At 35.3% G+C, this 61,213-nt stretch overlaps 1 protein-coding gene across 4 annotated transcripts; it reads right to left on the bottom strand.

Moving 5' to 3' along the window:
• Nucleotides 1-47,689: 47,689 nt before the first annotated feature.
• LOC106623542 (uncharacterized) lies at nucleotides 47,690-55,296 on the bottom strand. Of its 4 annotated transcripts, none has more exons than XM_036376709.2 (5): nucleotides 54,842-55,296; nucleotides 54,703-54,779; nucleotides 50,472-53,256; nucleotides 50,136-50,326; nucleotides 47,690-48,532 (listed from the first exon to the last, which is right to left on the bottom strand). In XM_036376709.2, exons 3-5 carry the CDS (start codon nucleotides 53,133-53,135, stop codon nucleotides 48,172-48,174), a joined length of 3,216 nt encoding a protein of 1,071 aa, XP_036232602.2. In that variant the 5' UTR covers nucleotides 53,136-53,256; nucleotides 54,703-54,779; nucleotides 54,842-55,296; the 3' UTR covers nucleotides 47,690-48,171. The 4 variants fall into 4 exon arrangements, with proteins under 4 accessions (XP_036232602.2, XP_069968607.1, XP_069968608.1 ...); XM_070112506.1 differs by having other exon boundaries at nucleotides 50,472-53,235; XM_070112507.1 differs by lacking the exons at nucleotides 54,703-54,779; nucleotides 54,842-55,296 and adding an exon at nucleotides 53,949-54,696 and having other exon boundaries at nucleotides 50,472-53,235.
• Between the last annotated feature and the right edge of the window lie 5,917 nt (nucleotides 55,297-61,213).

Here is a 61,213-nt window from a genome sequence, read left to right as displayed (position 1 = left end):
CAAACAACCGTTAGGTGGACAAAACTATTATACTCTGTAGCAACAGGATGCGAGAGTATAAAAATATCTGGCGCCCAACGTGAAAGAACAGCTCGTGAAAAGTAGTGAATCATTAATCCGCAAATTGCCATTCCAACAAGGAAGAAAGAAGATAACAACCAACGTGAAAGAACAGCTCGTGAAAAGTATTGAATCATAAATCCGCAAATTGCCATTCTAACGAGGAAGAAAGAAGTTATCTTCTTTCTCAACCAACGTGAAGGCTCGTGAAAAGTGCTGTCAAAAAAAAAAAATAATAATAACAAAACCCCATCGTACATATCCGCCATATATCGACTCTTTAGTAGTATTTGTATTGACTGTAAATGTATGACTGTGTAACTGTCGACTTAAACTAACGAATCAAACGCGGGCAAGATATGAATGAACAGCAGTTACAAGGTATTATATATGCGGCCGTTAGTGCCGCACTACAGGTTCAAAGAAAAGAATTCGAAGCCAGGATAGAGCAGCTTACAAACCAATCCACAACTGTGACAGCCCCCGGCCTACGAGCCGGCCTACGAGCCAATAAAAATTATAGACGGTGTCGAATGTCATGAAGGGCAGTTAAGTCGGTCCCAGAGTTCGATGGCTCACAGGAACTATATGTGTCCTGGCGGGAGGCAGCATCTCAAAGAATGTCTGATTACAGATGCCAGAGCGTAAATTATTTGACACAGGCTATGAAACAGATACTCTTAATTTGTTAGCGGAGAAGGCGATTGGGATCCTCCATGCCAGTTCACATATTTTCCCGAATATTGCTGCGAGGTAAATAGATCGGAGCAACGCTTGTCGCCAGAATATGGTCTTCGAAGTGGGAAAAAAAATCCAACAGGAGGTTGGGCGACAAGGTCATCCCATTGCATATTGAAGAGAAGGTTGACGTTGATTTAGGAGACTTCCCCAACTGGCGACTTCAGCGCGACTCAACGTAACCTACCATCACCCTGGCATCCTATGCCATCATCTCCGTAACCACAATTGGATTAATCGTCGGCGACGAAATGAAACTTCGGAGGCTGTGCGGCGAGTACTGGAAAGGTTGGGTATGGCCGAGGACGCCCATGTTTTGGAAGAGGGAGTAGTTAACAATAGTTAACTAAGTCAGTCTCTTGAACTGCCAAAATTGCAACCTATGCAGTTTGGATTTCTGAATAATCGACAGCCGCAATTCAACACCTTGCAGTAGCCACAGACCGTGTGACCGGCGGATGTAACGCAATGCCTTACACAAGCTTAGACGTCAGCAGAAACTTAGAAAAGCAGCGTCAATGGCAGTAGCGGCGATAGTAATAGTAGGTTATAAATATGAGAAATGTAATTTTAATAAATCAGTTTTAGAACGGAACTCAAATTGTGTTTAATTAAAATAACATAATTCCGTGGTAGTCGACAACACCGTCGCTATCGCATAAACGGAATATTATTTAAATAGTTCGTGGGTAGTCGACAACACCGTCGCTACCGAATAAAGTAAAAGTAGTGATAATAAAAATATAACTTGTACATAAATGGTGTGCAAATACCATATCACAATACTGCGAAATAACTAGGTACGATCCTGGATACAAAATGTATATGGAACGCACATGTAAAAAAGAAAAAAGAAGAATTAGAAATAAAGTTCGGAAATATGTATGGGCTTTTGGGCAGAAACTCTTCCCTATCCACATCTAACAAAATTCTTCTTTACAAGCAGGTGCTCAGACTAGTTTGGACTTAAGGAATCCAACTTTGGGACTGCTCAAATCCTAGCACTGTCGCACAAATCCAGTGATTTCCAAGCAAAATTTTAAGATGTGCAGTATATTTGCAGACTTGAACACGATTTCGGAATTGACTCAGTTGCCGCTTCATTCCACAAATTCGTCAAGTCTCCTATGGAAAGACTTTCTCACCATGTAAACACTAAAGTAAATGGAAAGAGCGGCTTAAAAGCAAAAGCCGTATCACCTTATACAGTAGCCAGTGGAGGGCGTATTTGCGGACTGAGGACACCAGGTTAAGGTACGCCCAGGACATGTATAACGCCAGCAGCAAATACCGGCTGGTGTCCTGCTGCATGCCGAATGATGAACTAGAAGTACCATCGCAGCTGTTGAAAGAGCCAGTACGAGACAGTGAAGCATCCAGGTGTGAGTTCGCCATTTCAATCAGGGAACAAAAAGGACCAAGCCACCCTCGTTAAACAATTAACAGATTCTTATCGACAAACACTAGAGGTTGCTTGTCCAACTACACGCAGTAGGAGAATAATTAGGCCCCCCTGGTGGTCTCCGGTACTTAAGAACTTACAGAAAGATTGCAGAAAGCAATTTAATTTAGTCAAATCATTCCAAAGAAAAGAGGAGTGAGTTAACTATAATAACCTCTTAAGATCATATAAAAAGTAAAGCATAAAGAAATTCGTGGAAATCATTTTTTAATGATATCGAGAATACGGCGGAAGCGTTTCGACTTAGAAAAATGATTAAAGAATCGGTGCATAACATTGGATACCTCCAGAAGGCAGTCGACAGCTGGACGGTATCCAGTGATGAGCATGTAGAACTGCTAATAGATGCTCACCACCGCGACCAGACGGTTTGTTTCCGACTCAGTTACAGCAGTCCCAGTTATGGGTGAAAGTCAAGGTATAGACCAAAGGCGGGCAAAAGCTCATGCAAAATGGCCATAATGAGCGCTCTTAAAGATTTGGGCATCTCCGAGTCTCTCAGGATATTAATTAAACAGATGCTCATGGGCAGGTAAAAGCTCATACACTATGCCAAAGGATTTTGGACTAATTAGTATTTCCTCATTTCTCTCAAAAACGTTGGAACGGCTAATAGTATTATATATAAGGAGCAAACTAAACCCAGAAAAAACTGCAGTTTCGCAGAATGCGTATTCCAAGGAAAAATCCATAGAAACGGCACTAAGATCAGTGGTAGCAGAGATTTAAAAGTCTATTGAGATAAAAGAATACACCTTCGTAGCTTTCTTAGACATAGAAAGCGCTTTCAATAACACCCAGCCAAAGGCCATACTGAGCGCTCTTAAAGATTTGAGCATCTCCGAACCTCTCAGGATATTAATTGAACAGATGCTCATGAGCCGGTCAATTATTTCAACACTATGAGCTTCAACGATGTGCAGATCTGTCCGAAGGGGTACATCCCACGGAGGCGTGTTATTCCACTTCTCTGAATCTCAACAATGAACAAAATGTTGGTGGATCTGGAAAAGAAGGGGGTACATGTTGTGGCCTACACTGACGATGTGGCAGTTTCGGTTAGAGGTAATTTCCCGAATACCCGCGCTAGCCTTATGCAGACAATATTAAATAATATTAATCGATGGGTCGTATCATGCGGACTGAACCTAAATGCTAGCAAGACGGAGCTAGTATTGTTCTCTAAGAAACACATTATTTCAGAAATCGCGAAGCCATTATTAAATGGTACCAGGCAAGCGGTGATGATAAAGATAGCTAAGATGGCTTGAGACTAATTTTGCACAGGAAGCTTTCTTGAAAATCAAACTTGGACACTAGGGTAAAGAAAGCAGCTACAGCACTTTACATGTGTAAAAGAGTGGTGAGGCCAGATGGGGATTAACGCCTCGGTTAGCTCACTGGCTCTACACAGCAGTTGTAAGGCCGGTTATAACTTACGGTATATTGGTATACTGAAAAGAAATAAACGGTAAGACGTATGGAAACCATACAAAGAGCAGCCAGTATTTATATCAGTGGAGCTCTCAGAACAAAGACAACCCAGGCGCTAAATGTAATCTTACACTTACTGCCAACATACTGGTTTTGTAAGCAAATGGCAGCGAAGTGCTAAATGATCAAAACTAAAAAACTAAATTTATTAGTAAAATGTATTTAAACGAATATGAAGCAATTGAATAATAACAATTTTACAATTCACCAAAAGAAAATTCCAGGAATTCCCAAAATTCAGTAAGCGCGAACACAAAATTCGTATTAATACACCAATGGATAGTCCGCTAACTCAGTATGGGTTGAAATAACCGTTAGCTAGAGCAAATATTTCAATTTCACGAAAAATAGAGAGGAATTGGCTTTAAAACTGAATCTAGAACAGAAATTAGAAAAATAATACACCGAAGCCATGCAACAGTTCAGTATATAATTAATACACTTAAAAAGTACAAAACCGCTAACTCAGTATGGGTTGAAATAACCGTTAGCTAGAGCAAATATTTCAATTTCACGAAAAATAGAGAGGAATTGGCTTTAAAACTGAATCTAGAACGGAAATTAGAAAAATAATACACCGAAGCCATGCAACAGTTCAGTATATAATTAATACACTTAAAAAGTACAAAACAGTGAAAAAAAGGCGCCGAAGAGAATCTAAAAAAAAACTTTAACGCAGAAATGTGTGATTTTTAGTGAAAGACGTACTTAAGGATCCAACAATTTCCGCACCAAAGTTAGCGAAAATGTTATCTGAATTCGAAGGAGTGACAGAAAAATCGCAAACCGTTCGTAACACTCTTCGAAAACAATTAACAAAAACAAGATCCGCTTCAATAAAACCTTATAAAAGTGCAACGAGCTCAATACAGCGTTTAAAATTGCCACAATGTACACAAATAAAGATTTTCGATTCCGGAGACGTATAGTATGAATCAAAATTTAATATTAAATACAATGATGAAAGGGTAAAAATATGGCGCGAGAAAAATAAAGGTATTCATCACACGAACCTTTCGCCCACATTTAAACACGGTGGAATTTCCGTCATGTTCTGGGGAAAACTTGTCCCCATCGCCGAAATAGTGAATGCTAAGAAAATCATTGATATTTTAAGAGCAAATTTTGATCAAAGTGCATGGAAACTTGGATAAGGGATTGATATATGTTACAACAAGATAAACACCCTAAACATACTGCGCTGGATACTTGCCTTTGAATCTTGATCAACTGTCCATTTTATCTTAAAATACCACCGCAAAGCCCAAATACATTGTTAAACAAGTAAGGAAGGGCTAAGTTCGGATGTAACCGAACATTTTATACTCTCGCAAAGTCAAATAGTATACTCGTTTGAGATTTATTTGTGGATTGGCTGATATTTTCGGTAGAAGGTCAACTAAACAGTTTTGGTTCGATTTAGACAATTTTTGGCCACAAGGTGGCATACTTTAATCGCATTATTCACGCAAAGTTTTATCCCGATACAGTCATTGTTGCCTGATTTGCATAGTGGAAAGTGAAATAATCAGATGGAATTTAAAATGGTGTTATATGGAAAGTAGGCGTGGTTGTAGTCCGATTTCGCCCATTTTTGCACTGTGACATAGAAACATGAAAAGAACGTTATGCACCGAATTTGGTTGAAATCGGTTAAGCAGATCTCAAGATATGGGTTTTCACCTAAAAGTGGGCTGTGCCACGCCCACTGTCTAATTTTGAACGCGGTTCCTATAAAGTCATCTCATACCATCCCAGAGATAAAATTTAATGACTCTGGCGTGTTTAGTGCTTGATTTATCGCGCTTTTAGTAGTTTTTAACAGTACCGTTATATGGGGAGTGGGCGGAGTTGCCACCCGATTTCAACTATTTTCACACCGTCAATAGAAGTGCTAAAAATATTTGCTTCCAGTGAATTTTGTTATTATAGCATTAGCGGTTTAGGAGATATGCACATTAAACCTGTTAGAGGCGGGACCACGCCCACTTTTTTAAAAAAAATTTTAACTGCAGATGCCCCTCCCTAATGTGATCTTGTGTACCAAATAACAGTCTTGTATCTTATTGCGGAGCTTAGTTATGGCAAGTTATTTGTTTTTGATTAATGGCGTTTTGTGGGCGTGGCAGTGGTCCGATTACGCCCATCTGCAATACCAACCGTCTCACGGTACCATGAAACATGTCTACCAAGTTTCATAAAGATATCTCAATTTTTACTCAAGTTAGAGCTTGCACGGACGGACGGACAGACGGACAGACGGACGGACAGACGGACGGACAGACGGACGGACGGACAGACAGTCACCCGGATTTCAACTCGTCTCTTCATCCTGATCATTTATATATATATAACCCTATATCTAACTCGATTAGTTTTAGGTGATACAAACAACCGTTAGGTGAACAAAACTATTATACTCTGTAGCAACAGGTTGCGAGAGTATAAAAAAGTTTAAAAATTACAATATTAGGTACTAGGAACAACTGAATAATAAAAATTAATAAATTTGGCATACTGCACTAATTTTTCATCCAAACCCAGTTTTAATCTTCAAATTGGATCGAAAAATTCTATTTTCACTGAAAAAATAGGGTGTATAAAAACGAATTTAGCTGATATGCTACATATGTATGCACCACGTTAGGATGTGTGTTTATAATTCTATATGCATTTTTGAGTTTTTACTGTCGCATGCGTATTACATGTAAATGCATCTAATTTCATATGTTTGTTTTTGTAAGTATGGACTTTTTGTACTGAGAAGGCTATATGTGTTCTTATAATAGTTGAGATTACATATTTTTACTTAATTTAAACTTATAAATATAACCTATGCTGCGGTGCAACACTAAATGATGCCTCTTGGCAAAACCGGACATGTTCATATTTGAAAAATATTCCTTTATATATTTTTTAATTACTCGCTTCGAACCATGAATGGGGTCATAAATGACCCTTTTGCTTACAAAAGGTCTATGACCACTTTGTTAATTGTTCAGATCGGACTACTATAGCATATAGTTGTCATACAAACTGACCAATCAAAAACAAGTCCCAGTATAAAAATTGTTTTTATTTGACAAGATATCTTTACACAATTTAGCATGGACTACGGCGACGCAACAATCTTCGAACAAATTGTTCAGATCGGATCCCTGTATCATATAGACGTCGTTCTATTGAACATGTAAGCTTAGGCCGTTTACTTTTATGATAAAAGCAGGTCGAATTTAAGTACGGAATTTCTATAATTTTACCCATTTATTTCTTATCTATACTAATACTAGAAAGATCTAACCACGCGTTGCTGTGGCTATGATATGCATTAAATACTAATACTAAACTAGTGAAAATATTATTTACGAATAAAGGCGAAAGCGTTTGTACTTGAGGTTTAATTTTGAAAATGATTCACACAAATATTTGTCAATTGAAAAATTATAATTTTTTTTTTGGAACTTTGAAAACATGACGCTACTTAGAAATATATATTTTATATAGTTATGAATTGTTTTATTTTTAACATAATGAAGATATCAATTACCCTATTTTTTAAGTTGGATCAAACTGGCCACAGTGTGCTAAATTTTACCAAAATCGGTTCAGTAGTTTAAGAGTTAACCCCGGAGAAAACGTGACCCATACATATGTATATGGATTATAAAGAGGAAGGATTTGATTGAAACATAGGATATATTATAATTTCATAACCGTTAGGGATCCTTACTAAAACATCAATTATGTAACCTAAGGTGTAATACAATGACCTTAAAAATGCCATACCTTTTTAACTTAAAATCTCTGTATCTTAAGGGGTATTAATATTATTGACTTGGTGCCAAAGACTTTTTTGTAGGAAATTAAATTTCCTACAATTTTTCTGTAGCTAGCGTTGTTTACGAGATAAATTCAAACAACGCGAATTTCATGGAAAAATTAGGTTTGGGGGCCCGTACTATCCCGCAGGTGCAAGTTATAGCTTTACCGCAATGGAGACTTTTGAAGAGCGTTCAACTCTGAGGAATACCTAATGACGGGTGAGGTAATCCCATCAAATGCCGCTGAGTTATAAAATTAAAAAGAAAAAAAATCTAGTTTTACGCGTATTTAATATGGGAAATCTTTACAGGCCTTGGTCTAGTACTTAATATTAAAATTAAAGTCCCAAATTTTTAGAGGATTTTTTTTATGGAATTTCCAACAAATTTTCACCATGGGATTGAAAAAAAAAGTAGTTCAAAAAAAAAAATGCGCATACATACATATTGACGCAGATTTTGCGAGTCACGGAAAAATATTTTAGAATTGTAAAATATTTTAAATCGACAAAAGCTTAGCCACTTTTATCACTTTTTTCTGTGTTTTGTGGGCTTGCAGGGTTGTCACTTTTCCCTTCTAGAGGGAACATTAAAAAGTTGTTCAATTTATGATTCCTAGCTTTTGCCATCGTCGCGAAAAGACAATTGTAGGCAAACGCATGCTCGGGGAGTTGTGTAAGACGTTTGCTTTTATGAATGAAACGACTTAGCTTATTGCATGTGCGCCAGCGTTCATTAATGAAAATGTTGTTGTTGTGTGATTTACTACAAATTTAGGATTTGTCAATTTGGCTGCCACACTGATTTTTGACGCTGCTCATGCTATTTGAGGGAATTGTTGCAGGGTTGTCACTTTTCCCTTCTAGAGGGAACATTAAAAAGTTGTTCAATTTATGATTCCTAGCTTTTGCCATCGTCGCGAAAAGACAATTGTAGGCAAACGCATGCTCGGGGAATTGTGTAAGACGTTTGCTTTTATGAATGAAACGACTTAGCTTATTGCATGTGCGCCAGCGTTCATTAATGAAAATGTTGTTGTTGTGTGATTTACTACAAATTTAGGATTTGTCAATTTGGCTGCCACACTGATTTTTGACGCTGCTCATGCTATTTGAGGGAATTGTTGTTTTTGTATAACAATGTTTGTATTTTTTCTATTGGCTCACATACTTACATTTGTACGCATTTATATGTATATATGTAGAGCTGCGTATGCATTACTTATTTTGCAATGTCATACGCATATTTGTACATACATACTTACATATAGAGCAGTGCGCGCACATTTATTTATTGACAAGTGATAATGTATTATTATATTATATAATATAACATATTGATGTACATACGTACATACATAAATTATTAATTTTGTAACAATTGAAATTAGAAAATTATGAAAATAGTAAAATATCATCTTTGGCATAATCTTTCACATTTTATCAATGTAGCATTTGTGCAAAAAAAATTATATTTTATCAATTTTTCATCATAAAAATCGTTTATATGGCAAAAAATTATCATGCATATGGCATTTGTATTTTTTGTTCAAAGTATTTAATTTTTCTCTTTATGTTGGTAGATACATATTTTGTCAGAAAACGTTGTTATAAATTCTCATATCTGTTAAATAACAGCAAGTACTACAGAAAATGGTGAACTCCTTGATCTCAATTTTTCAGCTCTGTTAGCCGTCCAATCGAGCATCATACAAAATTCAATTTGCAACTTCTCGTTCTTCTAAGTTCTCTGATACAATGACCTTAAAAATTCCATACATAGCATGGGCTGCTATTTCCTGTATGCTTCTTTATACAGAGCTTTTAAATTTACCTTGAGCTTTATCCGGCTCGAAAGACCAAATGTTTATTTGGTTTGTAGGACCAAATGATCACAAGCTATAAATATTGTCTTAACTCTGGTGGGGACTAAAATTGATAGACACGTCATTTATTGAGAAGTACTACATGTGGTTGTTTTTAAATATACAACTCTATTTATGTGTGTGTGTTTGTTACAGTTTGTCAGCAAAATTCATATTCTTACAATCTCTTTTGAATGTAATAACATTTTCTTCTACTAAATGATCAAAACTAAAAAACTAAATTTATTAGTAAAATGTATTTAAACGAATATGAAGCAATTGAATAATAATAATTTTACAATTCTACAAAAAAAATTTCCAGGAATTCGCAAAATTCAGTTAGCGCGAACACAAAATTCGTATTAATACACCAATGGATAGTCCGCTAACTCAGTATGGGTTGAAATAACCGTTAGCTAGAGCAAATATTTCAATTTCCCGAAAAAAAGAAAGGAATTGGCTTTAAAATTGAATCTAGAACGGAAAACCTCTACGGGAAATTAGAAAAATAATACACCGAAGCCATGCAACAGTTTAGTATATAATTAATACATTTAAAAAGTACAAAACAGGGAAAAAAAGGCGCCGAATGTAAACACAAACTTTAACGCAGAAATGTGTGATTTTTAGTGAAAGACGGATCCAACAATTTCGGCACCAAAGTTACCAAAAATGTTATCTGAATTCGAAGGAGTGACAGAAAAATCGCAAGCCGTTCGTAACACTCTTCGAAAACAATTAATAAAGACAAGATCCGCTGCAATAAAACCTTATAAAAGTGCAACGAGAACAATAAAGCGTTTAAAATTGCCAGAATGTGCAGAAATAAAGATTTTCGATTCTGGAGGCGTGTAGTATGAATCAAAATTTAATATTCATTACAGTGAGGAAAGGGTAAAATAAATGTATTCATCACTCGAACCTTTTGCCCACATTTAAACATGGAGGAGTTTCCGTCATGTTCTGTGGAAAACTTGTCCCCATCGAATAATGAATATATGTTACAACAAGATAAAGACCCTAAACATACTGCGCTGGATACTTGTCTTTGAATCTTGATCAACTGTCCATTTTATCTAAAAATAGCACCGCAAAGCCCAAATACATTGTTAAAACAAGTAAGGAAGGGCTAAGTTTGAATGTAACCAAACATTTTATACTCTCGCAAAGTTAAATGGTATATTCGTTTGAGACTTCTTTATATAATTTAATAATTAGAAGTAGGAACTGTTGCCTTAGTTATTTACTTTTCACTCACAGTGAAAATAATTAGAGCAATTTGTAAACTAAATTTACTCAAATTATGAGAAATCGTTCTTGTGCTTTTTGTATACGCTTATGATTGATTTTATATAGAATGCATTACAACTGTATTGAGAAGTATGAAAAGAAATCGTTTTTGAACAATGAATAACATTTTTTATTTATTATATCGATATTATTATACATGTTTAGCTTAAAAATAATAAATATAAACAACTTTAAAAATGATATAATATTATTATATTAATTTGTATATAATATTTACAATATTAAACATAAATTTTTGTAGAGATTCTTATACATATATCCAAATTATATTTCTTTTTTCCTTATACTATTTAATTTCTATCATATATTTATACAATAATGTCATATATAACAACAAATTATATATATAATTTAAATTTACTTAATTAGATTATTTACATATTTTTCTCAAATTGTCTTAAAAACTACTGTCAAAATTCCTATACCATTCCAATTCGATTATATTTGGAAAAAAAAAATGAAGAACTATTGCACTAAGTCTGAAAACTTTTGTTCGAAATAGAGACACAAATACTGTCATGATAGCTGTGTACTGTCTCAAAAGTAATTGCATTTACACGGGAAGGATCCATGTTTGAAAATGCCCAATCAATTTGTGTACCGGCAGGTGTAGTTGAATATTCTGCACCAAGCAGGGAACTAAAGTTTTTTTCTTGGAGCAGATTTCTTATTGCAGTCCCTGTAGACATTAAACAAATGTTAAAATTTCAACAATTAGCACATTTTGATTGCATAACTCAGAAGTAAGGACTTCCTGAAGTTCTACAATTAATTGTCTGACAGAGAAAGCTGAAATTCTATGTAGAACCAGAATAATAATATTGAAACATTTAAACAAAACCGCTTCTAAAACTTTGCGGCCTGAATAAATTTTCTTTACAGCCTTTGATTCTATAGAGCAAGCAATACTTTGCATATATTATAATGCCCCGTTTATTTCTGTTGCTTGTTTCCGTGCTATCTATCCTCAGCTCGTTAATTGAAGTAAATCCTGGTATATCAAAACTTTCGCAAGGATAACTCCAAGTTTCTACAAATCATAAAATATAGGAAGATAGCATCAAACAGTCGCTTTTTATATCATTAATGTGAGCGTGAAGACTCTGAACATTATGGAATAAAATTTGATGTCCTGATGTTCGGGAAATCATAAAATTGAAACTTGTTGTCAAAGCTTTATTTGTGTTCAATTCCCTCAGTTCCCTAAATACGGGATCCGATTCAGAAAATTTGTTAGAAGGAATAAAATTTCCTATGATGAATAGACCTTCTGCAGAAGTAGCTCGACTACAAGCGACATATATTGAAGCTCTAGGCATTCTGGGTCGAGTATGAACTACAACTTTATTATATGTGGCACCCTGACTTTTATGAATAGTTATTCCCTCAGCCGGAACAACTGGAAACTGATTTCTTTCAATTGAAATTTGTTCATTTCTTTTATATTGAAAAGATCTTATAACTTTTTCAATTGGTGTCCAAGAACTTTCTAGAGGATGAGGCTTTTTTGATCGTGCTATCAAACCAACAGAAGGTTCCAAAAATTTAATCCACAGAATTGTTGGAAAAAATAAATGTATGGCATCATCGGGAACTACTTCGAAATTAACTACTCGAGTTTCAATGAGTGATATGTCCTCATTTGTCATAGTACCAGATGCCATATGATTTAATGCATGATCCTCCCGTTGTCTCATTATCTCTGTTAATTCAAAGTATTTAAATAACCAAAGGGGAACCAACTACAGTGCTGTATGCATCATTGGGATTAGGAGAGAATATCCACCTATTTCCAAAAGGTGAGAGTTGCTTCAAATCACCAAACACTATGATCGGTATACCACCGAAGGGGCTGTCTGTTTTGAAAATTTGTTTTAATTTCGCATCAACAGAGCTAAACATACGAGCACCTACCATCGATATTTCATCAATTATGATTAATTTTAAATCGATAAGTCTGGAATACAATGAATTCACTGTGTCATTGCTAAGTGGCCTCAACTCTTTATTTAACTGAACAACAGGTAAAGAGAATATTGAATGAAGGGTCATTCCACCTATTCCGAATGTTGCTTTACCCGTAGGTGCACAAAGAAGAACTTTTAAGGAACTTGGATTGGATCCAGGAGTAGAATTGTAACGATGGTTAAGAGCTTGATATATTGCAGATATCAAACGACTCTTTCCTACACCTGCACCGCCGCCAATGAACTCATAAAATGGGAGATTTGTTTTTAGGTGGTGCATCAAATGTGTCAAATAGGTTCTTTGCTTAGTATTTAGACTTTGAACTAAAGAAAATAATTCCTCAACTGGAATTAAAGGGGGTAGTTTAATAAGTCTAATATTGCAATCAGATTCAGTGCCATTATCTGTTGAATCTTCGCCATGCAAGTTCAGCAAATTTATATTTGGGTTTATTTCTGGAAGTGCCAACACTCTGAACTCATTTTCCACGAAAGGTAGTTCATTTTGAGCACCTTCGTCCAAGTCTATTTCATTATAAAGACTTTCTAGAACATTTTCAAGTTCTCTTTGCTCAAAAACATCATATTTTCTTTGATTTTCCTCAATTATAATACGATGTGTTATGCAAGTCTGCTCATTATCGTTTTCAATAAGATCTTGCTGTTCATTCCGCCAAGGATAGTAAAGCATTAACATTTCGCGGAAATACTCAACTCGGGCCAAATCTGGGTTAAACCTTCTATACCGAATAATACAAGGATTGGTACGTTTTTTCACAAAACCGCTACCGTCTTTAAGAGGCATGACAACCCCGCTTTCTGGTAAATTATCATCTTCCCTCTCTTCTTCTTCATGATCACTATCTTGTGCTCTTCTACTAGATTTAAAATATTTACACCTAGATGCAAAATCAGCTAAACAAAGAGTTTCTAACTGATCGGATCTTTGAATATAACGGTCTAAAATACCGGCTACGAATATTTCAGTCGAACCTGAAGGAAGGTTCTGAAGTTCCACTCTAGGTTTTACCATTCGAACACGTTCATCAGGTCGAGAGGTATTTATAAATATTTCTGCATTACTTGCTTCCGAAAGATGGAGCCCAATGCAGCAATATACTGCTTCTTGTGCAGATATTTCTGTGCCTGATATAAATTTGTGACCTATATGTTTAAGTTTTTGCTCAATAGTATAATTTCCAGCATTTACCTCTGATATAGCTTCATTTAAGATCCTAGAAATTCCCCTGTTAGACTTGTTAATATAATTAATTATATATGAACAGCAAGCATATGAATCCAGTATATTGGATATCCATATTTGCTCTATGGAGTTCCAAAATCAGAGGATTATAAGCGTTTATAAACTGATCCTGTAATTTTCTTTTTTGAAAAATTTTGGGTTTTGTTAAACTTGACCTAAGGGCTAACAAATAGTAATTAAAAAACATATTTATTCTACTATCAGACAGGAAGTGTTCAAAATCGTTTAAATTAGAAATGTTTTCTGTAGTCATATTTGAATTTAAAAGGTTTTGAACGTTCTTTCTGAATTTTGACTTGTTTTTGTAAGAGGTAACAGTATTTGCGTTGAAGGCATTGGTGGATATGGTATACCAAAACGACAAAACTGTTGTCCTCTTATTTCCCTAGTACAAGACCGACTGTAGTTATGCTTTTGATAACCCAAATAATTTTCTAAGTGGCTGATCTAACCATCGGTAGAAATATAATTGTCAATAAGACTAATGACATCAGAAAATGTCTGAGGATCTTGAAAGTTGATTCTGGGAGCATTATTAAGCCAATACATGCCATGTACATGCGGGGAACCTCTCTGTTGAAACTCTACTCTCCAGTAGAAATGTGTAACAAAATGCTCTCCAAAAATGCCGGCGTTATCTTTAAAAAGCTTAGGAATTTGTCGATAGCGGTAGTCAAAATATCTAGCACAAGTAACCACGTCTGACCGAATTGAGCGATATCTATCTTGGGTTGTTAAACTGTTGGCTTCCTCTTTCGAAATATCTTTAAAATCAACAGTTTTAGAGAGGATGACCAAAAGCTCAACCCACTGAGACTCTGCAGCCGATAAAGTGATAAAGAAGGTTGGAAGCCCAAATTGGCGAATCATAGCGATTGCCTTTTTCTTCTCAGCTTCCCAGGGCGCAGGTGAGGATCTAGCGCCTTTCAAAACCTTGTAACCATCATCGTGTTGAATTAAGTTTTGAACAAAGTTTTCGTTTAATAGATTTTGGGCCGTAACTCGGTTGCGACCTGAAAACTTTCTAAGGCAAATGGATGTACTATTCTTAATTTGTAGCAGTTCTAATTTTTTGTAATCATAGAACAACTTTGGAATGGTACACGCTCTTCTGTCAAAACGGCGAATTTCAGAACGTTTTATCTTGCTATACGTTTCAGAGCATGTACGCTTCTGCCCAACGTATATTGTTCCAAATGGCAACTCTTCTGAATTATTATTTTGAATTATGTCAAGTGATCTTTGTCCTTCACCTGGCGCTATAACTAAATGGTTATAGTCTAAGTTTTCTACAGGAATATTGTCCAAAAGAGTTTCTTGGCCGCCTGGATTTAGCTCTGAAGGTAAAAGACCCGTGGGAATATTATTACCTGAGGGATTGTCATGAGAAGTTTGTGCCGCATGAAAAGATTGAACCAATCGGGAATCCTCTGCAGATGCAACAAACGGAACTTCTTCTTGGTCATTAAATTCTGAAATCCAGTTTTCATTAATATGTATATTGTGCTCACGATACCGAGGGGTATTCGCTAAGAACTGCAAAGCTTCCGTAGTCTTTGCGGGGCGTATGGTATCGATCATGTTATCATGATTGTATTCAAAACGCCTTCTTAAGTGAATTTGTATAACATGAGCCTCATCAAAGGACCTTGGTAGAGATGTCACAATATTGTTAACAGAAATGGGTATATTAACAACAGCACCTTTGAGCAAACTCTGACCTTGATATCCTAACGGACGGGTTGTCATAAAAGGCAATCTAGGCATTATGAGACGTTCTTCAATTGGGGTTAAGCCTTTCAAACAATCCGGTATTTCAGGAAAGTCTAGACCGTTAGCTAAACATATTTTTGGAACGTTCTTTTTAACAATTGCATTTTTGCAAGTAGAACAAAAATTGTAATTTCCATCTTCTGAAGGAAATTTTTGCATTAAAAAGAAGGCGGATGCAGCATTCGGGTGACCTTGCGCAATAATTTCGAAATTTAATTTGCGAAGTTGGTGTGAAAACCATAAGCCGCCGCAGCAAATACATATTTCAGTAGGGCCCTTGTTTATATTTTGGAAATAAATGTTTTTGAAATCTGTTAAATTGCCACTATTATCAGTTTCTATAACATTATTTTCTCTCGTTAATCGGATTCGTTGGGACTGAATTTGGTTTTCAATTTGAGTATTGAGTGGGTTATCTCTACGAAGGCGAACTTGAGCTTGTCTAAGACGTCTCTGATTCAAAATTTCTTCCCTCATACCCGTCCTACTAAGCTGTCGACGTTGTGTTTCTCTATCATGTTCCCTTTGCATTTGATCACGAATGCGCTCTAAATTCCTATACTCAGGATTTCTTGCGCGAAGTTCTCTATGATCCCTAGTGTTCCTACTTTGTTCATCATAACGTACCTGAGGATTTTCTCGGCGAGATCTATGACCTCCAGTATTTCTTATTTGCTCTTCAGAGCGAATTTGTGGATCTTGCCGCCTTGTTCTATGTTGAACAGTATTTGCAACTTGCTCAACAGATCGAACTTCGGGGTCTTCACGCCGAGACCTATTACCTCGAGTATCTCTTATTTGCTCTTCAGAGCGAATTTGCGGATCTTGCCGCCTTGTTCTATGTTGAACAGTATTTAAATTTTGCTCAAAAGACCGTACCTCGAGATTTTCCCGCCTGGTTCTATGTTGATTTGTATTGATAATTTGTTCGGACAGACGTACATCGGAATCTAATCTACGATTACCGTGACTTACAGTATTTTGTGACTGCTCACTATCTCTATATAAAGAGTTTGCACGAAGAACTCTCATACGTCTTCTATTCTGAAGACGACTTAGTAATATAGATTTTCTACTTAATCTAGGCATAATAAATTAATAATAAATGGATTAATATATAAAATACTTATATAATTCAGTCCGTCCGTTGTAAACCGATTTCGCCCATTTTCGCACCATAACATAGAAATATAAAAAGAATGTTATGCACCAAATTAGGTTGAAATCGGTTAAAAAGATCCCAAGATATGGGTTTTCACCTAAAAGTGGGCGGTGTCACGCCCACTGTCTAATTTTGAACGCGCTTCCATAAAGTCATCTCATACCATCCCTGAGATAAAATTTAATGTCTCTGGCGTGTTTAGTGCTTGCTTTATCCCGCTTTTAGTAGTTTTTAACAGTACCGTTACATGGGGAGTGGGCGGGGTTGTCACCCGATTTCACCCATTTAGCTTTAGTAGTTTAGGAGATATGCACATTAAACCTATTAGAGGCGGGAGCACGCCCACTTAAAAAAACAAAATTTTACTGCAGATGCCCCTCCCTAATGTGATCTCGTGTACCAAATAACAGTCTCGTATCTTATTGCGGAGCTTAGTTATGATAATTTATTTGTTTTTGATTAATGGCGTCTTGTGGGCGTGGCAGTGGTCCGATTACGCCCATCTGCAATACCAACCGTCTTACTGTACCAGGAAACATGAGTACCAAGTTTCATAAAGATATCTCAATTTATACTCAAGTTACAGCTTGCACGGACGGACAGACGGACGGACGGACAGACAGTCACCCGGATTTCAACTCGTCTCTTAATCCTGATCATTTATAGTATATACATAACCCTATATCTAACTCGATTAGTTTTAGGTGATACAAACAACCGTTAGGTGAACAAAACTATTATACTCTGTAGCATCATGTTGCGAGAGTATAAAAAGTTTAAAAATTACAATATTAGGTACGAGGAACAACTGAATAATAAAAATTAATAAATTTAGCATACTGCACTAATTTTTCATCCAAACCCAGTTTTTAATCTTCAAATTGGATAGAAAAATTCTATTTTCACTGAAAAAATAGGGTGTATAAAAACGAATTTAGCTGATATGCTACATATGTATGCACCACGTTAGAATGTGTGTTTATAATTCTATATGAATTTTTGAGTTTTTATTATCGCATGCGTATTACATGTAAATGCATCTTATTTCATATGTTTGTTTTTGTAAGTATGGACTTTTTGTACTGAGAAGGCTATATGTGTTCTTATAATAGTTGAGATTACATATTTTTACTAAATTTTAACTTATAAATATAACCTATGCTGCGGTGCAACACTAAATGATGCCTCTTGGCAAAAACGGACATGTTTATATTTGAAATATATTCCAGACTGATTCAATACCTTTAAACTCATATGGCTTAACTGCGCACCTGGGGAGGAACACCGAGGTGCTAGGCAGCACTTCTCACATTGGTTGGGAGATGCCGAGAATACCTTGCGACCTAAGCCCCTGCACCATGGCAAGGTGCTTGCCATTCGCAGGAGGTGTTCTTATAATAGTTGAGATTACATATTTTTACTAAATTTAAACTTATAAATATAACCTATGCTGAGGCGCAACACTAAATAGTGCCTCTTGGCAAAAACGGACATGTTCATATTTGAAAAATATTCCAGACTGATTCACTACCTTTATATATTTTTTAATTACTCGCTTCGAACCATGGTATAAGGCCCTTTACAATGATTCGGACATTCCATTTGAAAGATATCATGAATTTAAAAATGTAAGTATTAGAAAACAAGGATACCGATGATCCCAACTGATCTTCCAATCCAATTAAACGGCTTCAATTTCGCGTTAATTTTTAACAAGTCCCAACGCCAAATCTTCGAATTAGTAGGGATCGACCTACTAAAAGAATGTTTTACTCATGACTAACTGTATGTTGGCATATCGCGGGTCGGAACTCCTGAATGAAATTTATTTTGATGGCACAGAATAAAACAACACTAATATCGTTTACAGGGAATCTTCGACTCTACAAATTTAATGGCGTATGTTTTGTACGAACTTTTTACGAACATTAAAACAAAAATATATAAACTAATCAAATATTAGGTATAAACTATTAAATATAATATGTTTACAGGAAACAAAGTTAACTTCGGTTGACTAATACCCTTCACAAATACAAAATATTCTTTACTGGAATTCAATTTTGATCGTTCAGTTTGTATGGCAGCTATATACTATAGTGAACCGATCGGAACAATTTCATTGGAGATTGCACCGTTACCTAAAGCAATAATACATGCCAATTAAAAAAAATTCTTTAGAAGCACTTGATTGCGATTGTTTAGTTTGTATTGCAGCTATATACTGAACAATTTCTCCAGAGATTGCCCCGTTGGCTTGAGCAATAATACATACCACATTTTGTGAAGATATCTTGTCAGATGGAACAGTTTTCCATACTAGCACTCTATGGCAGCTATATGCTATAGTGATCCGATATCGGTGGTTCCCAGAAATGAGCAGCTTCTTGAAGAGAAAAGGACGTGTGCAAATTTTCTGATCCATATCTCAAAAAGCGAGGGACTAGTTTGCGTATATACATTCAGACAGACATACGGACAGACAGACGAACATGGCTAAATCGACTCAGTTCATCATGCTGATCATTTATATATATATTTAATCAGGACTACGACGTTTCGTTCTCAGTGTTACAAACTTCGTAGCTAACCTAATACAAACTGTTCCGGACCATCAAACCGCATAGAGTTAATAATATTTAGCGATCTTTTCTAAAAGCTGATTCACATAATATTGTAGAAATTATTTCATTAGTATTATTGGCCTCCTAAGTTATTGTCTCGGATTTTTACAAGCTCGCTTTATGAACAAGAAATTGAATTTATAAAATCGTTTCACTTTTCGTCTCATACATTTGTCTGTACAGCACTTAAAGTGAACGCTACGCTGTTGCCGTTGTGAAAGTAAGGTAATTAGAAATTGGTTAATGTATTCAAATTGGCTTACTATTTATTTATGGTTCTACAAATTATAATCAAAATTTTCCAATAACTTGAAATATGTTTGTCGGACTTACTTTTAAGATATTATGCATTAAGAAAATGTCTATTGCATTCTAATGCATAATATCTTAGAAGAATGTCCGACAAACATTTTTCAAGTTATTATAATTTGCAAGGGGATCTGGAACGCTCATGAAAACTTCGTATGCGTTTTTCTCAAAATTAGGTTTTCTGAAGGGGTTAGCACTGTAGCTAAAAACCACTCGGTAGATTTCAATGAAATTTATACAGCTTTTTAAAAATATAAAAAACTAGTGCTTGATCGAAGGACTTTTTATTTGCGATTTTTTATAAACAATTAACTGTTGATTTTTCTCCCGAAATTCTGGAAAAGTTTTCCCGAGGCCGCCAATTGAGCATTAAAAAAGAAAAATCTTCTAAACTACTACTTAAATTAAACTAATTTATCCAATTAGATTTAAATGGATCTCCAAGGATAAGTGATGGTCTCCGCAAGAAGCTTCGGTTGAAACGCAAACAGCCATTACTTTTACAAATTTTTTTTTTTCAAATTTCTTGAGATCTTGACTTATCTCAAAATATAGCAAACTTCTGTAATTTGAAAATTCAATAGTTCAATTCAAACAATAAATTAGAAACACGTTCTCTAGTTGATATAAAAGGATGTTTTTGCTTACTTTAAAAATAATAATTTCAGTTTTAATGAGCAAGGCATGATAAGATTGCTTTATCAGAACTGAATAGAGATACACGATACAAATTCATGATCCTATTGAAAACATATCTCTATAAGATACCAATAACATAATATTGTAATATTGTAATTATTTCATTTATTTATTTGAATTTAATTTTTCAAAAAGTAATATCTTCTATAGAAATACTTTTTTGCAATATTTTTTTTATTTTACATATTTACTTTATACTACAATTTTTATCTGTTCAACAAATCAAACGCCTAGGTCTTTTCAAAATAGAAGCATTATAAAATTATTAATTTGTTATACATGCAACTTTCAAAAATAATTTCCAGTTCGAAGAGTTTCATCATTATCAATTTTCACTTTATATTAAAATTACTTCAAACCTAGAATGCATACTCGTATGCAGTATTTAAATCAATAATTATTTATTGGAGATATGGTTGTAGCAAAGTTTCCGAATGTTGAAAGTTGATTAATTCAGCTGCTTCAGTATCACTTTCATCGCCACAATCAGAATAGTTCAGCGTACTTTCCCTAGATGAAGTATCACTGCACAGAAGGGATGTGTGGGATACAGCACCATCTGGTTCAGCCCGACAAGCAATGTTATTGTTTCGATCAAATTGTAACCCATAACCCATGTGGGGCTTCAGAAGATAAATTACCGCCACCAGTTACAATTCCGTCCTCCTTAACTTGCTCAGCACTAAAATGTAACTGTAACTGGTATCGAATACTGGGCTTTTCAATGGCGCGTTTGCGCTGAAAATCATATTCAACACTGTAAGAGAAAAAATATATTTGGTTACGAGATGATTTGAGGCTACTGCGACTTAGGTTTTATCTACATAACAATAGTTGTAAATGAATAAATTTTAGAAACAATTAAGAATTGAGTTTGATAACCTATTCTATAGATTTTGAAAAGCCACATATAGCTCATTTATCTTCTTCCTTACGCCCTTCTAGTCAAAATAAATCCATTATTTTATTCCAATAGATGGTTTTAGTAATCTTTGGCATTTATACCAAAAAAGCTTAAAAAACCAGAAGTGAAAAAATACGCCACTTTTCACAGTTTCCTTTCGAGAAAGGCGAGTTCGCCATTTCAATCAGGGAACAAAGAGGACCAAGCCATCCTCGTTAAGCAATTCACAGATTCTTATCGACAAACACTAGAGGTTGCTTGTCCAACTACACGAAGTAGGGGAAGAATTAGGCTTCCCTGGTGGTCTCCGGTACTTAAGAACTTACAGAAAGATTGCAGAAAGCAATTTAATTTAGTCAAATTATCATAAAGAAAAGAGGAGTGAGATAACTCTTATAACCTCTTAAGATCATATAAAAAGTAAAGCATAAAGAATTTCGTGGAAATCATTTTGTAATGATATCGAGAATACGGCGGAAGAGTTTCGACTTAGAACAAGTAAGGAAGGGCTAATTTCGGATGTAACCGAACATTTTATACTCTCGCAAAGTCAAATTGTATACTCGTTTTAGATTTCTTGTGGATCTTGCCGCCTTGTTCTATGTTGACCGATATTTTCGGTAAAACGTCAGCTATAGGCACTGGGGTCCACATATTCAGTATCTAAGGACTTGAACAGTTTTGATTCGATTTAGACAATTTTTGGTCACAAAGTGGCATACCTTAAACGTATTATTCACGCAAAGTTTTACGCCGATATAATCATTGTTGCTTGATTTGCATACTGGAAAGTGAAAAAATCAGATGGAATTTAAAATGCTGTTATATGGGAAATAGGCGTAGTTGTAATCTGATTTCGCCCATTTTCGCACTATAGCATAGAAATATGAGAAGAATATTATGCACCGAATTTGGTCGAAATCGGTTAAGCAGATCCTAAGATATGGGTTTTCACCTAAATGTACCCGGTGCCACGCCCATTGTATAATTTTGAGCGTGGTTCCTATAAAGTCATCGCATGCAATCCCTGTGTTAAAATTTAATGACTCTTTCTTGTTCAGTGCTTGATTTATGGCGCTTTTAGTAGTTTTTAACAGTACCGTTATATGAGGAGTGGGCGGGGTTGTCACCAGATTTCACCCATTTTCACACCATCGATAGAGATGCTAAAACATTTGTTCTCAGTGAATTTTTTTATTATGATTTAGTGGTATAGAAGATATGCACATTAAACCTATTAGGGGGTGGGACCACGCATACTTTAAAAAAATTTTAAACTGCAGCTACTCCTCCGTAATGTGATCCTGTATACCAAATAAGAGTGTTGTATCTTGTTGTGGAGCCTAGTTATGGCAATATATTTGTTTTTGATTAATGGCGTTTTGTGGGCGTGGCAGTGGTCCGATTACGCCCATCTGCAACACCAACCGTCTTACGGTATCAAGAATTATGTGTACCAAGTTTCATAAAGATATCTCAGTTTTTACTCAAGTTACAGCTTGCACAGACGGACAGACGGACGGACAGACAGTCACCCGGATTTATACAATAATGTCTTATATAATAACAAATTATACATAGAATTTAAATTTTCTTAATTAGATTACTTACAAATTTTTCTTGAAATCGTCTTAAAAACTACTGTCAAAATTGCTATACCATTTCTTAATATATATTTGAAAAAAAAAATGAAGAACTATTGCAATAACTCTAAAAACTTTAATTGGAAATAGAGACACAAATACTGTCATGATAGCTGTGTACTGTCTCAAAAGTAATTGCATTTACACGGGAAGGATCCATATATGAAAATGCCCAATCATTTTGTGTACCGGCAGGTGTAGTTGAATATTCTACACCAAGCAGAGAACTAAAGTTTTTTTCTTGGAGCATATTTCCTATTGAATTCCATTGACATTAAACAAATGTTGAAATCTCCAACAATTAGCACATTTTGATTGCATAACTCAGAAGTAAGGACTTCCTAAAGTTATACAATTAAATGTCTGACAGAGAAAGCTGAATTTCTGTATAGAACCAGGAATATTAATACTGAACATTTAAACAAAACCACTTCTAAAACTTTGCGACCTGAATAAATTTTCTTTACAGCCTTTGGTTCTATAGAGCTAGCAATACTATGCTTTGCATATATTATAATGCCCCGTTTATTTCTGTTGCTTGTTTCCGTGCTATCTATCCTCAGCTCGTTAATTGGAGTAAATCGTGGTATATCAAAATTTTTGCACAGATAACTCCAAGTTTCTACAAAACATAAAATATCTGAAGATAGCATCAAACAGCCGCTTTTTATATCATTAATGTGAGCATGAAGACTCTGAACATTATGGCATAAAATTTGATGTCCTGATGTTCGGGAATTCATAAAACTGAAACAGAGCTTTATTTGTGTTCAATTCCCTCAGTTCCTTGAATACAGGATCCGATTCAGAAAATTTGTTAGGAGGAATAAAATTTCCTATGATGAATAGACCTTCTGCAGTAGTAGCTTGACCGCAAGCGACATATATTGAAGCTCTAGGCATTCTGGGTCGAGTATGAACTACAACTTTATTATATGTGGCACCCTGACTTTTATGAATAGTTATTCCCTCAGTCGGAACAACTGGAAACTGATTTCTTTCAATTGAAATTTGTTCATTTCTTTTATATTAAAGAGATTTTAAAACTTTTTCAATTGGTATCCAAGAACTTTCTAGAGGATGAGGCTTTTTTGAAAAATTTAATCCACAGAATTGTTGGAAAGGAACATTGGAAATCAATATGCATAAGTTGTCCAGCTGCCCCATTAACCAAGCCATCACACGTGTTTATATTCACTGTAATCATATATTTGGCGGATGTTTTTAGTGTCAATTCATAGGGCAGTCCCTGCGTTTCAGAAGTTTTGAAAAGTTTAACTGTTTCCAAAATATTCTCATTTTCACTTATACCAATTCCTTTAACTGAGACTTTTGCAGTTGAAAGGATAGCTTCAGTTGGGATTCGACTAAGCTTAAGGGCATTGAAATTATTTGTATCTTTATTGGACCAAAATAAATGTATGGCATCATCGGGAACTTCTTCGAAATTAACTACTCGAGTTTCAATGAGTTATATGTCCTCATTTGTCATAGTACCAGATCTCATTATTTCTGTTAATTCAAAGTATTAAAATAACTCCCACAAAGGGGAACCAACTAAAGTGCTGTATGCATCATTGGGATTAGGGGAGAATATCCACCTAACTCCAACAGGTGAGAGTTGCTTCAAATCACCAAACACGATGATCGGTATACCACCGAAGGGGCTGTCTGTTTTGAAATATTGTTATAATCTCGCATCAACAGAGCTAAACTTACGAGCACCTACCATCGATATTTCATCAATTAAGATTAATTTTAAATCGATAATTCTGGAATACAATGAATTCACTGTGTCATTGCTAAGTGGCCTCAAATCTCTATTCAATTGATTAACATGTAAAGAGAATATTGAATGAAGGGTCATTCCACCTATTCCGAATGTTGCTTTACCCGTAGGTGCGCAAAGAAAAACTTTTAAGGAACTTGGATTGGATCCAGGTGTAGAATTTTAACGATGGTTAAGTTCCTGATATATTGCAGATATCAAACGACTCTTTCCTGCACTTGCACCGCCGCCAATCAACACATATGGGCGATTTGTTTTTAGCTGGTGCGTCAAATGTGTCAAATAGGTTCTTTGCTGCAATCACATTCAGTCCCATTATCTGTTGAATCGTCACCATACAAGTCCAGCAAATTTATATTTGGGTTTATTTCTGGAAGTGCCAACACTCTGAACTCATTTTCCACTATAGGTAGTTCATTTTGAGCACCTTGCTCTAAGTCCTTTTTATATTTCAATCGAACATGAAGGAAGGTTCTGTACTTCTGCGCTAGTTTCCTCAGGTCGAGAGGTATTTATAAATATTTCTGCATTACTTGCTTCCGAAATATGGAGCCCAATGCAGCAATATACTGCTTCTTGTGCAGATATTTCTGTGCCTGATAGAAATTTGTGACCTATATGTTTAAGTTTTTGCTTAACAGTATAATTTCCAGCATTTACCTCTGATATAACTTCATTTAAGAGCCTAGAAACTTTGGGTTTTGTTAAACTTGATCTAAGGGCTAACAAATAGTCAACAAAAGACATATTTATTCTACTATCAAACAGGAAATGTTCAAAATCTCTTAAATTAGAAATGTCTTCTGTAGTCATATTTGAATTTAAAAGGTTTTGAATTTTGAAAAAGTTTTCCTTGTGTCTTTCTGAGTTTTGACTTGTTTCTGTAAGAGGTCACAGTATTTGTGTTGAAGACATTGGTGGATTAGGTAAACCAAAACGACAAAACTGTTGTCCTCTTATTTCCCTAGTACAAGACCGACTGTGGTTATGCTTTTGATAACCCAAATAATTTTCTAAGTGGCTAACCGAACCATCTGTAGAAATATAATTGTCAATAAAACAAAAAACATCAGGGAATGTCTGAGGATCTTGAAGGTTGATCCTGGGAGCATTATTAAGCCAAAACAGGCCATGTAGTTGCGGGGAACCTCTCTGTTGAAACTCGACTCTACAGTAGTAATTTGTGTCAAAATGCTTTCCAAAAATGCCGGCATTATCTTTAAAAAGCTTAAGAAGTTGTCGATAGCGGTAGTCAAAATATCTAGCACAAGTAACCACGTCTGACCGATTTAAGCGATATCTATCTTAGGTTATTAAACTGTTGGCATCCTCTTCCGAAATATCTTTAGAATCAACAGTTTTAGAGAGGATGACCAAAAGCTTAACCCACTGAGATTCTGCAGCCCATAAAGTGATAAAAAAGGTATAAAAGGTACCCATATTGGCGTGTTGAATCAAGTTCTGAACAAAGTTTTCGTTTAATAGATTTTGGGTCGTAACTTGGTTGCGGCCTGAAAACTTTCTAAGGCAAATGGATGTATTATTCTTAATATGTAACAGTTTTAATTTTTTGTAATCATAGAAAAACTTTGGAATGGTACACGCTCTTCTGTCAAATCGGGGAATTTCAGAACGTATTATCTTGCTATACGTTTCAGAGCATGTACGCTTCTGCCCAACGTAGGTATATTGTTCCAAATGACAACTCTTCTGAATTATTGCCTTGAATTATGTCAATTAGTTTTTGTCCTTCACCTGGCGCTATGACTAAGCGGTTATAGTCCAAATTTTCTACAGGAATATTGTCCAAAAGAGTTTCTTGACCGCCTGGGTTTAGCTCGGAAGGTAAAAGACCCATGGGAATATTATTACCTGACGGATTATCATGAGTAGTTTGTGCCGCACGTAGCGATTGAACTAATCGAGAATCCTTTGCAGATGCAACAAACGGAACTTCTTCTTTGTTGGTCGCCTTCTTAAGTGAATTTGTATCACATGAGCCTCATCAAAGGACCTTGGTAGAGATGTCACAATATTGTTAACAGAAATTGGTATATTAACAACAGCACTCTTGAGAGAACTCTGACCTTGATATCCTAACAGACGAATTGTCATAAAAGGCAATCTGGGCATTATGAGACGTTCTTCAATTGGGATTAAATTTTTCAAACAATCCGATATTTCAGGAAAGTCTAGCCTTTTAGCTTAAGATATTTTTGGAACGTTCTTTTCAACAACCGCATTTTTGCAAGCAGCACAAAAATTGTAATTTCCATCTTCCGAAGGAAATTTTTGCATTAAAATCGGGTGACCTTGCGCAATAGCTTCGAAATTTAATTTTCGAACTTGGTGTGAAAACCATAATCCGCTGCAGCAAATACATATTTCAGTAGGATCCTTATTTATATTTTGGAAATAAATTTTTTTGAAATCTGTTAAATTGCCACTAAAATCATTTTCTATAACGTTATTTTCTCTCGTTAATTGGATTCGTTGGGACTGTCTTTCGTTTTCAATTTGCCTATTAACCGGGTTATCTCTACAAAGGCGAACTTGACTTTGTCTAAGACGTCTCTGATTCAAAATTTCTTCCCTCATACCCATTCCTACTAAGCTGTCGACGTTGTGTTTCTCTATCACGCTCCTCTCTCCTTGTTTCAGGATTTCTTCTTGCATGTTCTCTTTGCATTTGATCACGAATGCGCTCTAAATTCCTATACTCAGGATTTCTTGCGCGAAATTCTCTATGATCCCTAGTGTTCCTACTTTACTCATCATAACGTAGCTCGGGATTTTCTCGACGACGACCTCGAGTATTTCTCATTTGCTCTTCAGATCGGATTTGGGGATTTAGACGTCTTGCCCTATGTTGAACAGTATTGAAATTTTGTTTAAAAGACTGTACGTCGAGATTTTCCCGCCTGGTTCTATGTTGATTTGTATTGATAATTTTTTCGGACAGACGTACATCGGAATCTAATCTACGATATAAAATCTCTATATAAAGAGTTTGCACGAAGAACTCTCATACGTCTTCTATTCTGAAGACGACTTAGTAATACAGATTTTCTACTTAATCTAGGCATAATTAATAAATAATAAATGGCTTAATATATAAAATACTTATATACTTCCGTCCGTCCGGTTCTGAAAAATTGGATCCTAGGTGCTGCTCTCTTTCACTGTAATTGAATCCTTGCTATGACTCCTTTGCTGTTTGGTGTATAGGTACTATGGCATACTGGTGCACATATGTATATGTGTTTGCTCGCCACTGTGTATAATACGGTTGTGCTTGCTACTGTATATAACAATAGTTTAAGCACTATATAACTAATACACTGAAATTAGTTTGAATACAGCAGTTTGCTCGTCAAGAAATCTAGTGTAACTGAAACTACACACACAGTGTACTGATATTTATTATGTTGACATGTTGCTACAGAGTATAATAGTTTTATTATGGTATATTTTTGTACACACAGCTTACGTACTTTTGTGTACCTAAATATTATATTACATAGATATTCACTAACATACTAATACAGATTATTTAGTTATATTTATATTTTAGAAATTAGTAGTTTATTTCACTGTATTGAAATTAAGTGCTCGGAAAACCCCTCCGTAAATTGCTTTTGTCTGACGCTTTTTAAAACAGGAATCTATGGTACCTATTTTGAAAGGTCTGCTCATGAAGGCTAAATTAACAATAACTTACATATAATTAAGTATGGTACATACATATGTAGAGCAGGTATATAGATTTTCTTCTTTCTGTCTTAATATCTAAACCTTTCATAAGCTGGCAACGGCGCTGGGTAAATCCCAAAAAGTACTTAAATGTAATTTTCTTGAGTTTACAGTTCACCTCATGACCTTCATATTAAAATGTGTCGCAAAACTGAAATAATAGATAATAGCATTTTAACCGATGGAGTCGCAGTTTATCTATTACCACATAAAAAGGATCCTTTGCCCTTTTGATACTACACTTCTAATATTTATCTCACGCGGTTTTTTCTAGAAAGATATTTTTGCTCTATACAAAGTCCAGCACTCTAAGAAACTTTTTTACATTGTTGTCTGGTATATTTTGTTATATGTTCAACATGATGGCTGAGAAAATATACTTATCCACTGATTATCACCAAATAATAGAAGAAGAATTTGTATATAGAAATCTATATCTATCTCGATTAGTTTTAGGTGATGCAAACAACCGTTTGGTGAACAAAACTATACTCTGTTGCAACATGTTGCGAAAGAATTCAACATTTATTATTCGATTATTATTTGGTATCTTATTAACTTATGTTATTGATCATAGATTTACTATTTTAGATAGATACTAATTTTCTCCGAAAGGTTAACTTTAACGAAAAGAAGCTATTTAACTCAAACATGGTATATGTGATATAAACTGAACCAAAGGGGTTCATTTTAATATGTGGGGTATATGAGGTTGCTGTTGTACGAAAGGAGCGGAAATCAGTATATTAGGGTTATACGGTTTAAACAAAGGTCTAGACCAATTTCATTCATATCCAGCGATAAGCCACATTATTTTTAAGAAAAACTGTCCATTTAATTTCATTAAATTATAAAATTAACGGAATAAATTATACCATAAGATTATGCGATAAGTAGTACATGTATGCTGGGGAAATTCGTGGATCGATTTCACACATTTTCGGCATTAAACTGTTGTATATCTAATATTTTACGTTTATATAAAGCCAAACGGAAGTTTGAATTTCTACATAAAGTATGTTGGAGCTAGGGTCAATATATACCCGATAATGGGTACTAGGGCGGAACCAAGAATTTTAAACTCTTGTAATTCGCAACAATCAAAGGCCAGGAAATTCCTTCAGGTGTGGCAAAGTTGAGAAAGAATTAAACATCCATTATTAAATGAAATCGTGATTAAATTACAATCAAATTTGGTATCTTCTTGACATATACTAAAGGCCATAAACTTAGTCTCAGTTTTATTGCTATATTTTAGTTTGCGTCAGCGAAAATTAGATTAAAAAAAAACAAAAAACATCTTGAGTGAGATATACATAAGTATGAATGTGATATTAACTCGACCAAAGTGGCTAAATTTTATATTATAAGCTTGTGTGGAAAACGTCAACCAGAGAATTGGAATTCATTATATGAAGGTGTGAGGTTTAGATCAAGGTATATACTATTTTCATTCTAATTCAGCGTCAAACCACATAATTTTAAAGAAAACTTATTCACTTAATTACATTAAAATATCACATTTTGATCAACCGGAACGGTTTACAGTCAAGAGGAAAGTCGGAAATCATATATAGGTATATTGGGGGTAGAGAAAGATCTTAATTTTTACATTGCTCAGCTATACTCGAGCATAGAGAACATATTTTGAAGCAATTTTATATATAAAAAAAATTTTTATACTCACTGACCGACATACGAGAAGTATTATAAGTAGTATATGGAAGTAGAAGGTAGCATTAACCCGATTTTATCGATTTTTGCTACTACATACTACTAACATGCCACAGGCTAATAAAATGCTAATTAAGGTACCTCACATACCATCACCAATCATATGGAGTAAAGTCAGACGAATGCTCGAAAATCCTGATATTAGTTACATTGGGGACAGATAACATTTTCACTAGATTTCATCCATTTTAGGCACAAAAATACCTTGTTATGAGTAACATTTTCATTGAGATAACTCACATATGAACCGATATATGCGGTATAAAGTCACCGGGAAGTTCAAAAATCTTTATATTAGGTATATGAGGGCTATAGGAAGTATTGATTCGATTGAACCCATTTTTTGACACAAACATACCATTATTGAGAGTTTTAGTTATTTATTTTATTATACGAATTTCAATTAAATGTCTTACACATTGACCGGTATTTTCGGTAAAAAGGCAACTATAGGCACTGGGGTCAACAAATTCAGTACCTAGGGACTTGAATAGTTTTGGTTCGATTTAGACAATATTTGGTCACAAGGTGGCATACTTCAAACGCATTATTCACGCAAAGTTTTACCCTGATACAATCATTGTTGTTTGATTTGCATAGTAGAAAGTGAAAGAATCAAATGAAATTTAAAATGGTGTTATATGGGAAATAGGTGTGGTTGTAATCCGATTACGCCCATTTTCGCACCATAGCATAGAAATATGAGAATAATATTATGTACCGATAATGCGATCCTGTGTGCCTAATACAAGCCATGTATCTTATTGAGGAGCTTAGTTATGACAATTTATTTGTTTTTGATTTGGGCGTGGTAGTGGTCCGATTACGCCCATCTGCAATACCAACCGTCTTACGTTATCAAGAAACATAGACGGACAGACAGTCATCCGGATTTTAACTCGGCTCTTCATTCTGATCATTTATATATATATATATATATATATATAACCCTATATCTAACTCAATTAGTTTAAGGTGATACAAACAACCGTTAGGTGAACAAAACTAGTATACTCTTTAGCAACATGTTGCGAGAGTATAAAAATGATGGCACAATCGGTGCATAACATTGGATACCTCCAGAAGGCAGTCGACAGCTGGACGGTATCCAGTGAAGAGCATGTAGAACTGCTAATAGATGCTCACTTTCCAGGCAGCTCCGAAAACCACCGGGACCAGACGGTTTGTTTCCGGCTCAGTTACAGCAGTCCCAGTTATGGGGAAAGTCAAGGTATATACCAAAGGCGGGTAAAAGCTCATACAAAATGGCCATAATGAGCGCTCTTAAAGATTTGGGCATCTCCGAGTCTCTCAGGATATTAATTGAACAGATGCTCATGGGCGGGTAAAAGCTCATACACTAAGCCAAACGATTTTAGACTAATTAGTATTGCCTCATTTCTCTCAAAAACGTTGGAAAGGCTAATAGTATTATATATAAGGAGCAAACTAAACCCAGAAAAAACTGCAGTTTCGCAGCATGCGTACTCCAAGGAAAAACCGATAGAAACGGCACTAAGATTAGTGGTAGCAGAGATTTAAAAGTCTATGGAAATAAAAGAATACACCCTCGTAGCTTTCTTAAACATAGAAAGCGCTTTTAATAACATCCAGCCAAAGGCCATACTGAGCGCTCTTAAATATTTGGGCATCTCCGAAGATCTCAGGATATTAATTGAACAGATGCTCATGAGCCGGTCAATTATTTCAACACTATGAGCTTCAACGATGTGCAGATCTGTCCGAAGGGGTACAACCCAAGGAGGCGTGTTATTCCACTTCTCTGAATCTTAACAATGAACAAAATGTTGGTGGATTTGGAAAAGAAGGGGGTACATGTTTTGGCCTACACTGGCGATGTGGCAGTTTCGGTTAGAGGTAAATTCCCGAATACCCGCGCTAGCCTTATGCAGACAATATTAAATAATATTAATCGATGGGTCGTATCATGCGGACTGAACCTAAATGCTAGCAAGACGGAGCTAGTATTGTTCACTAAGAAACACATTATTTCAGAAATCGCGAAGCCATTATTAAGTGGTACCAGACAAGCGGTGATAATAAAGATAGCTAAGATAGTTCGAGACTAATTTTACACAGGAAGCTTTCTTGGAAACCAAACTTGGGTATTAGGGTAAATAAAGCAGCTACAGCACTTTACATGTGTAAAAGAATGGTGAGGCCAGATGGGGATTAACGCCTCAGTTAGCTCACTGGCTCTACACAGCAATTGTAAGGCCGGTTATAACTTACCGTATATTGGTATGGTGGTCATAACTGAAAAGAAATAAACGGTAAGACGTATGGAAAGCATACAAAGAGCAGCCAGTATTTATATCAGTGGAGCTCTCAGAACAAAGACAACCCAGGCTCTAAACGTAATCTTACACTAACTGCCAACATACTGGTTTTGTAAGGAAATGGCAGCGAAGTCAGCTCTTAGACTGGTAGAAACCTCCCTACTAGTCGCCAGTAACAAGGGGCATTATAATACTTAGAAAGTTCCCGTTTCCTTTTACCACGGAATTCCGTAATCCTAAGGAGTTGAATTTAAATCCGGTCCCCAATATTGCCTTCGCTTCCAAATAAGAGTGGGAAAAGGGTGAGGTGGACAGGGACGCAGGGACGCAGGGATAAGCATCTATACGGATAGTAACAAACTTAATAACCGAGTGGGCGGTGGTGTCTTCTCTGCTAAAATAGATACCAAAATCGCCTTCCGTCTCCCAGACCACTTGAGTGTCTTCCAAGCAGAAGCCACAGCAATTAATGAAAGCCTTGTTGTACTGGCAAGGAGTGTGCTCGCAACAAGAAATATATTTATATATACAGATAGCCAGGCGTCTAAGTTAGTGAAAAAATTCATTGATCTCTTAGTGGTTCTAACATCCTATTTCACGATAAACCTGGGTCCCAAGACATAGTGATATCCCTGGGAACTGAGTAGCAGAAGAATTAGCAAGAACAGGCACCACCCTACATCTAGATTCCGGAAAAGAGGGAATCTATATGCATCTGGCTACTTATAGATATTTAATTGACAATTTTGTTATAAACAAAGCTGAGTCTCGGTGGAATAAATCCCTGACTTGCTCAACAAGCAGGGAAACGTGGTAGGAATGGAATATGGGCCTAGGTGTGTCGTATGACACCTACCTACCTACCTACCTACAAAGTAGTCAGACTCTCTGCAATTTACACGCAGAGCACCAATAATTCATTTGTATTATACAATAAACAAATAAAGATATTTAGGTCAATGCTCCTTTTGTTTGCATTTTATGAGGCCAATAACCCCTTTGTTTAGACTATATGTTGCCAATGACGCTTTTGTTTACCTTTACCAAGTCTACACCCTTTGTGTACATTTAGCCAAGTTAACAACATTTGTTTTCATTTAGCCCAGTCAATAACCTTTGTTTACAGCTAGGTAAATGACCCTTTTGCTTACAAAAGGTCTATGACCACTTTGTTAATTGTTCAGATCGGACTACAATAGCATATAGTTGTCATACAAACTGACCAATCAAAAACAAGTCGCTGTATAAAAATTGTTTTTATTTGACAAGATATCTTCACACAATTTAGCATGGACTACGCCAAAGCAACAATCTTCGAACAAATTGTTCAGATCGGATCCCTGTATCATATAGACGTCGTTCAATTGAACATGTAAGCTTAGGCCGTTTACTTTTATAGTAATAGCAGTTCGAATTTAAGAACAGGACTTTTATAATTTTAACCATTTAATTCTTATCTATACTAATACTAGAAAAATCCAACCACGCGTTGCTGTGGCTATGATATGCATTAAATACTAATACTAAACTAGTGAAAATATTATTTACGAATAAAGGTGAAAGCGTTTGTACTTGAGGTTTAATTTTGAAAATGATTCACACAAATATTTGTCAATTGAAAAATTATAATTTTTTTTTTGGAACTTTGAAAACATGACGCTACTTAGAAATATATATTTTATATAGTTATGAATTGTTTTATTTTTAACATAATGAAGATATCAATTACCCTATTTTTTAAGTTGGATCAAACTGGCCACAGTGTGCTAAATTTTACCAAAATCGGTTCAGTAGTTTAAGAGTTAACCCCGGAGAAAACGTGACCCATACATATGTATATGGATTATAAAGAGGAAGGATTTGATTGAAACATAGGATATATTATAATTTCATAACCGTTAGGGATCCTTACTAAAACATCAATTATGTAACCTAAGGTGTAATACAATGACCTTAAAAATGCCATACCTTTTTAACTTAAAATCTCTGTATCTTAAGGGGTATTAATATTATTGACTTGGTGCCAAAGACTTTTTTGTAGGAAATTAAATTTCCTACAATTTTTCTGTAGCTAGCGTTGTTTACGAGATAAATTCAAACAACGCGAATTTCATGGAAAAATTAGGTTTGGGGGCCCGTACTATCCCGCAGGTGCAAGTTATAGCTTTACCGCAATGGAGACTTTTGAAGAGCGTTCAACTCTGAGGAATACCTAATGACGGGTGAGGTAATCTCATCAAATGCCGCTGAGTTATAAAATTAAAAAGAAAAAAAATCTAGTTTTACGCGTATTTAATATGGGAAATCTTTACAGGCCTTGGTCTAGTACTTAATATTAAAATTAAAGTCCCAAATTTTTAGAGGATTTTTTTTATGGAATTTCCAACAAATTTTCACCATGGGATTGAAAAAAAAAGTAGTTCAAAAAAAAAAATGCGCATACATACATATTGACGCAGATTTTGCGAGTCACGGAAAAATATTTTAGAATTGTAAAATATTTTAAATCGACAAAAGCTTAGCCACTTTTATCACTTTTTTCTGTGTTTTGTGGGCTTGCAGGGTTGTCACTTTTCCCTTCTAGAGGGAACATTAAAAAGTTGTTCAATTTATGATTCCTAGCTTTTGCCATCGTCGCGAAAAGACAATTGTAGGCAAACGCATGCTCGGGGAGTTGTGTAAGACGTTTGCTTTTATGAATGAAACGACTTAGCTTATTGCATGTGCGCCAGCGTTCATTAATGAAAATGTTGTTGTTGTGTGATTTACTACAAATTTAGGATTTGTCAATTTGGCTGCCACACTGATTTTTGACGCTGCTCATGCTATTTGAGGGAATTGTTGCAGGGTTGTCACTTTTCCCTTCTAGAGGGAACATTAAAAAGTTGTTCAATTTATGATTCCTAGCTTTTGCCATCGTCGCGAAAAGACAATTGTAGGCAAACGCATGCTCGGGGAATTGTGTAAGACGTTTGCTTTTATGAATGAAACGACTTAGCTTATTGCATGTGCGCCAGCGTTCATTAATGAAAATGTTGTTGTTGTGTGATTTACTACAAATTTAGGATTTGTCAATTTGGCTGCCACACTGATTTTTGACGCTGCTCATGCTATTTGAGGGAATTGTTGTTTTTGTATAACAATGTTTGTATTTTTTCTATTGGCTCACATACTTACATTTGTACGCATTTATATGTATATATGTAGAGCTGCGTATGCATTACTTATTTTGCAATGTCATACGCATATTTGTACATACATACTTACATATAGAGCAGTGCGCGCACATTTATTTATTGACAAGTGATAATGTATTATTATATTATATAATATAACATATTGATGTACATACGTACATACATAAATTATTAATTTTGTAACAATTGAAATTAGAAAATTATGAAAATAGTAAAATATCATCTTTGGCATAATCTTTCACATTTTATCAATGTAGCATTTGTGCAAAAAAAATTATATTTTATCAATTTTTCATCATAAAAATCGTTTATATGGCAAAAAATTATCATGCATATGGCATTTGTATTTTTTGTTCAAAGTATTTAATTTTTCTCTTTATGTTGGTAGATACATATTTTGTCAGAAAACGTTGTTATAAATTCTCATATCTGTTAAATAACAGCAAGTACTACAGAAAATGGTGAACTCCTTGATCTCAATTTTTCAGCTCTGTTAGCCGTCCAATCGAGCATCATACAAAATTAAATTTGCAACTTCTCGTTCTTCTAAGTTCTCTGATACAATGACCTTAAAAATTCCATACATAGCATGGGCTGCTATTTCCTGTATGCTTCTTTATACAGAGCTTTTAAATTTACCTTGAGCTTTATCCGGCTCGAAAGACCAAATGTTTATTTGGTTTGTAAGACCAAATGACCACAAGCTATAAATATTGTCTTAACTCTGGTGGGGACTAAAATTGATAGACACGTCATTTATTGAGAAGTACTACATGTGGTTGTTTTTAAATATACAACTCTATTTATGTGTGTGTGTTTGTTACAGTTTGTCAGCAAAATTCATATTCTTACAATCTCTTTTGAATGTAATAACATTTTCTTCTACTAAATGATCAAAACTAAAAAACTAAATTTATTAGTAAAATGTATTTAAACGAATATGAAGCAATTGAATAATAATAATTTTACAATTCTACAAAAAAAATTTCCAGGAATTCGCAAAATTCAGTTAGTGCGAACACAAAATTCGTATTAATACACCAATGGATAGTCCGCTAACTCAGTATGGGTTGAAATAACCGTTAGCTAGAGCAAATATTTCAATTTCCCGAAAAAAAGAAAGGAATTGGCTTTAAAATTGAATCTAGAACGGAAAACCTCTACGGGAAATTAGAAAAATAATACACCGAAGCCATGCAAAAGTTTAGTATATAATTAATACATTTAAAAAGTACAAAACAGGGAAAAAAGGCGCCGAATGTAAACACAAACTTTAACGCAGAAATGTGTGATTTTTAGTGAAAGACGGATCCAACAATTTCGGCACCAAAGTTACCAAAAATGTTATCTGAATTCGAAGGAGTGACCGTTCGCAAGCCGTTCGTAACACTCTTCGAAAACAATTAATAAAGACAAGATCCGCTGCAATAAAACCTTATAAAAGTGCAACGAGAACAATAAAGCGTTTAAAATTGCCAGAATGTGCAGAAATAAAGATTTTCGATTCTGGAGGCGTGTAGTATGAATCAAAATTTAATATTCATTACAGTGAGGAAAGGGTAAAATAAATGTATTCATCACTCGAACCTTTTGCCCACATTTAAACATGGAGGTGTTTCCGTCATGTTCTGTGGAAAACTTGTCCCCATCGAATAATGAATATATGTTACAACAAGATAAAGACCCTAAACATACTGCGCTGGATACTTGTCTTTGAATCTTGATCAACTGTCCATTTTATCTAAAAATAGCACCGCAAAGCCCAAATACATTGTTAAAACAAGTAAGGAAGGGCTAAGTTTGAATGTAACCAAACATTTTATACTCTCGCAAAGTTAAATGGTATATTCGTTTGAGACTTCTTTATATAATTTAATAATTAGAAGTAGGAACTGTTGCCTTAGTTATTTACTTTTCACTCACAGTGAAAATAATTAGAGCAATTTGTAAACTAAATTTACTCAAATTATGAGAAATCGTTCTTGTGCTTTTTGTATACGCTTATGATTGATTTTATATAGAATGCATTACAACTGTATTGAGAAGTATGAAAAGAAATCGTTTTTGAACAATGAATAACATTTTTTATTTATTATATCGATATTATTATACATGTTTAGCTTAAAAATAATAAATATAAACAACTTTAAAAATGATATAATATTATTATATTAATTTGTATATAATATTTACAATATTAAACATAAATTTTTGTAGAGATTCTTATACATATATCCAAATTATATTTCTTTTTTCCTTATACTATTTAATTTCTATCATATATTTATACAATAATGTCATATATAACAACAAATTATATATATAATTTAAATTTACTTAATTAGATTATTTACATATTTTTCTCAAAATTGTCTTAAAAACTACTGTCAAAATTCCTATACCATTCCAATTCGATTATATTTGGAAAAAAAAAATGAAGAACTATTGCACTAAGTCTGAAAACTTTTGTTTGAAATAGAGACACAAATACTGTCATGATAGCTGTGTACTGTCTCAAAAGTAATTGCATTTACACGGGAAGGATCCATGTTTGAAAATGCCCAATCAATTTGTGTACCGGCAGGTGTAGTTGAATATTCTGCACCAAGCAGGGAACTAAAGTTTTTTTCTTGGAGCAGATTTCTTATTGCAGTCCCTGTAGACATTAAACAAATGTTAAAATTTCAACAATTAGCACATTTTGATTGCATAACTCAGAAGTAAGGACTTCCTGAAGTTCTACAATTAATTGTCTGACAGAGAAAGCTGAAATTCTATGTAGAACCAGAATAATAATATTGAAACATTTAAACAAAACCGCTTCTAAAACTTTGCGGCCTGAATAAATTTTCTTTACAGCCTTTGATTCTATAGAGCAAGCAATACTTTGCATATATTATAATGCCCCGTTTATTTCTGTTGCTTGTTTCCGTGCTATCTATCCTCAGCTCGTTAATTGAAGTAAATCCTGGTATATCAAAACTTTCGCAAGGATAACTCCAAGTTTCTACAAATCATAAAATATAGGAAGATAGCATCAAACAGTCGCTTTTTATATCATTAATGTGAGCGTGAAGACTCTGAACATTATGGAATAAAATTTGATGTCCTGATGTTCGGGAAATCATAAAATTGAAACTTGTTGTCAAAGCTTTATTTGTGTTCAATTCCCTCAGTTCCCTAAATACGGGATCCGATTCAGAAAATTTGTTAGAAGGAATAAAATTTCCTATGATGAATAGACCTTCTGCAGAAGTAGCTCGACTACAAGCGACATATATTGAAGCTCTAGGCATTCTGGGTCGAGTATGAACTACAACTTTATTATATGTGGCACCCTGACTTTTATGAATAGTTATTCCCTCAGCCGGAACAACTGGAAACTGATTTCTTTCAATTGAAATTTGTTCATTTCTTTTATATTGAAAAGATCTTATAACTTTTTCAATTGGTGTCCAAGAACTTTCTAGAGGATGAGGCTTTTTTGATCGTGCTATCAAACCAACAGAAGGTTCCAAAAATTTAATCCACAGAATTGTTGGAAAAAATAAATGTATGGCATCATCGGGAACTACTTCGAAATTAACTACTCGAGTTTCAATGAGTGATATGTCCTCATTTGTCATAGTACCAGATGCCATATGATTTAATGCATGATCCTCCCGTTGTCTCATTATCTCTGTTAATTCAAAGTATTTAAATAACCAAAGGGGAACCAACTACAGTGCTGTATGCATCATTGGGATTAGGAGAGAATATCCACCTATTTCCAAAAGGTGAGAGTTGCTTCAAATCACCAAACACTATGATCGGTATACCACCGAAGGGGCTGTCTGTTTTGAAAATTTGTTTTAATTTCGCATCAACAGAGCTAAACATACGAGCACCTACCATCGATATTTCATCAATTATGATTAATTTTAAATCGATAAGTCTGGAATACAATGAATTCACTGTGTCATTGCTAAGTGGCCTCAACTCTTTATTTAACTGAACAACAGGTAAAGAGAATATTGAATGAAGGGTCATTCCACCTATTCCGAATGTTGCTTTACCCGTAGGTGCACAAAGAAGAACTTTTAAGGAACTTGGATTGGATCCAGGTGTAGAATTGTAACGATGGTTAAGAGCTTGATATATTGCAGATATCAAACGACTCTTTCCTACACCTGCACCGCCGCCAATGAACTCATAAAATGGGAGATTTGTTTTTAGGTGGTGCATCAAATGTGTCAAATAGGTTCTTTGCTTAGTATTTAGACTTTGAACTAAAGAAAATAATTCCTCAACTGGAATTAAAGGGGGTAGTTTAATAAGTCTAATATTGCAATCAGATTCAGTGCCATTATCTGTTGAATCTTCGCCATGCAAGTTCAGCAAATTTATATTTGGGTTTATTTCTGGAAGTGCCAACACTCTGAACTCATTTTCAACGAAAGGTAGTTCATTTTGAGCACCTTCGTCCAAGTCTATTTCATTATAAAGACTTTCTAGAACATTTTCAAGTTCTCTTTGCTCAAAAACATCATATTTTCTTTGATTTTCCTCAATTATAATACGATGTGTTATGCAAGTCTGCTCATTATCGTTTTCAATAAGATCTTGCTGTTCATTCCGCCAAGGATAGTAAAGCATTAACATTTCGCGGAAATACTCAACTCGGGCCAAATCTGGGTTAAACCTTCTATACCGAATAATACAAGGTTTGGTACGTTTTTTCACAAAACCGCTACCGTCTTTAAGAGGCATGACAACCCCGCTTTCTGGTAAATTATCATCTTCCCTCTCTTCTTCTTCATGATCACTATCTTGTGCTCTTCTACTAGATTTAAAATATTTACACCTAGATGCAAAATCAGCTAAACAAAGAGTTTCTAACTGATCGGATCTTTGAATATAACGGTCTAAAATACCGGCTACGAATATTTCAGTCGAACCTGAAGGAAGGTTCTGAAGTTCCACTCTAGGTTTTACCATTCGAACACGTTCATCAGGTCGAGAGGTATTTATAAATATTTCTGCATTACTTGCTTCCGAAAGATGGAGCCCAATGCAGCAATATACTGCTTCTTGTGCAGATATTTCTGTGCCTGATATAAATTTGTGACCTATATGTTTAAGTTTTTGCTCAATAGTATAATTTCCAGCATTTACCTCTGATATAGCTTCATTTAAGATCCTAGAAATTCCCCTGTTAGACTTGTTAATATAATTAATTATATATGAACAGCAAGCATATGAATCCAGTATATATTGGATATCCATATTTGCTCTATGGAGTTCCAAAATCAGAGGATTATAAGCGTTTATAAACCGATCCTGTAATTTTCTTTTTTGAAAAATTTTGGGTTTTGTTAAACTTGACCTAAGGGCTAACAAATAGTCATTAAAAAACATATTTATTCTACTATCAGACAGGAAGTGTTCAAAATCGTTTAAATTAGAAATGTTTTCTGTAGTCATATTTGAATTTAAAAGGTTTTGAACGTTCTTTCTGAATTTTGACTTGTTTTTGTAAGAGGTAACAGTATTTGCGTTGAAGGCATTGGTGGATATGGTATACCAAAACGACAAAACTGTTGTCCTCTTATTTCCCTAGTACAAGACCGACTGTAGTTATGCTTTTGATAACCCAAATAATTTTCTAAGTGGCTGATCGAACCATCGGTAGAAATATAATTGTCAATAAGACTAATGACATCAGAAAATGTCTGAGGATCTTGAAAGTTGATTCTGGGAGCATTATTAAGCCAATACATGCCATGTACATGCGGGGAACCTCTCTGTTGAAACTCTACTCTCCAGTAGAAATGTGTAACAAAATGCTCTCCAAAAATGCCGGCGTTATCTTTCAAAAGCTTTGGAACTTGTCGATAGCGGTAGTCAAAATATCTAGCACAAGTAACCACGTCTGACCGAATTGAGCGATATCTATCTTGGGTTGTTAAACTGTTGGCTTCCTCTTTCGAAATATCTTTAAAATCAACAGTTTTAGAGAGGATGACCAAAAGCTCAACCCACTGAGACTCTGCAGCCGATAAAGTGATAAAGAAGGTTGGAAGCCCAAATTGGCGAATCATAGCGATTGCCTTTTTCTTCTCAGCTTCCCAGGGCGCAGGTGAGGATCTAGCGCCTTTCAAAACCTTGTAACCATCATCGTGTTGAATTAAGTTTTGAACAAAGTTTTCGTTTAATAGATTTTGGGCCGTAACTCGGTTGCGACCTGAAAACTTTCTAAGGCAAATGGATGTACTATTCTTAATTTGTAGCAGTTCTAATTTTTTGTAATCATAGAACAACTTTGGAATGGTACACGCTCTTCTGTCAAAACGGCGAATTTCAGAACGTTTTATCTTGCTATACGTTTCAGAGCATGTACGCTTCTGCCCAACGTATATTGTTCCAAATGGCAACTCTTCTGAATTATTATTTTGAATTATGTCAAGTGATCTTTGTCCTTCACCTGGCGCTATAACTAAATGGTTATAGTCTAAGTTTTCTACAGGAATATTGTCCAAAAGAGTTTCTTGGCCGCCTGGATTTAGCTCTGAAGGTAAAAGACCCGTGGGAATATTATTACCTGAGGGATTGTCATGAGAAGTTTGTGCCGCATGAAAAGATTGAACCAATCGGGAATCCTCTGCAGATGCAACAAACGGAACTTCTTCTTGGTTATTAAATTCTGAAATCCAGTTTTCATTAATATGTATATTGTGCTCACGATACCGAGGGGTATTCGCTAAGAACTGCAAAGCTTCCGTAGTCTTTGCGGGGCGTATGGTATCGATCATGTTATCATGACTGTATTCAAAACGCCTTCTTAAGTGAATTTGTATAACATGAGTCTCATCAAAGGACCTTGGTAGAGATGTCACAATATTGTTAACAGAAATGGGTATATTAACAACAGCACCTTTGAGCAAACTCTGACCTTGATATCCTAACGGACGGGTTGTCATAAAAGGCAATCTAGGCATTATGAGACGTTCTTCAATTGGGGTTAAGCCTTTCAAACAATCCGGTATTTCAGGAAAGTCTAGACCGTTAGCTAAACATATTTTTGGAACGTTCTTTTTAACAATTGCATTTTTGCAAGTAGAACAAAAATTGTAATTTCCATCTTCTGAAGGAAATTTTTGCATTAAAAAGAAGGCGGATGCAGCATTCGGGTGACCTTGCGCAATAATTTCGAAATTTAATTTGCGAAGTTGGTGTGAAAACCATAAGCCGCCGCAGCAAATACATATTTCAGTAGGGCCCTTGTTTATATTTTGGAAATAAATGTTTTTGAAATCTGTTAAATTGCCACTATTATCAGTTTCTATAACATTATTTTCTCTCGTTAATCGGATTCGTTGGGACTGAATTTGGTTTTCAATTTGAGTATTGAGTGGGTTATCTCTACGAAGGCGAACTTGAGCTTGTCTAAGACGTCTCTGATTCAAAATTTCTTCCCTCATACCCGTCCTACTAAGCTGTCGACGTTGTGTTTCTCTATCATGTTCCCTTTGCATTTGATCACGAATGCGCTCTAAATTCCTATACTCAGGATTTCTTGCGCGAAGTTCTCTATGATCCCTAGTGTTCCTACTTTGTTCATCATAACGTACCTGAGGATTTTCTCGGTGAGATCTATGACCTCCAGTATTTCTTATTTGCTCTTCAGAGCGAATTTGTGGATCTTGCCGCCTTGTTCTATGTTGAACAGTATTTGCAACTTGCTCAACAGATCGAACTTCGGGGTCTTCACGCCGAGACCTATTACCTCGAGTATCTCTTATTTGCTCTTCAGAGCGGATTTGCGGATCTTGCCGCCTTGTTCTATGTTGAACAGTATTTAAATTTTGCTCAAAAGACCGTACCTCGAGATTTTCCCGCCTGGTTCTATGTTGATTTGTATTGATAATTTGTTCGGACAGACGTACATCGGAATCTAATCTACAATTACCGTGACTTACAGTATTTTGTGACTGCTCACTATCTCTATATAAAGAGTTTGCACGAAGAACTCTCATACGTCTTCTATTCTGAAGACGACTTAGTAATATAGATTTTCTACTTAATCTAGGCATAATAAATTAATAATAAATGGATTAATATATAAAATACTTATATAATTCAGTCCGTCCGTTGTAAACCGATTTCGCCCATTTTCGCACCATAACATAGAAATATAAAAAGAATGTTATGCACCAAATTAGGTTGAAATCGGTTAAAAAGATCCCAAGATATGGGTTTTCACCTAAAAGTGGGCGGTGTCACGCCCACTGTCAAATTTTGAACGCGCTTCCATAAAGTCATCTCATACCATCCCTGAGATAAAATTTAATGTCTCTGGCGTGTTTAGTGCTTGCTTTATCCCGCTTTTAGTAGTTTTTAACAGTACCGTTACATGGGGAGTGGGCGGGGTTGTCACCCGATTTCACCCATTTAGCTTTAGTAGTTTAGGAGATATGCACATTAAACCTATTAGAGGCGGGAGCACGCCCACTTAAAAAAACAAAATTTTACTGCAGATGCCCCTCCCTAATGTGATCTCGTGTACCAAATAACAGTCTTGTATCTTATTGCGGAGCTTAGTTATGATAATTTATTTGTTTTTGATTAATGGCGTCTTGTGGGCGTGGCAGTGGTCCGATTACGCCCATCTGCAATACCAACCGTCTTACTGTACCAGGAAACATGAGTACCAAGTTTCATAAAGATATCTCAATTTATACTCAAGTTACAGCTTGCACGGACGGACAGACGGACGGACGGACAGACAGTCACCCGGATTTCAACTCGTCTCTTAATCCTGATCATTTATAGTATATACATAACCCTATATCTAACTCGATTAGTTTTAGGTGATACAAACAACCGTTAGGTGAACAAAACTATTATACTCTGTAGCATCATGTTGCGAGAGTATAAAAAGTTTAAAAATTACAATATTAGGTACGAGGAACAACTGAATAATAAAAATTAATAAATTTAGCATACTGCACTAATTTTTCATCCAAACCCAGTTTTTAATCTTCAAATTGGATAGAAAAATTCTATTTTCACTGAAAAAATAGGGTGTATAAAAACGAATTTAGCTGATATGCTACATATGTATGCACCACGTTAGAATGTGTGTTTATAATTCTATATGAATTTTTGAGTTTTTATTATCGCATGCGTATTACATGTAAATGCATCTTATTTCATATGTTTGTTTTTGTAAGTATGGACTTTTTGTACTGAGAAGGCTATATGTGTTCTTATAATAGTTGAGATTACATATTTTTACTAAATTTTAACTTATAAATATAACCTATGCTGCGGTGCAACACTAAATGATGCCTCTTGGCAAAAACGGACATGTTTATATTTGAAATATATTCCAGACTGATTCAATACCTTTAAACTCATATGGCTTAACTGCGCACCTGGGGAGGAACACCGAGGTGCTAGGCAGCACTTCTCACATTGGTTGGGAGATGCCGAGAATGCCTTGCGACCTAAGCCCCTGCACCATGGCAAGGTGCTTGCCATTCGCAGGAGGTGTTCTTATAATAGTTGAGATTACATATTTTTACTAAATTTAAACTTATAAATATAACCTATGCTGAGGCGCAACACTAAATGGTGCCTCTTGGCAAAAACGGACATGTTCATATTTGAAAAATATTCCAGACTGATTCACTACCTTTATATATTTTTTAATTACTCGCTTCGAACCATGGTATAAGGCCCTTTACAATGATTCGGACATTCCATTTGAAAGATATCATGAATTTAAAAATGTAAGTATTAGAAAACAAGGATACCGATGATCCCAACTGATCTTCCAATCCAATTAAACGGCTTCAATTTCGCGTTAATTTTTAACAAGTCCCAACGCCAAATCTTCGAATTAGTAGGGATCGACCTACTAAAAGAATGTTTTACTCATGACTAACTGTATGTTGGCATATCGCGGGTCGGAACTCCTGAATGAAATTTATTTTGATGGCACAGAATAAAACAACACTAATATCGTTTACAGGGAATCTTCGACTCTACAAATTTAATGGCGTATGTTTTGTACGAACTTTTTACGAACATTAAAACAAAAATATATAAACTAATCAAATATTAGGTATAAACTATTAAATATAATATGTTTACAGGAAACAAAGTTAACTTCGGTTGACTAATACCCTTCACAAATACAAAATATTCTTTACTGGAATTCAATTTTGATCGTTCAGTTTGTATGGCAGCTATATACTATAATTTACCAATTAAAAAAAATTCTTTAGAAGCACTTGATTGCGATTGTTTAGTTTGTATTGCAGCTATATACTGAACAATTTCTCCAGAGATTGCCCCGTTGGCTTGAGCAATAATACATACCACATTTTGTGAAGATATCTTGTCAGATGGAACAGTTTTCCATACTAGCACTCTATGGCAGCTATATGCTATAGTGATCCGATATCGGTGGTTCCCAGAAATGAGCAGCTTCTTGAAGAGAAAAGGACGTGTGCAAATTTTCTGATCCATATCTCAAAAAGCGAGGGACTAGTTTGCGTATATACATTCAGACAGACATACGGACAGACAGACGAACATGGCTAAATCGACTCAGTTCATCATGCTGATCATTTATATATATATTTAATCAGGACTACGACGTTTCGTTCTCAGTGTTACAAACTTCGTAGCTAACCTAATACAAACTGTTCCGGACCATCAAACCGCATAGAGTTAATAATATTTAGCGATCTTTTCTAAAAGCTGATTCACATAATATTGTAGAAATTATTTCATTAGTATTATTGGCCTCCTAAGTTATTGTCTCGGATTTTTACAAGCTCGCTTTATGAACAAGAAATTGAATTTATAAAATCGTTTCACTTTTCGTCTCATACATTTGTCTGTACAGCACTTAAAGTGAACGCTACGCTGTTGCCGTTGTGAAAGTAAGGTAATTAGAAATTGGTTAATGTATTCAAATTGGCTTACTATTTATTTATGGTTCTACAAATTATAATCAAAATTTTCCAATAACTTGAAATATGTTTGTCGGACTTACTTTTAAGATATTATGCATTAAGAAAAGGTCTATTGCATTCTAATGCATAATATCTTAGAAGAATGTCCGACAAACATTTTTCAAGTTATTATAATTTGCAAGGGGATCTGGAACGCTCATGAAAACTTCGTATGCGTTTTTCTCAAAATTAGGTTTTCTGAAGGGGTTAGCACTGTAGCTAAAAACCACTCGGTAGATTTCAATGAAATTTATACAGCTTTTTAAAAATATAAAAAACTAGTGCTTGATCGAAGAACTTATTGGTTTTTCTCCCGAAAATCTGGAAAAGTTTTCCGGAGGCCGCCAATTGAGCATTAAAAAAGAAAAAATCGTCTAAACTACGAGTTAAATTGATGGTCTCCGCAAGAAGTTTCGGTTGGAACACAAACAGGCATTACTTTTACAAAATTTTTTTTTTTCAAATTTCTTGAGATTTTGATAAAGCTCAAAATATAGCAAACTTCTGTATTTGAAAATTCAATAGTTCTATTCAAACAACCAATTAGAAACACGTTCTCTAGTTGATATAAAAGGATGTTTTTGCTGAATTATAAATGTACACCAATAAAATTTTAACTTTAAAGTATTATATAGGTATGTATATATCCTAAGGAGATATCGGCATTTCATGACACAATTGTGCTAGCTTACTTCATACACGATTGATGAGAGAGTAATGTGAAATTGAGTGCGCTCATGTTAGCAAAAAAAGAAATCCATGTTATATTACTTACTTAAAATATATTGCTTATTAAAATAATATATCACAATAGATTATTTCATTCTCATAAATTGCATAGGTATATTTTTTGAACTTTAAAAATAATAATTTCAGTTTTAATGAGCAAAGCATGATAAGATTGCTTTATCAGAACTGAATAGAGATACATGATACAAATTCATGATCCTATTGAAAACATGTCTCTGTAAGATACCAATAACATAATATTGTAATATTGTAATTATTTCATTTATTTATTTGAATTTTATTTTTAAAAAAGTAATATCTTCTATAGAAATACTTTTTTGCAATATTTTTTTTATTTTACATATTTACTTTATACTACAATTTTTATCTGTTCAACAAATCAAACGCCTAGGTCTTTTCAAAATAGAAGCATTATAAAATTATTAATTTGTAATACATGCAACTTTCAAAAATAATTTCCAGTTCGAAGAGTTTCATCATTGTTAATTTTCACTTTATATTAAAATTACTTCAAACCTAGAATGTATACTCGTATGCAGTATTTAAATCAGTTAATTATTGATTGGAGATATGGTTGTAGCAAAGTTTCCGAATGTTGAAAGTTGATTAATTCAGCTGCTTCAGTATCACTTTCATCGCCACAATCGGAATAGTTCAGCGTACTTTCCCTGGAGCAAGTATCAGTGCACAAAAGTGGTGTGTTGGATACATTATCAACTGGTTCAGCCCGACAAGCAGTGTCATTGTTTCGATCAAATTGTAACCCATGTGGGGCTTCAGAAGATAAATTACCGCCACCAGTTACAATTCCGTCCTCCTTAACTTGCTCAGCACTAAAATGTAACTGTAACTGGTATCGAATACTAGCCTTTTCAATGGCGCGTTTGCGCTGAAAATCATCTTCAACACTGTAAGGGAAAAAATATATTTGGTTACGAGACGATTTGAGTCTACTGCCACTTAGGTTTTATCTACGTAACAATAGTTGTAAATGAATAAATTTTAGAAACAATTAAGAATTGAGTTTGATAACCTATTCTATAGATTTTGAAAAGCTACATATAGCTTATTTATCTTCTTCCTACACCCTTCTAGTCAAAATAAATAAATTATTTTTTTCCAATAGATGGTTTTAGTAATCTTTGGCATTTGTACCAAAAAAGCTTCAAAAACCATAAGAGAAAAAATACGCCACTTTTCACAGTTTTCTTTCGAGAAAGGCGAAAACGCAATCCAAGCGGCTAAAAATGTGACAAGTCACGCCTAATGTGAGTACTCACTTACTTATAGCGTTTTATTTTCTCAGAAATATGTTGCATTTATTCTGATCTATGCCCGGGCTGTCTAAGTTTCGTGTTCTTTTCTCAGAACGCCTTCTAGCAGAGATAAGGAGATGCCCAACTCGTCTCTCACTGGAAAGGAGAGCGCAATTGATAAACGTCAAAACCTACTGAACTCAAGCAACTGTCAAAGTTCAGTAGGTCTGACGTTTAGCAATTGAAAAAAGAGGGACGGCCAGATTAAAATCTTACAGAAAAATATGTAAACAGAGAGCTGTTGAAGATCACTAACAAAAATTAGAAAACAATGAAAATGAAAGAAAACGCGAAATTGAAATGTATGTGATGATATCTTTTGTGATGTCATGCTAAGTGGTATTGATTTTCAATTGAAAATTTTTAAAAACATTTATTAATTGAGAGCTAATACATTTATTCTTTTGATTACGTATTGAAAGTTCAAAAATCAATTGTTTAATATATCACAAAATCACAAAAAGAGAGTATAAAAAGTTTCTGCATATGTTTAACGGATACATGTATAATAATATTTAATCTTAATAAATGATGGGTATTTTAATTTAAATTCCAATCTGGCTACAATGGAAAATGTTATAAAAAACGCTAAGAGCGCCCCAACTCTCACACTGGAAAGAGTTGGGCATCCCCTGCCTTCTAGTCTGAAAAAAAGTGCAACACATCCGCGCTTCTCAAAACGTTAGAGTGAGAGTTGCAAAGGCGTTGGTCAGGTTTTGTTTTTGATAGTTATTTTTTTAAATCAAGTTTTTCTGCCAACTTTCTAATAACAAAATATAAATAAATAAATGCTTTTAACAAACGAAAATCGCCAAACTCATAAAAACCGGTCTAACCTTAGCGACTGCTACAGAAAAAGTAAACATGAATACAGCTGAAATTTTATCGTACTTCAGAAGCATGTATCAACATAATAAAAAAATTTTGTCAATTGTTGAAGAGTACAATTGACCCATACGATTTTAAAATTCCTATTATTTTTTGAACACTCCTCATATTTTATGTGTTATGTTTAAAAGCTTTTTAGATTTTTCTCAATATTTTTTTAGTATGTCCTCTTGCAATCATATTAAAATGCCATAATTTGGTGAAAGTATTTGAATATTCATAGTTCTTATAAAAAATTTAGATCGCTTTAGCACAAACGGCTTGACATATGACATATTCTTGCAAAATTTATGTTTGTAATAGTTACCGCTTCATCGCTTCCAATTCCCTTTTCCGCTTCGCTTCCCTCAGTTTAGCATCTTTTGCAAGTCGTTCAGCCAAACGTCTTTTTTCTAGCAAACGTATAGTACTTTGAAACGTAAATTGTTGTGGCTTTTCGATATCAGACGCATCTTTTACAGGTACATGTGAAGTTATTAAAGAATAATTATCCGGGTTCTACAATAATTTTTTTAAAAAATAACACAAGATAAAAATTATTTCAAGTGAACATGAATGTCTTTTATTTTCATCAAACGACATTACCGACGTTAATAAGGGGGCGCCGAATTGCCACACTCAAAAATTTTGATATACCACTCACCATTATTTCATCTTGCAAACTTTGGCGTACTATTTTTTGGTGACGTTGCTGTTGTTTGTACTGGTACTGTTCACTTTTCCGCATAGTGGTTCTACATGTCACTTCATTATGTGTGGTTATGGCATTTGGTTCTTTGCTAGGTAGATACATTACATGTTTTCCAGTTGTCAAATATGATAAAGATATGGGCTCCACAGAAGCCGTAGTATTCCATTTTCTATACCGCCCATCAGCTGAAAATCGACAAGTATTTAAAGCTTCACCCTCGCCACTTTTCACTTTATGCAGGACCCAGTTGTCACTAAGGTTACTCAAAGGCTCAGAACCACTAATAACAAACCCGTTTCCGGAATGTATCGAACAATGGTTTTCATACGGTAGAGGCAGACATTGCTTAATTCTCATTCCAGGGTGTAAACAACAACACTTGGAGCTGAACGAAATCGGTTTATAGAGCGAACCTGCAGTACTATCTGCACTACGTGACGGCTCTTTTGGTAGAGTAGATGAAGTGTTGATCGACTGTAAAAGCTTACGTTGGGCTTGCGTGTATATATCACGCGGAAGTGATAGACTAAAAATATGCATATCCGTTGCACTTATTGCTTTTTCAAAAACTTCTTCAAGACGACTAACTTCCGACGCTCTCAGCTTACCTACCTCAATAGTATTTTCATTCACCTTGCCACAACTAGTGGAGTTTCCTTGCTGATCGATATGATTTGGTTCTCCACTTTCGGAAAATTGTTTTTTAGTGGAATCAACTTCACCTTCACCGTAGTAATCATCCTCATCATCGCCCAAATCTTGTTGTGGTGTCCAAGTATTAAGACACGATGAAGGTGTTGTCTTATTTAAATTAGATGTTAATTTTATTGGCGATTCTGTTGATATCTTAATAGCTCCACGAACGCATTGAAAACCATTTTCTTTTCCAGTAAGGGAAGGTAACAAGGTAGGCTTTTCGGAAACTTGGTTATTGTTAGTTTTATTCTCACAGTTTTTTTGTTTTCTACTTTTTTCTCCACAGGTTTGCTTAAACTTTTGTAGTTTATAATGATGTTGTTGATCTACTAACATACGCCATGCGGCCACGGGGCTAAAGCTTGGGGTGTTAAGTTGTCTACGCGGTAAAGTTGGACGAACTTGAATCAATAGACCATTATCTATAATAGGTTTGACGTCGCTGGATGCATGTATCTTATAGTCACTGACATAGTTGCCAGCAGTGGCTTTAACGACTGCTGTAGTAGAAGTTTCTATATATTCGGAATTTTCATGCATTGGTACATTTTTCGCATCTATTAAATCATCTGTTTGGCGAATAGTTTCTATTACTGGCGCCGTTGACAATGCCTGTATAGATCCTAAAGACATGCCGAAATAAAAAGTTCGATTCAATTGTGGAATTTTGGAGGCGGAATACTTTTGCTGCCCATTTATAAGTTTGCTATCTTCGGTCTTCAATTGGCATGATGAGGAGGATTTTAATTTAATGTTTGCTGTTATTATGTTTATGTCATCTCGTGTGTTCTTTTCTCGTAGTAAAATAGCGTCTGAACTCTTTTCCCTTCGCAAATAGTTGAAAACTTGGTTCTTTGTATCTTTTGTAGGTGCAATTGATAGCGAGGTAAAGTCTGATTCTACATCCATGAGTTGATTTTGAGTTTGCTGTTGCGGCTCATGTAAATTCTTTCCAGCTAGCTCAGATGGAGATATTTTCACATTTGAGCGAAAAAGTCGAGTTTTTGTCGGATGATCCCCCAATAACGTTTTGTTTTCTAAAAGACTATCGGAGCCCGCCGATACTTTACTTACTTTTGTATTAGAATTCTTGGTTATGATCGGAGTCAAGTATTTATTATCGGTACTTGGCGAACTTGTTGCAGCTGTTACGCTTATGGGAACCGACATAGCCGTAAAGGAAGGTGCAGAAGGAGCTTTCCTTTTCTTATTGTACTTATAGTACTTACTAGTAACTTGATCATTGTTTTCTACTTGTCTTTGATATGTTGTTATATATTTTAATTCTTTTTCAGCTGCCTTGGCCTTGGTAGAAGCGAAACCCAATCTCCTACAAAGACTTTTACTAACCTGATTTTGATTGCTTTCAACATCAAACTCAAGGTTCGTCTGTGAACGTCTGAAAGAAGGCAATGATTGTCGACTATTCTGAAGGTCACGACTTTGCTCAGAATTTTGTTGATTGTACTTCCAACTGGGTTTCTTTGAGTCGTCATATATAAATGTCCGTGAACGCTGTTTTAAACCAGGTTGCTGTGACATTTGGGACGTGGCTCCCGTTGTGATTCTTGAGGGGAGCTGTTGGCGTTTCCCACTGATCGTACCACCTGAAGAGAGTATAACCCCATTTGTTGTTGGGCGGAGTTTGAGACGTTCATTCACGTGTGGCAGTACTTTACAGTTCGGCAGCTTAGTCGTTGACACTGATTCCGCAATATCACGTTCCACTGCATCTACTCTGCCATTATTTATCACATGCGGCAGTGAACGTGTCCCATGCATTGCAATGCTGTTAGAATTAAAATTATTACATCGCGGGTTATGAGACTGCTGACGCTGACGTTGTTGCTTATAATACGAATGTATTTCGCTATTAACATCCTCTAAGTTAAGATGATGTGTGCTGCCGACATTACCCATTACTTTATTACCTAGGAATTAGTAAAGTTCTTCTGGAAGATGTTAGGTTTATCTTTTGATTTAGAAACTTGTAAGCGAAGTTGAAAATATTTTGTGACATCTGAAAAATTAACAATTACAACTGAGGCGACAAAAAGTAAGTGTCATTGGAAAAAGTTTTTGCTCATTTCTTTCATTTAATTTACCTTATACTAAAATTATTAGTGCACTTTGGATATTACAGCTATATATTTATTATATTATGTGTAGTAAAAAGAAACCCATTATTTTTCCATGAAACTGAATGCTTTAATTATTACTTTTCGTATACAGCCTTATTCACATGGCTCCAAACGATTTTTTGTGCAATGTTTAGGTCCTGGATAATCGTAATCGATGTTTGGACTCGGCGATTTCCATTATTTCACCGATTTTTTCGATAATTGGTCTTCCAGAGCGTGGTGCATCTTTGCCATCGAAATTTCCGGAACGGAATCGACGAAGCCAAAATTGCGCATGATTGGCTGTTACAGTATCAGGACCATAAACGCCCTTATCGAAGAAAAACTCTAAAATATAGCTATTTTTTCTTTACTAGTGTCCATCTTTGATGCGCGCTCAAACAAAACTGAATCGACCAATAATAAAACTGTCAGAAAAGATTTTTTAGTGCAAAATGTCATCCTTCTAACGCCAACCCGATCGCACTTATACAACGCGAGATACAGATAAATAACGCCATCTACTGGAAAAATCATGGATTTCTTTTTACTACATCTAATATAATATATATTGTATATATATAATATTTATTTTGATAATTAATGCATGTACTTGTATAATTGTACTTTTGCGCTTTTGTGGTAGTGCGCAGTTTCGTATTGTTTTCACTAATATGTGAAATATAAAATTATTCAAGCCTTAGGCAAAGTTGTTTAGAATGAACCGTGGAATATTTCCTGCAAACGCGATTTTTCCGTTTTTTTGGCTACTTATAAATCAACCCGCTCTAATGCATATGAATTCTTAATGACCGCTCCTAGCATACCATTGCACTGTTCTGTTATCTTCAATAACTAAGCGTTGTTTTAAATGAATTTTCAAGAGTTTAGGTTTACTTTTATTACTATTTACCAATTATTCGCATAACTCGACTGCTTTAAGACGATCGTATTATTTGTTCCATTGCAGCTATGTCATGACAATAACTTTCTCTTTTCATTGTTGTTATAGTTGTACAGAAACACTCGATAAGAAAAATAAGTATGCATACATATGAACATGGCGAAGAAATGTTCATGATAAATACCTTAAATTAGTGCAAACTTTGATCGTACTATCTATTATATTTAAATCAGTATATATATTATATTATTATACACAAAAAATTAAAAAATATTATTCTTATTTGTTGGTATTTTTTGTTGTTAAGATTGTCCGATACTAAACGATTTTAACTGAACTAATTTTTCTCCCGTACATCAATATTAAAAAATATTACAATCTTTATCAGTTTTGTTATCATTTTTCTTCATAATCCATCCTTTAAAAATTTCCAATGGATATTTCAAAATCTTGCATGACCCACCTGTATTTCGATATCACAAACAGACTTTTAATTACACGCCTGCGCAGCACACTGGTGCATATTTGTGGGCGGGCGATCTTAAAAATATGAGAAAGTTATTGACACTACCTTGAAACACTTGACCCCAGGGGTTACTTACTATTTCTTATGCTTAACGGCTACAAGATTCACTTGGTTTTGCAGACACATTTTAGCGTCTGACTTATTTAGGCCTTTTTTCATTAAAAGTTTGTATGCATACATTCACCCAATAAACATTTTGGTATGGTCGCAATTTGAGAAGTAACTACGGACCATATGCTTAAAGCTTCAAATTTAATTTAAATTCTTAATTAGGGCTGAGAATTCTCAATTCTAATTTTAACATTAGCAAACAGGAATAAAATTCATTTCTTACATTATTTATTTGTGAACCACTAACAAACTGAAATCGTGTTGAGAATTACGCACTTAAAAAGCGTTAGAGGTAGTAATATGTTTTCAGGTCTCCTCGATCTGATGTTTAGTTGTAAAATAGTTCGGAATATATAGTTTTCAATGACAAGTAAAAGTCAACAAATTTTCAAAGATTTAAGGTTTTCAAAGTGTTTATTGGGTTTACACACGTATATATGAATATGTTTACCTTGCTTACAACCAACAAAGCATGTGAACGAAAACCTGTTGACCGAAAAACAAAATTTTACATACTGACTAGTGTTTGTTAAGCTGTGTACCCATTGGTGAAAAATTCTAACACATAATCTTTGTGCCAAACAGTATCATTTGTCCCTGTGTTGAATTGGGGTGAAAAAATTTCCTATGGTGTAAACAAGTTTAACATTTTGCTGTGCCAAATGGAAAGTAAACTTTTGACCGTTGAACTTTAAAACAATCGCAATTGCGTTGTTTGAATGTTTACCTTGTTATTTAAATTATTAAATATATTCGTAAAATAAATTAAATGCAAAGCAAGTATTTTGCTTGCTTATAACAAGATTAAAGAAACTAGAAAAAAATTCATTAATATGAAGATTTATTATTACAATAATTGAGAGTTTTAGGCAACCTACTAGACTACTACGACGCTACTTGCATTCGGTACACATATGTACATACATAATTATATCTTTATATGTATATACACAAATACATTTACATTAAGATCTTTTAATCAACTATAAAAATATTATTTATACTTATTTCTTTCATCTTAATTTTAGTTTGCAATATTTCGGCTAAATAATAAAACTTCAAAAGCAGTCAAGAATTTTCCTTATTCAGAGAGATTGGTGTCAGAAGAGCGATTGTCAAATAAATTCCTAAAGAGAGAATTAATTGAAAATGGCTCAGCTTAATGATCTGAAGATTTCACAACTGGAAAAGGTGCTGAGGCAACGTGGTTTGGCAACATAACCGTTTATTTGTCGAGAGGCAATGGAAGCCGAAAACTTTAATGTTGACGAATATATGTTTCGATTGAAACAATCGTCAAAAGTTATGAACATGGATATGATTGTTGCTGCAATATCGACGCACATGTCATCTCAAATAGTGGCGCAGTTGGATGCGCGATTATTAGCATTGTTCGAAGCGCATGGGAAGCGTTTGTCAGTAAGGTTCGAAACGATTTGGGCGTGTATGTCAGACAAGTTGGCAGCGCTCGAGAGCAGTCGGGAGTGCAGGTGGCGTGTATACCAGCCCAGATGACCTCACAGTCATAAGAGCAAAGCTTGTATGCACAAGTGTCTTCACAGTTGGAAGAACAGGAAACGTGTATATCAGTACAAGGGTCCTCACAGTCGGAAGAGAAAGATGCACGTATATCAGCACAGGTCTCCTCCTAATCGGAAGAGCAAGATAAAATTAAGGCTAGAATGGATGAGTCTTTGCAATTAGCTCCAGATTTTCAAGATGTAATGCATGAAGTGGAGTTGATCAAATGTACAATGAGGAAAGAAATAGCTTCATAAAGCTCAGTCGGAAAAGCATATTTGGCAGAGTGGAGTATGAAAAAGCGAAGATGGGCAAAGCTCCCAAGCACTTATGGTTCTTCCGAAGGTTAGAATTCCTAAAGTTCTCAACGAGCTGCACAACGGTCCCAGTGGAGGACACTTGAAAATCACGACGACCTTGGAGAAGTTAAAGCAAAGGTTTTATTGAATTGGTTATCGTTAGTTATGGTCAATTGTGCTGAGTGCATTGTAGCTAAAGCCATTTCAGCGAAATAGCGTGGATGTAGATGGTCCATTTCCCAACAAAAAATTATTAAACATACATATTTTGGTAGGCAAAGAACATTTTAGAGAATTGCCAGAAGTATACCCAATTTATAATCAAGAGGCTGAACCTATCGCTAGTGGTAACAAGATTCGGTGTTTTAATAGAATTACATTTTGACCGATAAAAGAATTTCGAATTAGTTGTAATTCAGGTAATGTGCCTGAAACTGGGTATCCGGAATCCAGATGGAATTAACGCCAATAAAAATTAAGGTGGCTAAGGAAGTCAACAGAACCCTAGAAGACGAGATGAGAGCCATAAATGATATACGATACCATGCCAATAGAAATGTTCGTCTTTTGAAGCAAACCAATCAGGCACCCAATTTTCGACCTCTGCGTAGGAATCGAAGTGCTACTCTGCCAATGTGTGTCCCATCGATGAAAACAAATGGTAATCCGAAGGTGCCAAGTCTAGTGAATTCGGCGGGTGGGGTATCAGCTCCCAGCCATGTACTTTGATTGTATCCTGAACCGATTAAACTTTGTGCGCAGGTGCATTGTTGTGTAAAAAATTACTATACCGTGTCTTCTGACCCAATCTGGTCGTTTTTCCATCAATGCATGGTTCAAATTGATCATTTATTGTCTGTAGCGATTAGTATTAACAGTTTCACCAGGTTTTAGAAACCCATTGTACACCCTTCTGATCCCACCAAACACAGAGCATTGGCTTCTTACCGAATCGATCTGTTTTTGCAGTCGATCTTGATGGTTGTCCCGGATTAATCCATGATTTTTTCCGTTTGGGATTCTTAAAATAAATTCAGTTTTCATCGCCATTTGACTCGATTTTTGGTGGTCTTCTTTCTCACATCAAAAACATTATCTCTAAACCGTTGAAACCATCTTTTGCATGTTACTTCTGATAGTTTGCAGTTTGTTTGCAAATCATCACTTACCGGTGCAAAATTTTACTTTTTCATCACAATGAAAAAAAGATGATGACTGTAAGGTTATTTAATATGTTTGACAGATGTCATTCCAAAAAAAATTAAGGCTAATTAACAAGAAATGTTCCCTACCAACACACTTGATCCGGATCGAAGGACCATGATTAAATAATCACCTATGTTCGCCGATTACCGGCACTTAACTTTCGGAAAGAAAAACGATTTATAAAATAAAATATTTTTTTAATTTTGTTCACTACCCGGTGATAGTCGAACACTGCGGTTGATTTGATGTCCAAAAAAAAAGGGTCGGTCTCGCCCTTGGGCAGTTCGTTTTGATAGTTAGGTAGTGTAGAATTGTGGCAGAGAATGTTAATAAATAGAAAAGGCGCAACTGTTAGCTGTGCTAAAATGTAAAGTATCAAAAGGAAAAATCGAAAATACGCAAATTCAAAACTTAAACTACACCACGTCAAAAAGAAACCTTCTCCTCTTTATAAGCGAATTCAACAAACAACACCACTCTAAAAAGGAACAAAGCAAATTTTCACCACTTTATATAGGAGCATATATGTGTGGCAATCACAAATGCAACTCTGCAAGAGTTATTTATAAAGCAGATATGGCAACGTTCAACCTAGACTATCTGTCATGCTGAGGTATCTCCATCTTTCTTTTTCATCACGCATCGTCCAGCTGTAAGCACGTCATCACTATTTTTGTATGTAATCACATTATATAATTTTTTGGAAAGTAAATAAATCGAACATTATTACATCCCACATATTGGTGACCCCGACGCAAGCAAAAATGGCCGAAGACGACGCGCTAAATCAGTTGGCAGAAAACTTGCAGCCTTGCAGCGTGGAAGTTGCTAAAGTGTCCATCAAAATTCCACCATTCTGCCACGCAAAGCCAGAAGTTTGGATCGCGCAAGTGGAGTCACAATTTATTGCCGCAGGGATAACGAGCGATAAGACCAAGTATCACACTGTCGTGGCCGCAATAGAAAGTAACGTGCTAGCACAAATAAGCGACATTATTCTCAATCCACCGAACAGCGGCATGTACCCAACACTAAAAAATCGTATAATTACGCAATTCACTGACTCCGAGCAAAAACGTGTAAAGAAGCTATTATAAGAACAAGAGCTTGGTGACATGCGCCCATCACAACTCTTGCCCGAGATGCGTAGTTTAGCAGGCAGCGAAATAAACGACAACATACTCAAGTCTATTTGGATGAGTCGGTTACCACCAACATGCGACTAATAATTTCCATCAGCAAGGATCCCCTGGACAAAGTAGCTCTGCTCGCAGATAAAACAAGTACACGCGGTTGAAGCCCAACTGGCTGAGATCACAAAAGAAATCGCCTCGATAAAAGCAAACATAAATCGTCGATCTAGAAATCGACGCAGGAACCGTGCTCCGTCACGCTCCGGTACGCAAAATCACAGCTTAAGCGATTTGTGCTGGTACCACCTAAAATTTGGTAACGAAGCCAAAAAATGTCGCAGTCCCTGCACAAGAAAGTTAAACTAATTGGTCTGTCCGCTGCTTAATAGTTCGAGATAAGGTATCTGCAATGAAATTTCTCACGGAAGCCGAAGTCAGCGTAATTCCACCGACGCAACAACAACGTAGACATCCTGATAAAAGTAACTACCTCTACGCAGCAAACAGGTACACCATAAAAACTTACGGTGAAAAAGTCATGCATGCTAATTTGACTTTGGTCTACGGCTCCAATTTTCCGGGAATTTCATAGTTGCCGACGTAGCCATCATCGGAGCGGATTTTTTATCGCATTTTAACTTATCGGTCAACCTACGACAACGAAAACTCATCGGCAACATCACAAGCGTTAGCAAACATTGTTCAGTGTCAGCTAATGAAGTAGTATTGAATTTATCATGCATTAACAAAAATCGGTAGAAAATTTCACGACCAATAATAAACCACAACACCTGGTTACACATCACATCGTCACCAGTTTTCTCCAAACCGAGACGCTTATCACCTGAGAAACTAAAAGCAGCTAAAGCCAAGATACAATTCATGCTAGATGCAGGCATTTGTCGTTCATCTCGCATCCCATTACACATGGCGAAAAAGAAAAACGGCAAGTGGAGGTCATGCGGGGACTTCAGGCGACTAAACGTCCTAACAAGTACCCCCTTCCACACTTGAACGACTTTCCGCACTCACTGCATGGTTGCAGAATTATTTCCTCACTCGATCTGCGCCGACCATAACACCAGATTCCTGTCGAACCCACCGATATACCAAAACCAGTAATCATCACACCATTTGGCATGTTTGAATTCCCTTTCATGTGCTTTGGTTTAAGAATACGATTTCGCCTGGCCATATCTCGATGACATTTCGATATCGTCGAAGGATATGAACCAACATCGTCAACATCTGCAATTAGTGTTCGGTTTGGTCATCAATCATTCGAAGTTTATATTAGGCCAGCCACAAGTTAATTTCTTAGGTTTCAAGATAAACAGCAGCGGAATCTCACCACCAAAAGAACGAGTGCATGCCATTAAAAATTTTAAACTACCTACTAGAGCATGTGGCTTGCGGCGTTTCCTCGGCATGGTAAACTTTTTCCGCAGATTTTTGCCTTGCGCCGACGAAAGGCAAATTGCGTTATTCAAACCAGTGAAAGATAACAAGAAAAACGACACATCAACAGTAGAATGGACGGACGAAGTAAAAGAGGCATTTCAGCAGTGTAAAAACAATTAATGTAAAGCAACTTTACTCGCCTATCCTAAACCCGGGGCTCAACTCAGTTTGACAGTGGATGCTTCCGGAACTGCTGTAGGTGCGGTATTACAACAACATGACAACGACCAGTGGCAACCACTAGGTTTTTATTCCGAACGCCTTACCGAAACACAAACGAGATACAACACGTACGATCGTGAACTGCTAGCGGCGTACAAAGCAGTCAAATATTTTCAACATATGCTGGAGCAGAAAATTTATCAACCTCACTGACCAACAGCCATTGCAATACGTGTTCCAGCAAAAGCTAGATAAAGCATCACCGCGTCAAATGCGCCATTCTGAATTTATCGCACAATTTACAACAGACATTCGATACATCCCCGGAAAAGACAACATAATAGCAGATACAATGTCACGCATTGACGCCATACATACTCCAAATACCATCGACTTCGCCGAACTTGCAAAGTTTCAAAAATCTGACTCAGAGTTCAAAGAATTACTAAATTCGAATTCCAGTTTACAAATTAAGCCTTTCACGGTTCCAGGCACAGACATAGAAATCTTTTGTGATGTAAGCACTAGCAAAGCCCGTACTTAACTCCTTCGTTT

The sequence above is a fragment of the Bactrocera oleae genome, chromosome X, assembly GCF_042242935.1.
Source record: "Bactrocera oleae isolate idBacOlea1 chromosome X, idBacOlea1, whole genome shotgun sequence".
Classification (NCBI taxonomy): domain Eukaryota; kingdom Metazoa; phylum Arthropoda; class Insecta; order Diptera; family Tephritidae; genus Bactrocera; species Bactrocera oleae.
Note: the sequence above shows the minus strand (reverse complement) of the source record. Positions and strands in the feature narration are given on the sequence as shown.

Excerpts from the sequence above, each read along its gene's own strand:
- LOC106623542 (XM_036376709.2), bottom strand. The coding sequence starts at position 53,135 with ATGGGTAATGTCGGCAGCACACATCATCTTAACTTAGAGGATGTTAAT. Across the intron at positions 50,327-50,471 it reads GTTTGCAAGATGAAATAATG|AACCCGGATAATTATTCTTT; the intron begins GTGAGTGGTATA and ends AAATTATTGTAG. Across the intron at positions 48,533-50,135 it reads GAATTGGAAGCGATGAAGCG|TGTTGAAGATGATTTTCAGC; the intron begins GTAACTATTACA and ends TTTCCCTTACAG.